This window comes from Cryptomeria japonica, chromosome 5 (assembly GCF_030272615.1).
Source record: "Cryptomeria japonica chromosome 5, Sugi_1.0, whole genome shotgun sequence".
Lineage (NCBI taxonomy): Eukaryota > Viridiplantae > Streptophyta > Pinopsida > Cupressales > Cupressaceae > Cryptomeria > Cryptomeria japonica.
In genome coordinates, this window is record NC_081409.1 from 109,661,668 (window position 1) to 109,733,756 (window position 72,089).

General features: G+C 35.2%; 1 protein-coding gene across 1 annotated transcript; it reads left to right on the top strand.

Moving 5' to 3' along the window:
• Positions 1–26,937: 26,937 nt before the first annotated feature.
• On the top strand, positions 26,938–31,124 carry LOC131067181 (homeobox-leucine zipper protein ATHB-6). The gene is made up of 3 exons (XM_058002134.2): positions 26,938–28,537; positions 28,896–29,227; positions 29,984–31,124. The coding sequence occupies exons 1-3, from the start codon at positions 28,489–28,491 to the stop codon at positions 30,560–30,562; spliced, it is 960 nt and encodes a 319-aa protein (XP_057858117.1). The 5' UTR covers positions 26,938–28,488; the 3' UTR covers positions 30,563–31,124.
• Positions 31,125–72,089: the final 40,965 nt, after the last annotated feature.

Genomic DNA, 72,089 nt, shown 5'->3' on the forward strand with positions numbered 1-72,089 from the left:
TCAAAGAATCCGGTTTTACATTCTAGAACCAAGAATTTTGAGCTTAAGTATCATTTCTTGAGTGAAAAGGTTCAGAATAAAGAGATTGCACTAGAACATGTTTCTAGTAAGGAGCAGTTAGCAAACATATTCACCAAGCCTCTCCCAAAGACTACATTTGTGCACTTAAGAGGTGAATTGGGGGTACTACCCCTTCAAGAGGTGAACTAAAAGTATTTGTTCCACATCAATCAGGTATTCAATAGTCAATTTTTTGTTGATTGATGTGTTGAAGGATGCTACTCCTCAGGGGGAGCAGCATAATGGAACAGAGATGCTTGTGCCTCCACTTTGGCATTGTTGTCAAAGGGGGAGAAGGAGTGAAGCGGAAAAGATATCTGCAGCAAATGGGGGAGAAGATGTGAAGTGGAGAGATATCTTTGTATATTGCCATCAATGCCAAAGGGGGGGATTGCTGGCATTATGTGAACCGGCATGAAGACATAATGATATTGTATGTTGTCATTGATGTCAATATGTGACATGATATGAACCGGCACATATGTACATGAGAAGAGAGAACCGACATATGTATGAACCAGTATATATATGCCAAAGTGTAGTGGCATATTTGTTCAAGATAAACCGGCATGTAGTTATGGGAACTGGCACATGGAAGCATTGTGTGACTACCAGTTGGTACGTAGTTTCTACTTCAGGATTTCCAGTTGGAGTACCTCAATCCTATGTGACTCAATCGGTGATCTTTGTCTGATGAGTTAACAGTATAATGGAGAACATGTCGTGTTGCCACATAAGCTCTATGCGAGTGAAGGATCTTGCATGAAGAAGATTATTCCTATCTACCTCGAGAATTTGCGAAGTTTGTCAAACGGTGACAATGCGTAATGGGTTATCAACCGCCATGAAATCAGTGGACAATGGATGATGGAGAATGTCTTGAGATTGATTCAAGATTGTTGCATTTAATACAACATGATTCAATGGTCAGGATTGAACCGCTTGAATTGCTTAACCTAACAGATTTAGGGTTTAGGGTTTTTGCTACCGACCTGTCTATTTCCTATAAGGTTGATGTTGTGTTTCTTTCTAAGGTTGTTGGCAAAAGTTGTGAGTGTGTATCCAAGGGAAGTGATATGTGATTCTTGCCAAACCAAATGAGAGAAGAGATACCTGCAAAGTGAATGTGCAGAAGGTGAAAAGGAGTCAAAAAGGATCTGCATTAGCATTGAGTGCTGTTACCAGATCATTGTAATTCCTGTTGATTTTTAACCACTTCAATAGTTGTGAAATCCCTTAACAGGGTAGCCTTAACTGGGCTTGATACAAATCCCTTAACAGGGTAGCTTTAACCGGCTTGTTTCAAATCCCTTAACAGGGTAACTTGAAGTTAATGAGTTATAGGAAGCTATAGAGCTCTGGAGATCCTTTAGCTATTGAGTTCTTGAAATCCTCTAACAAGGTAACCCTAACCGGGTTTAACCCTTAACCAGGTATTATAGCCATCCCTTAACTGGGTGATCCCTAACAAGATCAGTTCCTACCAGAACCTATTGTAATGTCTTTAATCAGACAAGGCTCCTAACAGAGCAGACTTCAAAAGAGTTCAAAAGAAACATGTGGGTATTCATCCCCACCGTGGTTTTTCCAAGTTGGGTTTCCACGTGAAAAATATGTGTGTCATGTGTAATGCTTTTATCTTGTGATGCTTTATTTTAACTTGTTGAGCATATGATGGTTCTATGTTTTATGCCTGTCTATAAAACATATTGAACTAACTATTATGAAGTTCTGATGTTAGTGTAAAGCGGAAAATCGATCGAACCCTAGTTGCTCTCCCCTCTTCCAACTCCAAGGAGAGAGAAGGGAGGTTGCTAGGGTTGATGGTTTTCACTTAGGGAGACTTTACATTCAAAAGAGGGGTTGAAACCCACAAGATCCAATCCCACACAATGCAAGATTGGATGCTAAATGCGTTTCAAGGGTTAAGACAGCAAGGCTACCCTCTTTTGTAAAGAATGTTGATAGAAGAATTAAGCTAGGAATGCATAGAAAGTGAGAAAGATTCGCTTATAAACTGAGATAGGGATACAGAATGAAGCTGTGGACCTGGAATTAGCAGTAAAATGTCGATACGGTGCTGTCCTACAAATTTGAGCGAAAGTTGACGGGACGATGGCGCCCGGCGTGCACACGGTCCTCCGAAAAATTTGCGAAACGAAGGGGGATCTGTTCATCTCTGCACAAGGATTCCAGATCTTCAATTTCAGCCGCGTACCTACAACCTACACACAGAAAAGCGAAGACGATTGGGGGGTTAGGGATTAGGGGTTTGCCTTTAGGTCAAACCCCGGTTTTGGAATTAACCAAGAAATGAGAAATGCTATAAATGTAAATGTCTGTAATGTAAAACAAGTACTAATACCTTGTTGTAAGGATGTTTGTATCCTTATGTGCGAAGGTATAGATGTTGTTGTATGTTGTATGTTGTAGTAGTATGTAGTAAGTGATCTCCTCTTCAATGGTTGAATCCTTGTCTTGAATGCAACACTTAGCCTTGAATGGAGACTTAGAATGATCAATTGCTTGAAGGAATGCTTGAATGCTTGAATGCTTGAATATCGTTTTCACGCCTTTTCCATCTATTTTCCATCTTCCCAAATGGGAGAGGAAAATGTAGTTTATATACTTGCCAATTAGGGTTAAAAGACTGATTTTCCCGACCTTAGGCCGACCAGGAAATGTTATTTTCCAATTTGCAAACAAAAAGACCCGAAGTCCCATAGGAGACCGAGCCCAAAATAGGGCCAAGGACCAGGGCGCTGGGTGCCATGGTCCTGGGGGACCAAGGCGCTAGGCGCCCTGGTCCTGAAGGACCAGGGTGCTGGGCGCTCTAGTCCCACCTCCCAGGACAGCAGGGTGCAAAGGAGGTTCAGGCCAGGGTGCTTGAAAATGCAGTTTTTGGTGTCGTGGACAAGTTTTGGGGTCTCCATTCAGGTTCCGTGTTGTGTCACCATCGTGAAGACCGAAATGCAGTCGAAATTGCAAGTGTCGCAATTTTAGGATGCTACATTTAGCCCCCACTTTAGCGGGAGTATAGGCGTACGCTCATACTTTTGGTAAAGTACAAGGAAACAACATTGAAAGACTTTCACCACATCAAGGAGGCAAGACACACCAAGCCCCCAGTGGACTAAGGATCTTACAACTTTGATTGACAAAGTAAAAGGGAATATCATGAGGGAGAACCATGACTGTCAGTAGTAAGGTTCCCTCACTATGAGTCATGCAAGAGAAATACCAAAAATTTTCAAGGCAAAGCTAAGTTCTCGAAGAAATTTTCAAGTATCTTGAAGGGATAGACAGGGTGTATGCCCCCCTACGTTAAAGCGATCACACATGCCTCAACAGGGGTGATTGCTTTAAGGTAGTGATACATATAAGAAATGAGAAGGAAAGGAGCACGTTATCACAAAGATTTAGCCCCCAAGTGTGACATAAACCCAAGGATAATAGACACAAAACACAAAGCACAAGGTGACTTCGCTTTCCTCGGGGTCAGTATGCTGTATGATAATTCATGTATATATATCATATGTATGTATGCATAATTGTTCTTCATTCCCCAATCAAGGAAGGTCACCTAGAAGAAGGGAACACATGTGTCTTTTGAGTCAACATGAGAGAGACCAAAAGAGATCTCAATGCTTTGCATCGTCCTCAAGTAGACAACACTAAGGACAACAAATAGAAGAATGAGAATAACACATAGAAGAAGTAACAAAAGAGAGGAGGAGAGAATCTGCTATGCTAATGAAACTAGTCTAGCACGTCATCTACCCCCCGATCTTGCTGATCAATGTTTCGGGAAGGCAGGGAACACGCTAGAGGAGGAACATTCAACACAGCAGATGGAGCTATCACAAGATCCAAACAAGGGCTATGTTCATGTTCCAAGCCACGTTGTTCTTGTATAGGAGCTAGGATAAGTGCTTTAGAAAATTCATTAGATAGATGGTTATCAATATCAACAAGTTCATATTCACTATCGGAAGCAAGAGGAGTAACATTTTCATCATGAATAACATTTTCATCTATAGCATCATCAAGATTTATAAAAATAGGGTCTTTAATTCGCACAAGATCAAGACCATCATGCATCTTATGTTTAGGAGATTTTGGAGAAAATGGAATAATGCTTGTTGAAGGTGTTTTTGGAGATTGTAAAGTTTGAGAAGCAGCTGCTTGAGCTCTAAGATGATGCTTTCGTCGGCGTTCACGTGCAGAATGATTTTGTCTAGTCTTAGTAGGAAGTGGAGAAGATTGAGGAGGAGGAATGTTCTCATCCTTATCACTTGGGTGTTTAGGTTGTGGTCTCTTAGGCTGGATAATAGGAGAAGAAGAAGGTCTCTTCTCTCTATAAAAAGCAGGAGGAGGAACTACTCCATACAAAGGAGGAATATTTGGTTTAGGAAGGAGACCAAGTCCATCACGACGAGGAGGTATAGGTCTACTCTTAGAAGGTTTATTAGGCATAGATATAGTCACATCCATAGGAATGGGTTGGGAATCTTCTTGAGGAAAGACATTAGTTTTATCTTTCAAAGGAAGAACTTCCTTCTCAAGAACGATAGGAATATCAAGTTTGGGTGTTCTAGGTTCACTTAGAGATAAGATCATATCTTTTTTCCATTTTTGATAAGATTTGAAAAGATGATCACTTCGCGGAGGAAGAGATTGGAATTGTTTAGGCCAAAAATAATCAATAGGAACGCTAGAAGTTCTTTCAGCTGGTTTAAAGAGACTATGATTGACAGTAACAACTTCACCATTATGGGGAAATTTCAAACACTTGTGAATAGGAGAAGCAATAGCTTTCATGGAAGATAGCCAAGGATAGCCAAGCTTCACACGAAATTGTTCGGATGAAGGAATAATAGCAAAGTTCACATCAAGGGATTTGTTATGGACCTCAATAGGCAATGTAATAGAACCAATTGCAGGAGAAGAAAATGCATCAAATAATTTCAAAATCACATCTGTTTTGTCATAGATCACTTGATTCATTTGCAAAGTAAAAAGAAATTCTTCAGTAATAACATTAACCATGCATGAAGGATCAATAAGCACTCCACGGCAAGGTGTATTCTTGACTTTTGCAACTATGTATAAAGGACCATCAGGTGCCCTAATGGTTTCACTAGAATCAAATGTGATGGAAGGTTCTTTAGGGTTTTCTTGCTGCTCTACAAAGTTAATCACATTCGGAGTTATAGACACAAGACCATCAGATGAGAGAGAGGAATCATTAGCCTCAATTGCATTAGAGGTATGAGAAGGTAATGGATCAGTAAAAATTTGAAGATTTTGGATAGGAGGAGCTACAGATGTATTGCCTTTATCATTCACTCCGGAAACAGAGATAGTATTATTATCAATCAAATCTTGAATTTTACCCTTTAAAGAAAAACATTTTTCAGTATCATGCCCAGGTTGATGATGAAATTGACAAAAAGATTTGTTATCAAAGTAAGGTGAAGTAATCTTTGCAGGATCAATTTGCCTTATAGGACGAAGAGTAAGCACATTTTGTTCCAATAACTTATTCATAATACTATGCAATGATTCATTCAAAGGAGTATACTTTCTTTCTTTCTTGAAAAATTTAGAAATAGGAGGCACACCTGATGTTGCATTCACATTGTTGTTGATGATGTTTTCATTGAATTTGATGGAATCTCTGTTCGGTTTAAACTTTCCAAATGGTTGTTGACTGCTATCACCCTTATCACTCGGAGCCATAGGATGTGATTGTTCCATTTGACTCACAGTCAGTTGATAATTGTGAAGAGTTGCACACAACTGTTGGAAAGAAGTAAACTTAGAAAATAGAAGTTTGTCTCGAATATCTTTTTGTAAATTAGAAATGAAGATTCTTTGGATATCATTGTCAGGCACTGGAAAAGAAAGTTGAGCATACAAATGCTTATATCTACCAATGAAATCAGTCACTTTTTCTTTAACACCTTGTTTACAATGCATTAAATCAATCAAAGTAACTTTAGGACTTATATTGTTTTGAAATTGTTGAATGAAAGCATTTGCAAGTTGTTCGAAAGAAGTAATAGAATAAGAAGGCAATGAGCAATACCATTGTAGGGCTTTGTCTCTTAATGTTCTAGTAAATAGTTTTGCAAGCAACCTTTGGTCATAAGCAAAATTAGTACATATTGTTTGAAAAGTCTTAACATGTGTTAGAGGATCACCTTTACCATTATAAAGCTCCAAATGCTGGATTTCAACATGTTTAGGAGGGATAGCTCAAACAATGTCAAGAGAAAGTGGGCTCGCAACATCAAATGTGGGCACACTAAACTTAGATTGATTCATAGAGGCAATTTGTTGCTGTAAAGAAGAGACAGTTTGTGCAAGATTGTTAATGGTCGCTTCAGTCGAAGAATTCATATTAGATGTGTTAGATTGAGATGGAGGTGTTATGTTATTGAAAGAAGGTAAAGAGTAAGGTGGTGGGACTCTATGATAATTAGTCATAGGAGATGACTGGACAGGAGGAACACTACAAGGAGGAATGGAATGATTGAATGAATTGCCCCCTTGCGTCATGTTCATTTGTGGAGATATAATAGGGAGACTCATTGAAGGGATGAATGAAGAAGTCGGATTGAATGAAGGAAGAGGGTTAATTGAAGAAGAAGGATTGCCCCCATGACTGGTGATCACAAGAGGAATGTCTTGTATAGAAGTAGTCATTATGTTTGATGTAAAGGTAGGTATGCTAGCAATAGGAGTCGTCAAAGGAATAGAATGATTGACTTGAGTGGGAGGTTGTGTATAACCTAAAGTTTCGGCACAACTCTTTATAGGCATCACATTTGAATCCACAATGTGTGCAATACCACGCAAAATATCAATTCCATTCTTATCACTTTGAAGCATACGTTTTAGACCCTCAATTAAAGGAAGAGCTTGACTATCGGGGTATTCTTGAGACATCCATTGTCGAAAATCGTCAAATTGGTTATCCAATTTCGAAAGTTGTTCTTCAGAAACCTCATGGAGAGCTTCTTCATCATTAGGAGGATTAGAGGAATTACCCATGTCCTCGTTAAAAAGGCTATTCAAATTAGGTTCCATCTCCTCAGTAGTTAAACCTCGGAAAGACTTAATTCTAAGGCTTCGTCTAATGGGAATAGTGTAAGTAGGGCTTATTGTTGTAAAACTCATGCACTAGAGAGGGAAAGGAGATTTTGAATTTTAAAGGTAGCAAATTTCAGTAAAATCAGCCAATCTTTTGGATTTAAGCTGTTAAATGCAATCAGGACAATCTCCCGAAATTTCAAAAAAAATATCAGCGACCGTGGTGCTCGGAGTGCACACGGTCCTGGCAACTTTTTTCGAACTTTGTAGGGATGAAAGTTATGATGATTTTAGAGCTAGTCTGAAAAAATTGAGTGATTTTACGATCTGTAGATAGGCCAAATTAAAGTTGCAATCTCGAAATTGAACCCTACCAAGATTGTCGAAAAATGCAAAATTTGAATTTTGAAAAAGAGAGGGAAACTGAAATTTTGAATTTTATGATTTTAGAGAGAATACCAAAAGCAATGCAAGTTTTGAAATTTAAAAGTTGACTCAATTTCATGCAAAATTCAATTTTGAAAGCGGAAATTAAAGTTGTTGTAATTAAGCACTTAATTTCAAAAGTCACAAATTGCAAGAATTTAAATAAAGCACTGAAATTGCAAACACACTTTTCAGATTTAGGACAATAAGAACACAATTTTGACACAAAATTTCAATTTCAATGATTTTCAAATGTTTAGAAGCCTTAAACCAAGCAATCACAAGACCAACTTTGACTGTAATTTTGAAAGTGTTATAATTGATAAAATCAGCCAAAATTCTGGATTTTAGCAGGAAAATACAGTAAGATCTAGCTCCCGAAATTTCAGAAAAAATGTCGGGGACGATGGCGCTCGGAGTGCACACGGTCCTCGCAACTTTTTTCCAAATTTTCAGGGATGAAAGATATTGTGATTTTATTGAGGAATCCAAAGTTACAGCTGATTTGGAGATGCTTTGATCAGTAAAATTGTCGGACAAAGGTTGAATCAAGAGGGTTTCAAAAATTAGGGTTTTAACACTTAACCACTTAATTTTCAAAATTAAAGCACAAATATGAATTGATAATTTGTAATAGAAGGGTAGATCTGAAACAAGCATTAACATTTAGACATTTCACAAGCTTAATTACTAAAAAGAAAATTTAGGGTTTTTATGCAATTAACCTCTAAAATTTGCAAAAGATCAAACATGGAAATGTAATCAAGGAATCCAATTTTCAGATCTAACCATGAATAATCAGAAAGGATATTTATGTCGGATTCACCAAAATGAAAAGCAGAAAATCGATTGAACCCTAGTTGCTCTCCCCTCTTCCAACTCCAAGGAGAGAGAAGGGAGGTTGCTAGGGTTGATGGTTTTCACTTAGGGAGACTTTACATTCAAAAGAGGGGTTGAAACCCATAAGATCCAATCCCACACAATGCAAGATTGGATGCTAAATGCGTTTCAAGGGTTAAGACAACAAGGCTACCCTCTTTTGTAAAGAATGTTGATAGAAGAATTAAGCTAGGAATGCATAGAAAGTGAGAAAGATTCGCTTATAAACTGCGATAGGGATATAGGATGAAGCTGGGGACCTGGAATTAGCAGTAAAATGTCGATACGGAACTGTCCTGCAAATTTGAGCGAAAGTTGACGGGACGATGGTGCCCGGCGTGCACACGGTCCTCCGAAAAATCCGCGAAACGAAGGGGGATCTGTTCGTCTCTGCACAAGGATTCCAGATCTTCAATTTCAGCCGCGTACCTGCAACCTACACACAGAAAAGCGAAGACGATTGGGGGGTTAGGGATTAGGGGTTTGCCTTTAGGTCAAACCCCGGTTTTGGAATTAACCAAGAAATGAGAAATGTTGTAAATGTAAATGTCTGTAATGTAAAACAAGTACTAATACCTTGTTGTAAGGATGTTTGTATCCTTATGTGCGAAGGTATAGATGTTGTTGTATGTTGTATGTTGTAGTAGTATGTAGTAAGTGATCTCCTCTTCAATGGTTGAATCCTTGTCTTGAATGCAACACTTAGCCTTGAATGGAGACTTAGAATGATCAATTGCTTGAAGGAATGCTTGAATGCTTGAATATCGTTTTCACGCCTTTTCCATCTATTTTCCATCTTCCCAAATGGGAGAGGAAAATGTAGTTTATATACTTGCCAATTAGGGTTAAAAGACTGATTTTCCCGACCTTAGGCCGACTAGGAAATGTTATTTTCCAATTTGCAAACAAAAAGACCCGAAGTCCCATAGGAGACCGGGCCCAAAATAGGGCCAGGGACCAGGGCGCTGGGCACCATGGTCCTGGGGGACCAGGGCGCTGGGCGCCCTGGTCCTGAAGGACCAGGGTGCTGGGCGCTCTGGTCCCACCTCCCGGGACAGCAGGGTGCAAAGGAGGTTCAAGCCAGGGTGCTTGAAAATGCAGATTTTGGTGTCGTGGACAAGTTTCGGGGTCTCCATTCAAGTTTCGTGTTGCGTCGCCATCGTGAAGACCGAAATGCAGTCGAAATTGCAAGTGTCACAATTTTAGGACGCTACAGTTAGTTTACCTATTCATGCATGAGAGTCTAATGGTACTATAGATTTGAGCTAAGAGGAAAGGTTAGTGGGTGACCGGTTTATGACTGTTTGAGTTGTTCAAGCTGTTACCGGTTGCTCTTTGTTTTAACCAATATCCCTGTTTGCCAGTCATTTAAAGTATTTGTTGTCAAATGAGTTTTGTACTGTATTTGTGTTTGTACTAATTCACCCCCCCCTCTCAGTACCGGTTTGGTACTAGTGGTTCATCATTGAGTTATCAGTACAAGCTTCTTTACCTTTTTTGGATGGTGCAGCAGATGCTCTGAAGGTTGATTCAGTCTTCTGAATACTTCCATCATAATTATTTATCTCATAAGTTGTTAGCTTTGCAATGATGGAGTCCAGGGATACCTTTGTCTTGTCTATAGACCTCAACTCCTGAATAGCTGCAACCCTTATTGCATAGACTGGTAATAAGGATCTCAAAACTTTGCTAACAACAATGGAATCTTCCATTTTACCACTTGCACTCTTGATATCTCCAATAATAGTTTTGATTCTTATTCCATATTGTTGAATGGTCTCTCCTCCAACCATCTACATGTCTTCAAACTTTCCCCTAAGGCTCTCTTCCTTAGCTTGTTTCACATGCTCATCACCGCCATAGATATTCTCAAGGGAATCTCGTACTTCTTTGGGATTCTCTTTGTCTTGAACATCACTAAACTCAATGTCAGATAAACTACCAATTAGGGCTTCCATGACTTGCCCATTCTCCTGAATCTCTCTCTTTTGGTCATCGGTGAGAGTACCGGTAGGGATAACATAAGCATTCTCAACATAGCTCCAATGTTGACCACCCATTCTTCTGATGTATATCTTCATTTTGCCCTTCCATATTTTAAAGTTATATCTGTTGAACTTTGGACCTTCCCTCTTCATCATTACAATAGGATCTTTCCCTCAAGCGGTTGAGCTTACAACACAGAGGACCTGGAGGACACTCTGATACCAATTGATAACTCAATGATGAATAGTGACTACCAAACCGGTACTGAGAGGGGGGTGAATCAGTACAGACACAAAAAAAATTCCTAAACCGGTTTGACTGCAAATAGTGCACTTGATAGACAAACACTAATACCGGTCTAAACTAGATTACTACCGGTTAAACATAATGAGACTGTGAAAGACATAAACTGGCAACACTTAGCTTTCCATACAATCTACTCTCTCATTTCCACTTCATCCTTATGCATAAACAGATAATCTATCATCAGAGATACAATAATTTACTAGAACAACATGATTCACCACTAAACAAGAAATAAAAAAACATCACATGAAAGAGGCATCACACATGACACACATATTTTTCACATGGAAACCCAACTGGGAAAAAACACGATGGGGATGAATACTCACAAGTTGTTTTTGAACTCTTTAGAAGTCCGCTCTATTAGGAGCCTAGTTTGGTTAAAGACTGTTACAACAAGTTCTGTTAGGAACCGATCCTATTATGGATCACCTGATTAAGGGATGGCTAGAACACCTGGTTAAGGGTTAAACCCTGTTAAAGGTTACCTTGTTAGAGGATTTTATGAACTCAATGGCTTTGAATCACCCTGTTAAAGGATTTACAGCAAGCTAGTTAAAGCTACTGTGTTAAGGGATTTTCCAACTATTGAATTGATTAGAGATCAATAGGTATTACAATGATCTGGTAATAGCACTCAATGCCAATGCAGATCTATTTTAGTTCCTTCCTTCTGCACACACACTTTGCAAGTATCAATTCTCTTATTTGTTCTAGCAAGAATAATGTATCTCTGCACTTAGATACACAGACAACATTTGCTAACAATCTCAACATGAAACACAACATCGACCTTATAAGAAATAGATAGGTCAATACCATAAACCCTAAACCCTAAACATTTAGGTTGAGCAATTCAATTGATTCAATCCTAACCATTGAACACTTTGCATTTGAATACAACTGTCTTGAATAGATCTCAAGACATTCTCCATCATTCGTTCTTCACCGCTTTTTGGAGGCGATAACCCATCACACGTTCTTTACCCTTTGTAGGGACTTCGCACATTCCTGAGGTAGATATCGGTAAACCAAACCAGATCCAAGATCCAACAAATCTTCATCGGTTAACCTTCAAACTGACTTCTCCAAAATATGGAATAGGCTTTCAAACCACTACCAAGGGTAATGCAAGATTTGTCATTAATTTGCCTCCCCCAAGGCAAATTCCTTAGATACCAAATGAGTTTCCTGCTGGTGCAGGATCATTTTGCTCTGTCAATTGAGTAACTGGGGTATGTGCTTCAACCGGATGAACATCTGGGGCATTTGATTCTATCAGTTGACCCTCGGACTTCATAATCCACTTCTTCTCATGCTCCTTCTGAATATCATCAACCTTTTGTTTTCCCTTCTCATCAAATTTGTCATTCCTTGATGCTAGGTTCTTGCTTCTACAAAATTTAGCAATATGTCCTACTTCATTGCATCCATAACAAGTGACATTGTTCTTTAGAATTGCCTTGTTGTAACCTTGACCATTTCTTGACCTACATTGATTAGCCATATGCCCAAACTTTCCACATGCATGAAATTTCACATTCATTCTACAATTTGTTGTCCTATGACAATACTTTTTGCAATTGAAACATTGATCGGTACCTAAATTATAATTTTGATTGACTCTATTTCTGCATTGACTTGTCATATGACCATTATTGCAAACAAAGTATCTACCATTAAATTTATGTGCATTGGGTTGTCTTACTAATGACCTATGATTCCAGTTGATTGGTGAATTCTCTTGATTATTCTTATGACCGGATTTGTCATCCTAATTTGCAGTACCAAAGCTTTCACCATGCTCAAATCCAAGACCTTTAGTGTCTCCAATGTCCCTCTGATTCTTAAATAATTCATCAAGCTTAGCAGAACTAACCTTGAACTTATCTTTGTATTCATTTGCAACATCACCTCGTAGAACTATTACCATTCTTTCCAACTCTTGCTCATTGTTATGGGATTGCACGAATTCAGTTCTCAATATATCATTCTCATGTGCCAACCAAATGCATTCTTCAGATTTGTCTTTCAGAGTTTTGGCAAGATTTTATTCATTCTTCTTTCAGTCTTTAATCTCCTTAGACATCCTCGTGGTTAGGGCTTGCATTTCATTCTTCCTGACACCATTTTCCTGACTCAGCTTCTGGCATAGATCCTTTAAAGCCTTCTTCTCTTCATCATCCTAATTTTGTAATTGATCACAAAGTTCCTTCCTTTTAGCTTGTGCATATGACAACCTCTCTTGCAGAGTAAAAATGAATTCCTTTGCAGATCTCAGCTCATCTTGCAACTTCATGATCCTCAACCTTTCAACATCATAGTCTTCAAGAGCTACTTGAAGTTCTTTCCTCAAACTTATCTCCATAGATTCTGGATACAAGATCTTCCTCAAGTTGTTAGACTTACTCGGAGGCACCAGGCTCTGATACCAATTGTTGGGATCCAAGAACTAAGAGGGGGGTGAATCAGTGTTCTGTTGGAATGAATAATTTTAACCTTATTAACACAACTCACCAACTGGTAAACATAAAAGAAGATAACAATAAGTAATAATGCAACCACATAGATGAACACCATAACACCATATATTTATACATGGAAAACCTCAATGAGGAAAAACCACGGTGGGATTGGAGACCCACAATATCTATCCACTGATCATATGAATAAATATTACAATAAGGGGCATACACATGTAGGAAGGCCAATAGCCTAGAGTGCACTGCTCATCACAAAAGGAGCCTCATTGACTACAATCCGGATATAATAATGAACTGCAAGAATAACATCTCATATGCTTGAGTATAGTTCTGTTTAAGCTCAATGTCGGTGGTCTTAAACCTCTTACACAAACCCAATTCGATCACCTATGATCGACCAAAACCTTTTGCATATGATTATAACTTTATTTGCACACAGATAATCCCATAACCACGACCGATACCACGATCTACAAACAGATCTTACATCATATTTATACCAACCCAGGACCTAAACGATTAGGTCATCCACCTAAAAGATAATACAATAAATCCATTACATAAACCTGCAAACCAATGATAATCCAAGTTGGCCTAAGATCAAAACAATATTAATCAAACAATAAATCCAACCAGTAACGCATCGGGAGCATCCACCAACATGTTACATAAATTGGTCCATAACCTAATAGAATAAGACTGGACCTAATATAGGTCGCCATAAACCAAATGAAATACCACCAATCAACTGGAACATGAACACGATAACCATCAGCATCCCGAGAACCTTCTAGAAGTCTCACCAACACCGCTTAGCGAATCCATCAAAAGATCTTCAACGAAGCTTTGCTGGTAGAACCCTTACCGGTAATAAAAAGGCTTACTAGAACATATGATAGCTTCTGGATCACCAAATCCCAAACCAACTGAATGTGACATGCATCTGAACAACATGAATGACTGAACCAAACCAATTCCACCAATCGGAACATATCAGAGATAAATCTCCTGATCATCATCAAAGTCCAACCACTCTACCGGAACCTAGTAGACAACCAAAGATGCTAGTGTTGACACCAATGACAAACATCAATGCAACACATAATCAATTCCTCCAAATTGCCAACAGTTAGGCTCGACACCTTTAGTATTTAAACCTTTAGAATTCATTTATGGTCTCTAACTTCTTCTCACTGGGATATTGGATTTAGGACAATGGATGATGAAACTCACAAACAAAGAAGGAAAAGCTAATGAAATAGGTTTATGCTCTTAGTGCCTTTTATACAATTATAAATGATAATGAAATAAATAAACAATTGATATGTAATGAAAGAAGTGATTTAACCAAAGTAATAGCTTAATAGAATGACCAATTAGCCACTTAATTAAGAAAAATAAGCTATGGAAATGATTTATTTCAACAATTAATGTCTCTAAATCTAAAAATGATATGCAAGTAAAGTTAGATCTTCACATCAAAATTAGAAATTGTGCAAAAAAAAGTTAGGTTCACCAAAATATAGAGAAGCAAATGGGTTCACTAGTCTAATAATGCAAACTAGGAATAAAACTCATTCGCATCAACATACATTGGGGAGATAATCAATAGACCCAACTTCAAACCCTTGGGAGCGTTAGGCACATGGATTGAATTATTTCCTTTGTTGTGCTTTGATGTGAAATGATAAGATAGAATTGTGGAAATAAAGAACTAGGTCTAAAGATGCAAAATTGATAGTAATCAGCATAAACAACAAGCTACAAAACAAATATGCAAACTTTGAGAACAGATCTAGAAATAGGAATAAGAAAGGAACCTGCATTTGAAATTTGAACCTAAAATGTTAATAGGAAACCTAGTCCTGAAGGTGTCTAATGCAAGTGTTGGAAATAGTTTCTGGATCAAGAAGTCACTCAGATTATCTCCCTGAATTTTTTTTGAAAGAGCACCACTATCCAAGGTTTTCTATTTCTTCAAAGTCTAGATCTCTTTATTTCTGTCTTCACTTTTTGAAACTATAATTCTTCTATATCAAATTTGAAATCTACACACACAAGAGAGAAAAATTGTGTTGGGTTGTATAAGGGTTTGCCTAGGTCAAACCTCGAGTTGTAATTAACCCTATAATGATAATAGATAGAAAAAGAGATCTTACCCTTACAAGGTAGAGGTTAGATCTAAACTAAAATGCTAAATTAAAATGGTATACCTTTTCTTATGAGTCTCCTTGCCTTGAAGTCTTCATGAAAAGTTGATGTTTCTAGGTGGAAGATCATGCATTTCTTCACATAAACTCAATCATGAATTTCATCTTTAATGCTTGAAAATATAAATAGTTGACCTCTCCTTCACTCCCTTGAATATGCTTAATCGCTTACTCAGTTGGAATTGAATGGGAAACTTGTGGAGAGATGTTCCAAATGAGGGGATAAGACTTTCTTTTATACCTAACCTCACGGAATGACTTTAAAATTTTGAAGAAGGCCGACATCAGGAAAAAATTTATGCTCAACATTTTCTAACTATTAGAGGATTCAAATTTGGCCCCTTTTGGCTAGACTATGGCGCTAGGCTGCCTAGTCCAAGAGGACAATCCTCCTGGACTAAAAAAAAGTCAAAAAGTAGTGACAAGGTGCCAAGACCTCAAAATTAGGTACTATTTGAGCAGAATTGGGCATAATCAAGGACAAGGAGGGAGAAACACTAAAGTCAAATCCAAATGAGTATGAAATTGTATGAGGATACAATTTACGACACTACAGTTTTATAGTAATTTAATACATGTACTTTTGATTCTCCAAAAATCCTTTGGAGTTAGCACCTATTTTATTATTGATTGAACATAGTGTTAGGATAACCGATGAACAACTAAGAGGGGGGGTGAATCAGTAGTTAACAAATTATAACTTTTAATCCACAATACAACTTTAAACAAATCAAGTACCAGTAAAGCACATACAAATGTCAGTATGGAAAGATACCAATAAACAATACAACTTAACAATTAACCAGATAATCAATGCAAAGCAACAATACCACATAACACCATGATTTGTATGTGGAAAACCCAGAAAGGGAAAAACCATGGTGGGAAGCCTATCCACAGTCAGATGATACTTCTGCAGAAAGTATGTGTTACAATGAGGGGCCTGCACTTGCAGGAAGGCACACTGCCTAGAGCGTACTTCTCATTACAAAAGAGTCTCACTGACTACAAAGAGGCTACAACCATCTCAAGATAAATGGACAACAATCCAATAGAGTGTACTGCTAGAAATATCATCTACCATGCCTGATTACAGTCCCGGTTAAGCTCAGTGTTGGAGGACTAAATCCTCTTGTGAATCCAATTCGATCACCAATGATCGACCAACTCCTCTACCTAAATGATATTACAATATATGAACATTACATTCCTTGACCATGACCTTTTCAATAACCATGCTACTTTACAAAGAGTTTCTACCTCTTATTTATACAAACCTTAAGGCCAAAACTGATTAGGTCAGCCACCTAAAAGATATTAGAATAAGATCATTACACAATTCCATATTACAATGATATGCCATGTCGGCTTAAGACCAAAAAAATAATAACAAATCCATAAATAATCTTGAGTCATCCCAGTAATGTGTAGAGTACACGTTAGCATGATACCAATCCATAACCTAGATAGGTACCAGACCTATTATGGGTCCACTACGCCAAAGCAATGTCTTCAAGTAGTTTGAAGCATGATCAAAGAACATCTTCAGCATCCTGAAATCCATGAAGAAGGTGCACCAACTGTTGGCATTATAATAGACAAAGGGAGATTGTTGGCATTCCAATTACAATGAGAGATTGTTGGCATTTCAATAAGGATATTGAGAAGGTTGTTGATGATTATGGATATAACTGATTAAGGATGTTTACTGTCTTAATATTATTATTTTGTCATTGATGTCAAGAAATTAATTTTCTAATTCAGTATGATGTCGCCATATCTTAAGAAGTATGATTTGGTGAGTATAAAGATGTCGGTAAAAGACACAGAAAGAATGTGATGAATAAGGGGAGGAATAAGTTATTCAATGGGCAACTATTACTGAGTTAGACAATGATGAGATCATGATGTTTAGATTGTTTTGATATCCTACATATGCTATTGTTTGTAAGGTTAATACTATACTATGTTACCGAGCAAAGAACCTAGTCGGTAAACCCTAAGGCTATCGCTATCGGTTAATGAAGGCAGAATGTCTACCAAGTGAAGTTTAGTATTTACCGAGTTGCAACCAAGTAATAACAGAATGCATTGAATGAATAAAAGCGTTATTTAATGAAGGAAGCTGATGAGCTGGAACTGATTAAATGATTGGTATGTTGTGCATGAAGTTTGTTAAGGATCTATGGCAATGAAAGATTGGCAAGAAGATCTACAGCTCAGATTGAACCGCAATACCCTAGCACAAGTTCCAAGAAATGTATGCAAGTTCCAAGGCAAGGTAAAACATTTTCAAATCGAAGGATACATTGAACCTGGTCAAGTTTGAAGATCTGATGACTATGATTGATCATGGGAAATGTGATCAAGGAGATTAAGCGGTTGGCAAATCATTTATAAATAAGGAACTGTTGATAAACAATGTATGTGGGCAAGTGTAAGCACAAGGATGCTACATAGTGATTACCGAGCACAGAAGCTTGAAGACCTATTTTGATAACAAAGGATAGAGCCTAGCAGATGGACAAGATAAGTCCTATGACTAGATTGTATTGAGCAAATAAGAATCTGCTTTAGCATTTTAGATGTGAAGTTGCAGATAGATTTTTATTACTGTTATTTTGTAAAGTGACAAAAAATCTCTTAACCAAGTGGACTTAACAGTCTTATTTGTAAAACCCTCTAGCAAGGTGACATTCTGATTGAGTGTTTGAAATCCTTTGACAAGGTCACTTCTAACAAGGTGAAGATCCTAATAGATCTGAAGGAAATCCCTTAACCGGGTCATATCTAGCAATGTGTTTGTAATCTTTAACAGGATTTGCTTTTAACCGAGCATACTCTAGAAGAGTATATTTCTTAGTGGGTCCGAAATCCCACAATGGTTTTTCCCTATTTGGGTTTCCACATTAAATCTGGTGTTATGTGTTTTGTGATCTTATCTGTTTATGAGTTTGCATGCTTTACAGTTTTTCTGATAAGGTTACCGAGGTTGAATCTATTGATTTTATGGAAGATTAAGTTTGTATGATTCACCCCCCCCCCCTCTCTCATCTTGTTAGCTTGGCATCTGTACTAAACATTTAGTATCAGAACTATCAATTGGTATCAAAGCTTTGGAATCCGGAAGAAAAGTTTAAAGGTACTTGAGGCAAAGATCCAAAGATGTATAAGAGGGTTGCACCAAAGCTAAACAAGTCAAGTTTCTCTACATGGCAGAAAAGGATGAAGTTGCACCTATCAGGAGCTGGAGAATATGTTGTGTATTATCTAGAGATTGATTTCATTACACTGACCACCTATCCATTGGCAATGGAAGAGATAAAGGCAAAGCAAGAACATATCCAAGCAATGATTGAAAATAACATCTGCATTGACCGACTCAGAGTTTAATGATCTAGAAGGTTGCAATGATGCAAAGGAAATGTGGGATAAGCTCATATCTGTGTATGGTGGAGATGAACATGTTCAAAGAGCAAAAGTGGATAGTCTAAGAGGACAACTTGAATCTATAAGGATGAATGAAGGTGAGAACATAACCCAATACAGTACAAGATTAAAGGAGATTGTCAATCAAATCAAAGGAGCGGGTGGAACTATTGAAGAAAAGGATATAACAAGTAAGTTGTTAAGAACTCTTCTACCAGCTTATGCAATCCGAGTCTTTGCAATCAATGAATTGAGGTCTGTACCCAATATGCCAGTTTCTTTAGATGCTACTATCGGTAAGCTACATGCATTTGAGTTAAGTATCTTTGATAACAGTAGGTCATCGGTAAATAGAGTTGAATCTGCATTTAGTTCTTTTCATATTGATTAATCAAATGATTACAATGATAGAATGAGTAAGTACACTAAAGGGGATCACAGTGGAGCAAGTGAGAGATTTCACAAGAACATGGAAAAAGTGCACAAACTTTATGAGGAAATCAAGAAGCAAGAAGATTTTGAAGCACTATTAGCCAGAAGGTTACCAAGAGGTAAAGGTAAGTATAAAGGAAAACTACCTTTGAAATGTTTCAATTGTGATAAGATAGGACATATGGCCTCAAACTGTCCTGACAGAGAATCAAGTGAAAAGAGAGATTACCGAGATGACAGACAGAAAGATAATCATTACAGAGGACACCGAGACTTCAGAAGAAGAGATAGAAAGTCATGCCTAATAGCCGATGAGGAATCAAATGATGATAAATCAGACGAAACTGATACAGAGAAAGTAGTTTATGTGGCTATCAAAGATGGATCAGATGAAGAAAGGTATGAAAAAAAAGCTTTAATATCTCATATAAATACTAATGATTCTTGGATCATAGATAGTGGATGCTCACATCACATGACAGGTGATAAACACAAGTTTGTTATATTAGAAGATTATGATGGAGGCTATGTAAGATTTGGTAATGATGCACCATGTCCAGTAAGAGGTAAAGGATCTATAACACTTCTTTGACAATGCAAAATGCAATGATGTTTATTGGGTTGAAGGTTTGAAATACAATTTATTGAGTGTAGCACAGCTAAACAACATAGGTTACCAAATAGAATTTCAGAAAGGAATTGTCAAAGTTCATGACAAGCATGGAAAGTTAGCTGCTACCGGGACACAAACAAAAGGTAACACATTTCACCTTGACTCAACTCGGAACAAGTGTCTATATGCAAAGATAGATGATACCTGGTTATGGCATAAAAGGTTTTGTCATGTAAATTTTGATAATTTGATCAAAATAAGTAAGAAGCACTGAGTAAGAGGTCTACCGAGTCTTGAAAAACCTGAGAATGCTATGTGCCGAGGATGCCAGATGGGTAAGATGACAAGATCAAGCTTTACAAGTAAGTCCTACACTTCTAAGGGAATTTTAGATCTTGTGCATACTGATCTTTGTGATCCTATGAAAGTTCAGAGTTACTATGGTGATAAATATTTCATATTATTTATGGATGATTACTCAAGGATGATGTCAGTTATGTTTTTAAAAGAAAAATCAGAAGCTTTTTAATGTTTAAATGGTACAAGGCAAGAGTTGAAAATGAAACATGAAGACAACTGAAATGTCTTAGATCTGATAGAGGAGGAGAATTCACTTCTAATGAATTTAACTTATTCTGCAATGATCATGGTATTAAAAGACAAGTCTTTGCACCGAGAACTCCACGGCAAAATGGGATAGCTGAGAGAAGAAACAGATCTATTGTGGATTGTGCCAGAACCCTGATGATTGAAAAGAAAGTGTCACAAACATTTTGGAGAGAAGCAATGAGCACAACAGTTTACACCTTGAACCGAGTACAACTAAAGAAAGGAACTTTGAAGACACCATATGAAATCTGGTATGACAAGAAACCTAATGTAAGTTACTTCAAAATCTTTGGAAGTAGATGCTATGTACACAAAGATGATAGAAATGGAAAGTTTGATTAGAAAAGTGAAGAAGGAACATTTCTAGGCTATTCTTCTAGAAGCAAAGCATTAAAATGTTTGATCAAATCATCTAACAAAATAGTAGAAAGTGCAAATGTGAAAATTGATGAATTTGCAGAAAGAAATGATGAAGGAAATTCCAAGGAACCAAAAGATTATGATGAATTTGTCTATATTCAACCGACAAGTCTTACCGAGAAGACTGTTGAAGGAAATGAAGAGAATATCTAGTTACCGAGTGATGAAGAAGATCATACAGAGCCTACCGAGCCTATATTAGCCAAGTATGTCAGAAGGAATCATGCATCAAGTCAAATTATAGGAGATAAGAATGATCTAGTGATGACAGGGAACAACCTGAGACAGAACACATGTCTGATATCTGAATTTGAATCGAGAATAGTGAAAGAGGCATTTAACAGTGAAGATTGGATACATGCTAGGTCCCAAGACCGAATGACAAAAATGTAATTGGTGCAAAGTGGATTTTTAGAAACAAACTGAATGAAAAATGTGAGGTCATTAGAAATAAAGCAAGACTAGTTTGCAAAGGTTATGCTCAAGAAGAAGGAATTGATTATGGTGAGACTTTTGCACCTATGGCAAGACTTGAAGGAGTAAGAACATTTTGGCATATGTTGCTTACAAGAATTTCAAGGTATATCAAATGGATGTCAAATCTACATTTCTGAATGGTATATTAGAAGAAGAAGTTTTTATTGAACAACCTGAAGGATTTGTTTAAGACAAGAATAAAGATTAGGTATGTAAATTGAACAAAGCTTTATATGGTCTGAAACAAGCACCTAGAGCATGGTATGAAAGATTGCACTCTTATTTAATCAAGATTGGTTTTATAAGGACAAGTGAAAATAGCAATATGTACATGATGAATGATGAAAATGGAATACTGATCTCAGCCATATTTGTTGATGATATTATCTTTTGTGGAAACGACTCTTTATGTAAGAACTTTGGAAATGAAATGAGCAAATAATTTGAGATGTCATTAATCGGTGAGATAAAGTATTTTATAGGTTTACAGATACTACAAATGGAAGATGAGATTTTCATTACTCAATCCAAGTACATAAAGGAAATCTTGAAGAAATTTGGAATGGAGGATTCAAAACCAGTAAGTACTCCTATGACTACCAACTGTAAATTATCAAAGAATGATGAATCTGCATCTGTTGATGAGACACTTTACCGATCTATGATTGGAAAGTTGCAATATGTTGTTCACAGTAGGCCAGATATAGCACATACAGTAGGTATAGTTGCAAGATTTTCTGTAGATCCCAAGGAAACACACATGACAGCAATCAAGAGAATTTTTAGATAGCTGAAAGGCACTAAAGATTATGGCTTAGTATATTAGAAAGGAAATGTTTTTGATTTAAAAGTTTATACTGATGTTGATTGGGCAAGCAACATTGATGACAGAAAAAGCACAAGTGGAGGAGCTTTCTTTTTAGGAGAAAGACTAGTAAGTTGGCTTAGCAAGAAACAAGGATGTGTTTCACAGTCAACAACAGAAGTTGAATATGTTGTTGTAGCATTGAATTGTACCAATATAGCATGAATCAAACAACTATTGGAAGGTATAAATGAGAAATTTACCGAGCCAGTAACTATATTCTGTGACAATAATAGTACCATTAACACTTCAAAGAATCTTGTTATGCACTCTAAGACAAAGCACATCTCTATCAAGTATCATTATCTTACAGAAGAAGCTCAAGAGAAGAAAGTGGTGTTGGAGTATGTTAGCACAAAGGAACAAATAGCAGGTATCTTCACCAAGCCACTGCTAAGGGACACTTTTGAGTATCTCAGAAGTCAATTAGGGGTCCTACCCCTATCTTCTATTCACTGACCAAGTTCAGTGAAAGCATCAATTTGATGACTCTACAAAATATCTTTTAGGAGTTGATGTTGATTTACACACTTTAGGAGGTTTTCTAAAGGTGTGCAGGAAATAATAATAGGGAACGGGAATTGAAGACAAAATGCTCTAACCGAGACTAATTTGACACATAACAGCAAGGAATTCACTTCTCAGCGGAAGAAATCATGTTTTAGTTCTTTACTTTTTGGCATTGTTGTCAAAGGGGGAGAAGACTGAAGAAAAGGGGAGAAGACTAATGTATGGGGGAGAAATCTGATAATAGGAGGAGAGCATTTCAGAATTTCACAGCAATCTGAATCCGAATCATTTAGGTCAAATCAATTGGTTTTTCCATCAATGCCAAAGGGGGAGATTGTTGGCATTATAACAGACAAAGGGAGATTGTTGGCATTCCAATTACAATGAGAGATTGTTGGCATTTCAATAAGGATATTGAGAAGGTTGTTGATGATTATGGATATAACTGATTAAGGATGTTTACTGTCTTAATATTATTATTTTGTCATTGATGTCAAGAAATTGATTTTCTAATTCAGTATGATGTTGCCATATCTTAAGAAGTATGATTTGGTGAGTATAAAGATGTCGGTAAAAGACACAGAAAGAATGTGATGAATAAGGGGAGGAATAAGTTATTCAATGGGCAACTATTACCGAGTTAGACAATGATGAGATCATGATGTTTAGATTGTTTTGATATCCTACATATGCTATTGTTTGTAAGGTTAATACTATACTATGTTACCGAGCAAAGAACCTAGTCGGTAAACCCTAAGGCTATTGCTATTGGTTAATGAAGGCATAATGTCTACCAAGTGAAGTTTAGTATTTACCGAGTTGCAACCGAGTAATAACAAAATGCATTGAATGAATAAAAGCGTTATTTAATGAAGGAAGCTGATAAGCTGGAACTGATTAAATGATTGGTATGTCATGCATGAAGTTTATTAAGGATCTATGGCAATGAAAGATCGGCAAGAAGATCTACAGCTCAGATTGAACCGCAATACCCTAGCACAAGTTCCAAGAAATGTATGCAAGTTCCAAGGCAAGGTAAAACGTTTTCAGATCGAAGGATACATTGAACTTGGTCAAGTTTGAAGATTTGATGGTTATGATTGATCATGGGAAATGTGATCAAGGAGATTAAGCGGTTGACAAATTGTTTATAAATAAGGAACTGTTGATAAACAATGCATGCGGGCAAGTGTAAGCACAAGGATGCTACATAGTGATTACTGAGCACAAAAGCTTGAAGACCTGTTTTGATAACAGAGTATAGAGCCCAGCAGATGAACAAGATAAGTCCTATGACTAGATTGTATTGAGCAAATAAGAATCTACTTTAGCATTTTAGATGTGAAGTTGCAAATAGATTTTTATTACTGTTATTTTGTAAATTGATAGAAAATCTCTTAACCGAGTGGACTTAACAATCTTATTTGTAAAACCCTCTAGCAAGGTGACATTCTGATTGAGTGTTTGAAATCCTTTGACAAGGTCACTTCTAACAAGGTGAAGATCCCAATAGATCTGAAGGAAATCCCTTAACTGGGTCACATCTAGCAATGTGTTTGTAATCTTTAATGGGATTTGCTTTTAATCGAGCATACTCTAGAAGAGTATATTTCTTAGTGGGTCCGAAATCCCACAATGGTTTTTCCCTATTTGGGTTTCCACGTTAAATCTGGTGTTATATGTTTTGTGATCTTATCTGTTTATGAGTTTGCATGCTTTACAGTTTTTCTGATAAGGTTACCGAGGTTGAATCTGTTGATTTTATGGAAGATTAAGTTTGTATGATTCACCCCCCCCCCACTCTCTCATCTTGTTAGCTTGGCATCTGTACTAAACATTTAGTATCAAAACTATCACCAACACCAACTATGCATCCTGTCATGATTCCTAATGAAAGCTCTACCAGTAAAGCCTTAAATCAGTGCTGATAAGGGTTTACCAGAGTGTATGATAGCATTCGATTACCAAGCCAATACCAACTGACCAAAACATGCTCATGGAGCATATAACACATGAAATCAAATATACTTCACTAATCCAAACATGCCGGAAATGTCCAACAGATAGTCTCTTCTGTTAGTAACACTACATCTTCTACTGGTAACCAAAACTTGTCTACCAGTAACCAACCATAACAGCTAGTGTTGACATAAATGACAAAACATCAATGCAACACATAATCAATTCATCCATAATGCCAACACATAGTTGGTCATGATATCGTGGGTTTGAGATTAATTTCTTGGAATTTTTTGCGTAAAAAGTTAGAATCTATAAACTTAAATCATTTGTTCTATTTTTTGTCAACTTTAATCTCTTTTGCAAGTTTCTTTTGAGAATCTTTGAGATCAATGGTAAAATAGAAATAAAAAATAATCTTTTGGAAAAGAAAACTTGTTTTAAAGTTTGTGAATCAATAAGGAAGCCCTTAAACAAACAAACCATAATCGACCACTAAGTGATCCAACATGGTTGTGATCCAACTCCATAGACCTTGGGGATAATATATTTTAAATCAAACATATATTTATGAGAGATAAAGTGATTTAATTTTTCTTGTTTTGAAACATGTTAATTTGGCCATCAACACAACCCTTTAACTTTGCTAAACTTGGGGCACTTTCAATAGTGAAGATCTATGTCTCACAAATCCATTGTGTTGAGACATCAATCAAGGAGCAAGATGTTTCATGGCTCTCCTACTTGCTGGGTTGCATGAATAAACTAGTGACATGTAGCATGCTATTCGATCATTAGTCAAGGCACGGGAAATCAACTAAGATAGTGTTTATAGCACCAAGGAATGATTGTCAACGGACAATTGATTATCAATGGACATCACATTGAAAATGAATCACTACGTTGAACAATAATAAGTAACAAATTGAACATAGGAAAAAGGAATGGGTTTTGATGAGAATAAATATAGACACCAAACTAATTAATTAGAATTGTTAAGTTGCAAAAGGTAACACTTTCAACAATCAATATTTTTGCACCTTTAAATCTTTGGCATCAAGGCTTTAATTAGGGAATAAGTTATGGGCAGTTCACATCTTGTTGGGTCATTATAAGTAAAATAGTGATTTGTAGTAGGTTCAAACCACATTATGGATATAAGACCACCAAATGGTTGTCACCAAAGAAACCAAGAAAAACACTTTATAAATAGAAGAATGCACCATAAAATTTACTAAGCACCTTTGTAGACTCGATAAAACCTAACTACACTACAACTCTTATCGATATGAATCTTGTGTAAATAATTTAAAATAAAAATAAAAATCTTAACTTCTTGAATTCAGTTTCATTATCATACTATCTTTTATGATCGTTTGCAGTAAATTTCAACTCAATTTATGGAAAAAATATATGCATGTCATCTCTCCCTAGAAAATAAAAGAATTTCAGAAAGCTCGACTAATTATTATACGAGCCCCACATATAAGACATTATAAAGGTTTCTTGGAAGGTTTAAACTAGAGTTAAAAACTCTAGGAAGTGGCTATCCAACCAACTAAAACATAACCCGTACAAAAGAGAGTTCTGAAAAAAAGTTGTATTCTCTTTATATGAATTACATTTTAGTTAGCTAGATAGCTTTTCCCCAAACCCAAAGGCCATTGAAAATGTGTGCCTTCAAAAAATTAACCCTAAAATGCTAACAACTTAAAAAGTCACCCCATTTGAATGAGAACATGGTTAGTAAGTAGATTGACAAAGCTTTTCGGTTTTAGTGCATGGAGAGGAAATAGAGTATTACCTATTGGTTGAGCTTTTCATTTGATTTAAAAGCCCAGTCTTGATTTTCTTATGGGATGCCTACCTACTGGTCGATCTCTCATAGTCTAACTCCACAGTATTTAGAACTTCCAAATTAGGATTTGGGTTATGAACTTGGTTTTTACCATATACAAATACCTAGTTACGCAATTAAAAAAAGTGATGAAAGCCCATCAAGCTCCCATTGTCATCTGAAATGGTGCTGCAAGAGTTAATGCTCTTGTTACATAAGCTACTGTTGCTGACAACAGCAGTGATGCTTCTGCTGGTACAGTAGTTGTTGTTGATGATGATGTTGCATTGATGGATATCTTTATCAAATTGTTTTCTAACATCTAAATTCTGTAAATCATGCTTTGGGGTTCAAAATTTTTGCTTACAATGCTAAATTAGTACAATGGTCTTGTCAATGTAACTGTTGTCATAGGCATTGTTATCCATCAACAGGGCTTAGCCTTGTACTGTAACTATGGCTGTTGGCCTGGGGTTGAGTCAGGATGGAAAACAACAGGAGTAGCAGAGGAGGCATCTGAGACTCTCTTATAAAATGGTGGTGGGGCATCTGTAGTAAGTGCACTGATTTTCAATGCAGAGCATCATGAGTGTTTGATATGCTCTACCCTAATGGTCATGTAGAATCCATGAGTTGTGTATACTTGTTTAGGTATATGCAATATGGGGAACAATAATAAGGCTGTGGCTGCTGCTTTAGACAGATAGGTTCTGCGATCTATGCCTTTTGCCTGTATAACTGTATTATCACTTATTAAAAATGATGCTGCAATCATGAGCATGTCTTTCTTCTTCATATTTCTATCGGGTGTGTTTTGTACTTAGTGCTCTTGTAAGGTATGGAGATGACACTGGATTTGAGAGAAACTGAAGAGTCAGAAGCTGATGGTCTGAGGCTTCTTTAGTTGTAGGTGGTTCTGCCTCTACTGGGTGAACCTGATTTTAATTAATTACACACCTGGTGTCTGCTCATGAAAATTGCATGAACAAGATTGTTTTGATAGTCACAGTCTGCAGGAGCTATACTTGTTGTAGATAAAGATAAGTGAGGGACATATACACTAAGAACTCAGAACTTATTAGTTCTTCATGATGGTGGGTACCTATTCTAATGGTTGGGAAGACAAAATCCTGGTTTTTAGCCTTTATACAATAGGAATTGCCATGTGCCCAAGACAATTTATATCTAGGTTTGAAATCTTGTGATTGCATGACAGTGGGGATAAGTATATGATACTGGGTATTAGGCTTTTGTCATTGATTTGTTGGAATGTCCACATAAATGAGTGAATAGCTTTGACTGTCCAACCGTGGGGATGCTTATATTTAATTGGGCATATAGCTAGGGCTATGAACTTGAGTTGGAACTGCCGTATGACGAGCATATAAAATTAAGCACATGGTTTTGGTGGCGGGTTCTGAATATACAAGATCAAATAGAGTTTATGGACAGTGCATGGAAAGTCATATTGAAGTTGGATGGCAATATGATGAGCATTTGTCAGTGATAAAAAAGATTTGGTTGTGGGAATAAACAGAGTATATGACAGTCTTTTAAAGCTACTGCAATGGATTTGATTTTGGAAGACAAGTGATAAGCATGACAGTTTTTTGAGGCTGGGTGTGTTACTTTGAGTTGTTAGCCTTTGTTGTGGAGATAAATATTTGAGAATGAATACAGAGCACTTGTTGTGGAATTAGTTATGTGACAGAAAACAGTCATAGATATGGATTTGAGCTTGAATAGCAAAATGATGAGCATAGCAAACAATATTAAGTTATGGATTTGAGCTGGGTAGCTTCCTGACAGTGGATATTACATATGTTCTAATTCTGAATTGAGATCATTGTACTCATACCGCTATTCGTAAGTTCCTAACCAATCTGGAGATGAATATGAATGACCATAATTGCCCTTTGTCACCTTTGGCAAATTCAGGTATATCCAACATTTTGTGAATTTTTAACAACTGCAGTGTTTTCTTTTTGTGAATTTTTAACAATTGCAGTATTTTCTTTTTGTGAATTTTTAAAAACTGTTGTGGCTTTTTTAAGATAATGATAATGGTAACTGATGTGTTTCTATGGATTCACATGTTAATATTGCAGTCGGTTATTTAGTTCACAAGAGATCAATTTGTGTGTTCTGAAGGATTTTCAAAATTGTTTCTGCAAAAGCTTCGTTTGACCATCTTGGCTGAAGATTTTATGTACATCTTGAAACATCTATGCAGGAATGTTAGAAGGAAGTGTGTTTCATCTCCTATTTAATTTACTCCTCTATAATTTGTTTACAGGCAATCCTGAAGAGCAGATGGATGATGATGCAGTGGATGAATTTATGAATTACCAACCAGAGTCAAAAAAGAGAAGACTGACAGTAGATCAAGTGAGATCTTTGGAGAAGAGTTTTGAAATGGAAACCAAGCTAGAGCCAGAGAAGAAAATACAGTTGGCTCAAGAGCTTGGACTTCAACCTCGCCAGGTTGCTGTGTGGTTTCAGAACAGAAGAGCTCGTTGGAAAACCAAGCAGCTTGAAAGAGATTACAATTTTCTCAAAGTCAGTTATGATACTTTAAAATCTGATTTTGAGGGATTGCAGAAGGAAAAGGACACTCTCCTTGCAGAGGTTAGAGCCTATGAACAACCATAGATAAATCAATGCAACTTTTTTTCGGAATGGATTTTGTTTGATCATTTTCTGTACTGAAAATATGGTTTGTGATTAAATCCCTGCTGACAATATGAGCTATAAGCTAATAGTAAAGGAAAGGTCCTTCTAAGATTCATGATACTCCCCCTGTTCACTTAATTGTGCTAAGATTGCAGGGCACTTCCTCAGAGATGGGGTCTTATCAATTACTACAGACTAGAGTGTTTGATGCTCTTCTAAGTTGTCTCTAAAAATGATATATAGAGAGTTTCCTCCTCTCAACTTTTTCATTTTTGTGTGGATGTATGCTATGAGAAGTGCATACAAGAAGAAATAATCTCAAGATCCTTTCAAGCTGCTTGAGCTTCTAGCCAAAAATCATGCCAGCATGCATTTGGAATAGAGTATCCAGGAGTGTATCTAGTCTTCTTTGCTTGAGAAATTTTCTAGTGATGGTCCAATAAAAAAATAACTTTAGAGGATAAGTGCAAAGAAACTTTGGGATTCAAATCTGTATTAACTTCTGAGGAAAACTGCAGAGAAGCTTTCGTGTTTGTTTTTTGTTCTTCCATTTGGTTCAAGTGGGATTGGGTAGTTGAGAGGTCAAAATAGTTTGGATCTATTTATATGAGATTTGAATGATTGAGTAACCTTTTGTTGCCCTTATTTTAATTTTATTTCATTGCAGAGAACTTTAAAATGTTTCCAGTTTCTGATTCTGTGGAGTTGCAGTTGGAAAGCCTGAAGGAGAAGCTGATGGAAGCCGAATGCTGCAAAGGGGATGATCCCAACTCAACCAAAGAAACAAGCATAGTTGAAAACAGCAACAATGTTGAACTTGATGATACAGGAGGAGAAAGCAATATTGACATTAAGCCATTCAGTGATATTGCCCTGCTCTTCAAGGAGAAAGATAAGGGCATGGAGAAGATTGATATCAAGCCACTTAGGGTTTTATTGTTGAATGAAAAAGAGGGGTTTTTTAGCCCTGACATTGATTCCACTGCCAACATGCTGACTGAAGACAAGAAACCACCACATCAAATCTTCACTCAACTTGCACAATCTTCAGCATCCATGAAATACCCATCTGCCAATAACCCTAATATAGTAGGTGGGGAGGGCTCCCATGACCAAGGCCTAATACATTTAGCTGAGGCTCTTTATGGTATGGGTATTCCATCCAAGGCATGCCAGCAACTCTTCAGAATTGACGAGGGTTTTCTCCACGAGGAAGCTTGCAATATCTTTGTCAATGTGGAAGAACAAGGTGCTTCCAGTTCTTTGCCATGGTGGGACTACTGGCTTTGAGCTCATAAGCTGCAGTATGGACTAAAGTAAAGTTTCTAGTAGTGAAATATGTTGCACTTTGTATAGCTACATAGCACCAAGAAGAAAAGCTGAACCTAATGTCCAGATGAAGTCATGATGGATCAGTGTATATTCCTATGGTTTGCAGCAACTCTTCTAGGCAAAAGAGGCAGATCAGATTGTGCAATAAATTGGTAATTTCAATGCTTATTAATTGTATATTAATGGCTTAAGTTCTCATGCGATTGCAGTGCTGCAGCTGGAGAGGAGAACTACTAGTACAACAGAGATGTTTCAAAGAGAGAAAATTTAAGCTGAAATTGGGCCTTTCAAATAGGCATCTGTGAGACAGCTTTGATCCTGAAACTTCTTCAAACCAAACAGTTTTGAAGGATAGTTCAGTTCACTGTCCAATCTGGCCCATAGATTGATTGGTTTAGTCAGATTATCAGAGAGGTACATGGGATGAAGAAATTGTAAAGAAAAAAGGCCTCAAGGCTTGCCTTTATGTATGCTACATATGTTTCTCAATTATAAGTTGAGGGCTGTAATTCCTGTAAAATTCCATATGCTTAAAAACTTGATCACAGGAAGACTAAATGAAAACCCTTACAAACATCAATAAGACCTACATAAATCACTAAACTTCTCCACACATATGGCAAGCTATCAATCAATTGGTACAGAAATGACCCCTTGCCTTTATGTATGCTACATATGTTTCTCAATTATAAGTTGAAGGCTGTAATTCCTGTAAAATTCCATATGCTTAAAAACTTGAACACAGGATACTAAATGAAAACCCTTACAAACATCAATAAGACCTACATAAATCTCTAAACTTCTCCACACATATGGTAAGCTATCAATCAATTGGTACAGAAATGACCCATTGAAAGATCTCATGCATTTCATTAAATTAAATGTGCATGGAACATCTTAATATATGTAATTATTTTTCATAAAATTAAATTGGGAATTGATATTTATTTAATTTTAATAATTTATTTTCTATTAATTATGGTTTACAAGAATTTATATCTTGTAAAATATGAATTTATATCTTGTAAAATATAACTATTTATTTAAAATTCATAATATTTGTCATAATAAGAGTATCAAACAGTGGAATTTTTTGAAGTATCATCTATTCTAATACTATTGTTCAAGCATATTTATTCAATATCTTTTATTACAATTAAATTTGTTTAATTATTATTATAATTAAAAAAAACTCTGGATTTTATGAAAAAGTTGATGTGATACTTCTCAACTCTTTGATTTTTGAAACATTTAATTATTATGTTGATATACATAACTCTACAATGGCAAAGTGATCTTTATCTCGTTTTTTTTAAGAAAAAGAGTAAATGCCTCCTAGATAAAGATTACTCTTATACTTTAATTTGATTTTTAAAATTTGATATCTATCATCATATTTTAGATAGATTTTTTTTTTTTAAAGTATTACATCTATTTTTAATAACTACAAGTTCTATAACAAATAGATACTCCCATCTTCATTTTCTCTTCCTATTTTCTAGAATTTTAGAGCTACTTGTGAGAATTTCTTTCTTGGATTTGGCTTTTCCTCTTTTGGACCTCAAAAGTGAACATGTCTTCAATCTTATGTATTGTCTATGATGAGCAAACAAGTATTTTATTCAAGATATCTTTGTGAATGGTTAAAGTGATCATTAGTTTGTATATGCCATGGTTGTCCTGTTGACTTTTTGTCAAATCCATATCGCAAAGTTTTCAAAGTGGGGGAAAAGTAGCACAAATAAGCGAACAAAAATTAATATTCTTAAAAAGTAAATAATTTTATTTGGTACAATAGATTGAAGACAATTGATGAGGATAAAGGTATGTTTCTTTTTTAGTAGAGGGATCTTCATCTATAATATCATTTTACCTAACTTGATACAAGAGCACGAGCCTTAGGCTCAAACCTCATTCTTTATGATATTAATACAAGAGCATGAGTCTTTTGCTCAAACCTCATCCTTTATGATGTCGGAGCCTTGCACTCAACAAGACCCTCATTAAGAACCATTCAACTTCACCAACAAATAAAGGGTCCATTAATAAAGATATGTTTCTTGATTATGCCATCCACCAAAGTTCAAAACCTTAGAAATATGATATAGGAGATGAGGTTGAGATTGTAAAAAATCAAATTTAATGAGTTGAGTTGGATAAAAAAAAATGAATTTTTATTGTAAAAATTCAAATTTGATTGATGAAAGTTTCAAGTTTTTATTGTAAAAATTCAAGTTAAAATTTTTGAAGTATCATTTAAGATGAATTTTAAGTGGCAATTTTGGACTTTTATTACTTTCAATATATTGTAGCTAAATTATAATCTAATGCTAAGATTTAATTAATCCCAATAATTTGATCATTGGTCATTTGAATTTAATAATATATTAAAATATTCCTTCATGTATATTTTGAAATAGAGGAGATCCAATCCTTACCAATTCAAACCAACTTAAAAATCCAAATTTATTAATATAAAAGATTTAAACAATATTTAAATACAATTATGTAAATTATAAATTTTTAAATCTTAATTTTAAAATGATTATAGACAAAAATAATTAAATAAATTGTCAACAATATTATTAAAAAAAAAATTAAATAAATAAATTGCACTATCAAACTACAACTCCCCACTAAAACCATTATTAAAACTAAAACTAAAATTTTATCATTTTTTTAATTTGCTTATACAATTAACCTTAAGGAAAAATTCTAAGTGGTAAAAATTACTCTTAAAAATAAACTATAAAATGAAACCATACATAATTCAACCTTAAAAAAACAATATTGTTAGATATTCTATTATGCCATGGTGGTGAAATTTTCAATTTTAATATTAAAAAAATAGATTCTACCAAGCATATTACTCTTAAAAATAAGTTTTCACCCACCTATATTTTAGATATAAACTATATAATTTATAAAACGGACAAGATTTCAAGATCAATGAATAACATATGAAATTTTATTATTATGAGCAACATATGAAATTTTGTTTATTTTAATAAGTCAAATTAGTCATGCGCCCCACCATACTTGAAGACCTAGATTTGCAAAGGATAGACTTATGGATATTCACATAAAAGACAAACTACTAAGGTTAAAAGACTCTCCCTTTCTTAGATTTGTTTTAAATGATTTTGTTGCATTAATCAATAGTATTCCTATATTAATTAGTGTTATTCTTGTATTAATTTGCAAAGGATAGACTTATAAACGAGAACACAAAATTCTAGATAGAAGTTGATGTTAGGCTCTTCCTTGCTAGATGAATATTCTACCCATTCATTATCAAGTCTCATTAATTAATTTAAATAATAACTGTATTGATTACTTTAGATAATATGATTGGAATATTAAATGTTATGAAGAAAGTAAGTGTGAAAGATGAGATGTTTAATTTTAGATATTTCAAGATTAGGAATGGAATATGTTAGCGCACATTTTGCTTTAAGATCCAAATAGTAAATCTATACAGTAAGGGGTCGACTTCAAAAGTTTGGACTTTTATGTGGATACTAATCTAATTTTCGATCATGAAAATGATTTAGGATGATACATAGGTTTGATTCCTACTACGCCTAGCTTGACTCAATTTTCTCTATATTAGAACTAGTAGTATTTAGAAATACTTCGAAAGGGTTACCATTATGTTCTTAGGTGATATGTTCTCCTAGGTCAACCCCTAAAATATCATGTGCAAAAGATTGAAAATAGTAAGCTTTAGCCATGCAAATACCTTAGGATGAATATGTGGATTTGGATTTGATTTTAAGTTGAGAGGCTTTCTACAATTATATTATGCATGTCATTCATTATGTACATAGATTCATCTCCTTAATTATTGTTTCTAATTAAAATTCAACCATTAACGTTTGGATAGTGTGCACACAACCATTTAATACCAACATCGCCCCACATATTTAGCAAAAATAGAAAGGTGAATAAGCATTAATAATAAACATGAATAAGGTTAATTGCATAATACATGGTTTGTTAAGGTGCAAATAAAGCCACTCTTTGTACTAAACATGCTTACAAAAAAGGATATGATTCATTGTCAATCATTTATCACATCTATTATTTACCATTCATTGAAGGAATTTGAAAAGATTGAGATACTTATTTCTCTTACACTAAGAATCAATGTGATACCATATGAGGCCAATGTATATAAGCTTCATCTCACATTTTCATGTGCTTTTCATCAAATTTGGAATGTAATTTTATTGGGAGACAATCAAAATTTATAAACCCTTTCCCTTCTTTGAGGCATAAGTAGCGATGGCAATGTTGAAACAAAGTTGCAACTTGGTTCTGGGATTTTGCACCTCTACTTATAGTTATGATGGTGCATGTATCTCCTCTAACCACTCTGTATCTCAAATCATTAAAGGGCCGCAAGTTTTCCACCCCTAGGCACAAAGTGTAAACCCATGCCCATAAAATATAATTGTAAAGACAACTCTACATCCATGGAAATGACTTCAAATATTGAAAAGGTTAGATGAAGGTGGATAATAGACAAATAACAATAGGTATATGAATGACCATGTTCGATGTGTAATTTAGATAAATATATTGAAATGAATATGCATATGAATAAGTTAAAAATATGAATGGGAAAACTTGTGCTAATTAGTAGATACCAATAGATAGATTTAACTTTATACAAAAATACATCCTTTATGAATATATAATTTTATTACACCAATCTCCCAAATCAAATATAAAATTAAATAATAAATAATATAAATACATAAATTGCGTTATTACTATTGGTGTAATTATTTATTCATGTTGGATATAATTACACTTTAGTTAATCTTACTTAGGTACATGCATAACATTGTAGTTTGCATATGAGACACTTAGGGAGATGTGCATACATTGGGAGTGTGTATGTAGGAGAATTTCCACCTTTTATGGTGTGATCTTGTTGTTACATTCCACCTTCGGTGGGTGATCCACCTCATGTGGAATATTTTACTATTTCTCCTACCTACCCCTACCTACCCTTGCATCTCATTGAGCCACATGTCATCATTGTGTGCTCTCTTGTCTCTTAGCCTTGCCTTTATAAGCAGGCTCATCTACATTGTATGTAATTCTAATGATCCAGTTGATCTCTTTTGCATCTTGATAGGAATACAGTTTATTCTTGTCATATTTTATCTCTCTTGTCATTGTGCTATCTATTGGTCTCTTTGATCTTGGTTGCTTCAAGCATAATCTCACATGCCTTTTATGGTGTGATCTTGTTGTTAATTTATCATATCCACTTATTGTGGAATAATAATTCCACCTTCAATGAACGATCCACCTGATGTGGAATATTTTACCTTTTCTCCTACCCACCCTTTCATCTCATTGAGCTACATGTCATCATTGTGTGCTCTCTTGTCTCTTAGCCTTGCCTTTATAAGCACGCTCTTGTAATGATCCAGCTGATCTCTTTTGCATCTTGATAGGAATAAAGTTTATTCTTTTCATATTTTATCTCTCTTGTCATTGTTCTATCTATTGGTCTCGTTGATCTTGGTTGCTTCAAGCATAATCTCACCCCCCAAATTCACTCAATCAAAGTACCCCCCCCCCAATTGATGATTTTGGCACTTTATATGTAGTGCGTGTACAATAGGCCACTTGCAAACAATGGCAAAATGGACTTTTGATTTTGTTTTACAATTGTCCCAATAGGCTAAGAACTACAATGCATAAGACCAAAAGGATAGATCTATGCAATACAAGTGCCAAGTTGGCCAAAAAAGACCATATATTGAAAGTAAAATTTCTACTCAAAATCGCTACAAATTGATAGCTGATTATGAAAGTAAACAAAAAATCATGCACTTTAAAAAAAATGACACCTGAAGAGGAGTTTGTATGAGCCCGAATAGAGTCCTGAAATTTGCAGAAACGGGGATTGGATGGGTACAATCACCAAAAACGGATTTTTTTGAAAAATCTGTCCACCCAAATCAGAAAATAACACTACCATGTGAAAGTACATGAAAAATTAGCCCCAAAAAAAATTGCACTAAAAAAGGAGCCAAAACAAGCAAGATAAGCATGGGCATTCTTAAGACTTCTAAGTCTCAAGCATATGTGGCAGCTCTTGAGAGAACAAAGGAAATCAAGGAAAGGACAACTCAAAAAAGAAGAAAGGGAAATCAAATCCCAAGGACAAAGCACCACCTTCTCTACAATAAGGGGATTCATCCTCTTTCAAGAAGGACAATTCGCCAAAGAAGGAGAGACCAACCTGTGCCTATTGTAAAAAGGTTGGTCATGAGAAGCATCGTTGTCATTCTAAGAAGATTGATGAGCTCCTCCATATCCTCAAAAAGGAAAATATCGATTTGCCTAATGCCTACAAGAAGGAGGATTTGTCACCTTCCACTTCCTCACAATCAAAGGGGAAAGGACAAGCATTTATGGCAGAAACAAGTGGGAAGCTCTTTTGGGACAAGAAAAGGACAAGCTCTTTGTGCTACTACAAGTCATGATTCAAGGAGATGACTTCTAGATTCAAGAGCTTCTCATCATATGGCATCTTCGCAGTCTATGTACTCTTCATTTGAGCCTTGCACCATGTTGCAGATTTTGATGGGCAATCATACATACATGGATATGATTAGGAAAGGATCTATTGCCATTATGGATAACTCCTTCAATGATGTGTTGTGTGTACCCCATTTGACAAACAATCTTCTTTCCATCTATCAAATCACGCACGGGGAAACAAAGAAAACTGTAGAGTTCACACCTGAGTCAGTTATCATTAGAGACTTGGAGAGTAGAGCTATCATTGCGACTGGGGTTGTGGATCATGCATCTCGGTTATATTCCTTTTCAGATTTTGTTCCTATTGATGAGGATGATTTTACATATGATGATCAAACTTCTTGTGATGATTCAGATTTTGAGGAGAACTTTGGGTACTTAAACTTGGGTATTCTCACATGTGACCCCATTCTTGAGCCTTTCATTTCATCTCCTCCTATTGATATCGCATCACCTCTTGCACCCGATGATGCAGATAGTGTGAAAATTTTTCCTTCTTGTGATTCAATGCAACAATATATATATATTATCTTCCAACTTCAATTTCTTGGGATGACTACTTGACAGACATTGTAGGTTTGTTTGTGGATTCCTAAATTGCAAATTTGGGAGACATCATTAATGATATTTATCTTCTCTTTGATGAATATGATCCTTCTTTGATTGTTGCGAGGGAAAAACCTAACCCTCTTGTTCATTCTCTACATGATCATTCTTTCGAGGTTGACGTGATTGTGGATTCTTATGTACAACAGCTGGAGGAGGTCTCTTTATCCTTCGAGGAGACATGTGAGTCTTTGGATCATGTTATACATTCTTCTCCACTAGATCTTGGAGTGCCTTTTTCAGTAGTGTGGATCAGTACACCACCTTTGGAGGGGGTAACTATCAGCATCGACATGGGGACACTTGAGCAGTTTTCACAGATTCCATTCATCATGAGTTTTTTTCCTACATCTTCCCTTCATGATTGGGGAGACTTCATGGATACACCTTTGGTTTTGTTTCTTCCTAAGGGGAGGAACGTTGTTCGACATTCATGGAGCAGTTTCTTCATTCAATTTTGAGCTTATACCATTGGTGTAGATTCTACATGTTGTTGTGTAGCTAGGTCGGATCCCTTCTAGGGCTAACCTAGTGCACAAAATGCCAAGTGGCCTGTTGGACTTGGCATTTGGATATCTCCAATTATATGAGTCTAATTTGGGGCAGGCCCTATTTGGGTGAACCACTTGTGTGTAACTTGTGATTAAGTTAAATGTAGCTTGCAACTAAGGGAGACTCATATGTAACTTGTAACATATAGGTCTGACCCTATACTTGGCGCCAAAAGTATATGGCCAACTTGAGGTCTATTAGGAGGTATTGATTCATATATATGCAAGGTCATGATTACATCAATAGATATGTATTCAATAACATGAAGGACATGTAGCATGCTCTAGGGTGATGATAAGAGCTTATCGTCTATGGTTGAGAAGACAACGGATCTTATGTCTGCTTGTGGTTAACAAGCACTACCATAAAATCAACATGGTATCAGAGCGGGTTCCTTCTATAGAGCCTAACCACTTGAAGGTAGATCATGTGCTTTTGAGGGATTTCAATCAAAGTAATTTGCAGACTGAGAAATGTAAGTACGGGAAAAGATCGATTACCGAGCCTCTCAACTTAGACGTGAGCATTGCATATGCTCTACGACAAGTAATGATCGTTGAGGTGTCGATGATCGACATAGATCTGTTGTTAGTACTCAATGATAGATTCAGTCTAATGCCTTGGCATTGAAAGTTGCCAAGCCTGGTATCGAAATACTGACAGTAAGTGGAGTCGCTATGGACATCTCTGTTCGTTTTAACATTCTATATTCGAATTCTTCATTCGGGGAGGAGAAAATATTGTGGAGGATTCTCTCCAACAATCATAACATTTTACTAGCAAATGATGGAGACCGCTCGCTTCATGACACTCGTGGCTAGAGACATCGACAAGGTGGCAACAAGCATTTTGAGGATTCAACGAAGCGACGCGAGTTGGTACGTGTGCTATCGACTGCTAAGTGTAATGGAAGGTTGAGATCGAGCAACAACATAGTGGCGAGTTGTGTGATGATCACATTAAGTCATACACAAATGTGAAATGTGTGTGTATGGGGATGAAAGCGAATGGAGGCACTTGACGATCAAGAATGATGTGAAGGCCTCTGTGCAATAACACCTTGCAACAACTCTCACATCATCCTAGAAGCTTTGAGAGTCACATGAAGCATTCATTTCACTGAAGCCTGCATAGGCATAATTGGATGGGGTTGTGAATCGGATGATATTGCAACTGAAGGTTCAATTATTTGAGTTCTTACTTATATCACTCTTGAAGATCATTTTACGTTTGTCCTAGGATGGGCACTGCAACTTAGCATTCTGCACACCCTACTACAGGTGGATTTTTGTCGCAGTTATGTGGTTGGTCCATCACTTTGTTGTGAATGGTATTAAAGGCAGTTCTTCAGATGATGCTTAAGCTATGTACAAGGATATTGTGGACAAATGATGAGTGATGGCGAGGACCAAAGGCCACACAGCCATCAAATCATCACTAGGTGCTTCGGTGCGATCGATCCAAGTGAATGGAAATTCCATTGCTGAGCAAAATTATAAAAGATAACTACTCTTTATGTTTGAATAATGCTCATGAATTTTTCGTTAAGTCATGCTACATCATTGAATAGTGAATCATGTATTGACATTTCCCCTGACTATCATTATCTCTCTTTGAAATGCTTCTAGGACGAATCAGAGATTGCATTCAAGGAAGGAAGATTACTTGCATTTCTTCACAGAGGAAGAATCGACATTCCGAGGGAGTCTGACATATCGTCAAAAGTAACCTTGGACAAGGAGGTCACAATATTGATTTCAGCTTTAGAGGAAGCTTGATGCTTCAGCTTCAGAGGAAGCATGATATTTCAATTTCAGAGGGAGCTTGACATTTCAGCTTCAGAGGGAGCTGGACATTTCAACTTCAGAGGGAGCCACATCATCATGAAGATGTGGTTAATGCATTTTTCTCTGTGATGGAGAAATTTGAGGTGAAAACCCTTGTTAATGAGTTCTTCTCTACGAGGGAGAAGTTCGAGGTGCAATCCCTTGTTAATGAGTTCTTCTCTGTGAGGGAGAAGTTCAAGGTGCAATCCCTTGTTAATGAGTTCTTCTCTGTGAGGGAGAAGTTCAAGGTGCAATCCCTTGTTAATTCATTATTCTTTAGGAGAAGTTTGAGGTGAAAGCCCTTGTTCCACCCTCTGCGAGTAGGCATGGTGGAGATGCATTCTTCTCTGGGAGAAGTCTAAGGTTAAAGCCCTCGCTCCACCCTCTGCAAGTAGGTATGGTGGATCCATCCTCTATGAGTAGGCATGGTTGTAATGCACTCTTCTCTAGGAGAAGTTTGAGGTGAAAGCCCTCTTCCACCCTCTGCGAGTAAGCATGGTGGGCCCACCCTCTGTGAGTAGGTATGGTGGGTATCATGGAAGAAATTTCATGATGCGCTTGTTCACCCTCTAGGAGTAGCTATGGTGATTGTATTATTCATGGGAGTAGCCATGGTGGTAGTCACTATGTGACTTGGTTATTCAAAAGGAATTCTCCCTAGCTAAGAGGGAGTGTTGTTGTGTAGCTAGGTCAAATCCCTTCTAGGGCCGACCTAGTGCACAAAATGCCAAGTGGCCTATCGGCCTTGGAATTTGGATATCTCAGTTGTATGAGTCTAATTTGGGGCAAGCCCTATTTGGGTGAACCACTTGTGTGTAACTTGTGATTAATTTAAATGTAACTTGTAACTAAGGGAGACTCATATGTAACTTGTAATATATAGGTCTGACCCTATCCTTGGTGCCAAAAGTATATGGCCGACTTGAGGTCTATTAGGAGGTATTGATTAATATGTATGCAAGGTCATGATTGCATCAATAGATATGTATTCAATAACATGAAGGACATGTAGCATGCTTGGGGGTGACGATAAGAGCTTATCGTCTATGGTTGGAAGGCAACAGATCTGATGTTTGTCTGTGGTTAACAAGCACTACCATAAAATCAACACTACATTGAGGGAGGGCTACTGAGTCTCTCTTCCTTGTCTTCTTCTTCTTCTCTCATATAGGGGGGGGGGGAATTTTTCCTCACATGGGGTTTGGTCCTTCACATGCTTCTTTGAGAGTTCTTTGTATTACTTAGTTACATTGTAGACTTAAGTGCATTCCCCTAAGTTGCACTTAAGGGGGTGTTTGTGTAATTATTTATTCATGTTGGATATAATTACACTTTACTTAAGTTTACTTAGGTACATGCATAACATTGTAGTTTTCATATGAGACACTTAGGGAGATGTACATACATTGGGAGTGTGTATGTAGGAGAATTTCCAACTTTTATGGTGTGATCTTGTTGTTACATTCCACCTTTGGTGGGTGATCCACCTCATGTGGAATATTTTACTATTTCTCTTACCTACCCCTACCTACCCTTGCATCTCATTGAGCCACATGTCATCATTGTGTTCTCTCTTGTCTCTTAGCCTTGCCTTTATAAGAAAGCTCATCTACATTGTATGTAATTATAATGATCCACTTGATCTCTTTTGCATCTTGATAGGAATATAGTTTATTCTTGTCATATTCTATCTCTCTTGTCATTGTGCTATCTATTGGTCTCTTTGATCTTGGTTACTTCAAGCATAATTTCATAATTACAAATTATATTTAATCATAAATTATGCTCTAATATAAATCATACAACTATAAAAAAGAAATATAATTAATTGCAATCACTTTAATTACTCCATAATGTATATTTTAGGTATATACTCCAATCCTACATCCTTAGGTAGGAGACAATCTCCATAATAATACCTATTTTGTTATAATTGACTTGATTTGATTTATTATAAGAAAATTGCAATATAATTTATTTGAATGATACATATTCCTAAATATGAGTATGTTATTATTCTCTTATTGTTTCTTACAAAATATGCCTATAATCATTTTTTTTAAAACAAAGATGATAAATAGATATTGAAGGGAAATAGGAAAGTATGTTTATGTTTGAATCACTTAACAAAAGTAAAAAATATAATACTCCATCAAAAAAAAATCTTCAATGAAATACAAACTAATAACTCAGAGCATAAAACATCTTTAACCAAAAAATAAAATATCTCAAAGCTTAAATGTGTTTTAAATAGAAACCATTTGTGTTAAAAGATATGAGGATAAATCAAATGTATATATAAGGAGCACAGGATATGTAAATTATTGTAATATTGTAAATTTATATTATTTTTTATGTTTTATATTTATATTGATTAGAATATCTTCCATGTGATAATCAACCTATAACTTATATATTTATGTATGAATTTGATTTTTGACATCATTATATTTTAAATTTATCACCATTCATCTCTAAAAATGGACCATAATTCTTCGATCCTTTGTAAATGACTTTAGATTAGATCTACATGTATGAACTTGACTTGTGGTAATTTATATAGTCATAGATATAATTATTATTTTTAATTAAATATAACTAACTTCCTTCTACTACTTATTGTGAGCCAACCTAGCACATGTTTCCAATGATTATTATTCTATGTTTATGTGCTTAACGATATCCATTCGCTCATCTAAACCATGCTAGTTTCATTACTCTCTTATTTTAAAGTTAATGTTTGCATTGATCATCATTCTATGTTTATGTTAATGTTTGTATTGATTTTACAAAATAATTGTGATAGAGTATTATGAGAGTGTCATTACAACAATATTAGATAATTACATGTTCATAAATCATCCTAGCTTCATTGCTCTCTTTTGTCCTTGTTTCAAAGTCATTGAAATTATATAAGTAGGGATATGAATGACGAGAACTTGAACCTCATGAATCAACTCCCAATATGTTTTTGTGACTTAAAATTTAGATCTATGTATCAAGTTTAGTTCTACATATGGAGAACAAATTTATAGAGCTGCATGGGTGAATTAGAGTGAAATGCAATTAATTGTAAGGTTCTATGACACTTATTTAAGCAATCCCTAAAAAATAAGTATTGTGGTGAATCAATTCTTAGCATATTTAACATTACTTTTTCACCTTCATAATCTAGCTAAGTACCACATTTAAATTCATTTGAATTAATACATGTTGTTTTCAATCTCAACTCAATATTTAGGTTGATTATTTAATTAAATGTTTGATTTGTTAAATTAGCCTAAAATATTTTATGTTTAAGGGAGTGTGCTTTCCCTTACATCTTTATTTCATATTTGAATAGACTATGGATCCACTCTCGTCTTTAATCCCTACTCCCCACTCTTGTTTGTGCATCATTGATTCATCTTTTATCATTGATAGCATATTATCCTTAGCTTTCTTTCTTTTCTTTTTTAATAAATGGCTCATGTTTATCCTTGATTCTATTATGTCTTTTAATCCTCTAAATTAGTTCATATTTATATAATAGACTTAGTTTTGGACTTGTAGAGATTAGGTCTACACAAAAAATATAATTAGATGCTATTGAGGTGCTCATATAAGAAAACCCTAAAAACAAAACATTATAGTAGATCAATTTTTGATATCTCCAATTTCACTACCCACCTTCAAAATCCAATCAAATATTTTATTTAAATTTATTTAATTTAACATTTATTATTTTCAATCTCAGCTAATTTATTTATGTTGATTATTTATTTAAATTTACTAATTTATTTTATTAGCCTAGATTTTTTACATAAGCTTGTATATTTTGTAGAGAAGGAGACCATTAGAGAAGACAAAATGACCTTTCTTCTACCATAGTGTGTTCCTTGGTGTAACTATTAGGTTATTTCTAATATTGATTATTCAATGTGCTAGAATTTTATATTTGGCATTGATACTTCAAACAAATAATTCTTAACAAAAAAATTGTTTGATGTTGATGTTGAGGTCAAGGGTAAAATATATGTTACCACATAAATAAATTTTATTTTATTAAGAGAAATAATGATTCTTATTTAGTTATATCAAGAAAAGAAATTAATTTTTTGTTAGAATATTTTCTATCAAATTTTCAATGTGATGAGTGGTTTAATAAATTTATATTTATAAATTTTGTTTGATTTATTCATTTTCTCAAATTTTTTTTTTTTTTTTTTTTAATCATGAGATAACTTATTGACTCAATCCAACGATACAACCACACCTTGTCTTAGTCTTATTTTTTGTCAAGTTATGGGGTATAGAGGGGGTGAGCTTAGGTGAGAATATCTTGATGGATGACTGAGTGGTCTTAAACAACCCAACTGATGAGAGTTGAACCTTGGATCTGCATGGGAAGAACCTAAACCCTTGGTACAACCTTGTACCGACCAACTATGGGTCAAAACCCATGTTCTCAATTTTATTATAACATCAATACATTATAAAATTATATATCACTTAGAATTTTATCAATATTAATGATAAGAAAACCAATGCAAGATGGAAGGATAAGCTCAAAGATGTTATACATCACATTGTTAGTGATAGTTGATAGTGCATAATAAATGTGTGCCTAATATTATTGTAAGGACATGTTGGATAATAAATTTGTGCTTAAAATAGATTGAATTGTTTTATAATTTTATTTACATGCATTGAATTTTTTAATTTAATTTAATTTAATTTTTAATGATAAATGATATCATATCTTGATTTGCGATGCATTGATGAATGCATGTGCATGAATGATAATTAGAAGTGATTACTAATAATGCATGACTTGAGATTAAAATGATGATGAGTTACACATTGCATTTATATGTTTTATTATGATTATGGTATATAGACTAACTTATTGACGAGAAATTGAGTGCAAATGAGTGTAGGGTGCAAGATTGAAGATGAGAACATGGTTGGGGTAGAGATAATCTAACTACCTGACAATATTCGGCATAATGAAAATCCTACACACACATGTAGTTGCATTTGTCCTGCATTTTGAATGGTTACGTTATGCATTTTTCCTTGTCATGCTTATGTTGTGTGTTATGTCTTATTAGTGGTATAAATGATGACTATGTTTTATGATTGGTTAAATTCCAAAAAACAGCTCATAGACATGCAATTTTGTTTACGATATCTACTTAGATAGGAAAAATAAAATCATCTCTTTTGTATATTAACATTATTGTCCTTATATGCTATGTATTTAATTTAAATTAGAAAGATTAAATGACTATATTTTGTTTTGCAATGTTAATATTATTTTTCAATTGTGTGTGTATGTGTGTGTTTTCAATAGTGTATAAATATACATCCAAAATGTATTATAGTAAGAAAAAAAGACCTTTGACATTATTAGTAATATGACTTTCTAAAACATGTTATAGAAATAAACATTTGATATTATAAAGACAAACTAGAGTTTTACTTCTACCCCTCTCTAGTTTTACTTCTACCCCTCTACCTATAATTAAATAGTGACAAAACTACGACAACTTCTTTTCGATCTTGGCAATAATACAAATAATGTATTTACTAGATATAAATTAAAAGATGTTTATAATTTTTGTCTATCCAATTTAAAGACGTAAACGACACACACAACGCATGATAAAATATTAAAGTGAATGAAAGTATAGAGAAGCCCTTGAGCACAACTTATATCACTAATAAACTTTTTCAATGGTATATAAATACACATCTAAAATGTCTAATGTTAAGCAAAATAAACCTTTGACATTATTAGTAATATAAATTTTTCTATATGTTTTTTATTAAGAGTAGAGCAAGTTTTGAAGGGACCCAAAATCCCACATACAAAGCGTTGTCATAAGGATACACACAACCAACTGGCAACCTACTACCAACAAAAACACAAAAAACACACGCAAAAACTAAACCAAACCATAACATAGACAAAACAAGGAACAAACATCTAGAGATATACTAAAGCAATGGAAAGAAACAAATAAATTATTTTAACATCCACAAGGCTAAATATATCCTATGGGATAGACCCCTTCACAAACCAACTTCTGTCTTTCAGCTCTTTTCTTGTATAGCGCGATGATGAGTGCTCCTAACTTCTTCACAAACCCCTTGCTGAATAAATTATCTCAAGACCTGACTGTCGAGATGTTTTCATAGCTATCCTTGCTGGCTTGGAAAGAGTCACATTCAAGAATGAAGTGTTTTTCAGTTTCATCTTTGCCTGAAATGCAAAAAATACACTCTTTCCTCCCAAACTTCTCTTGATCTTTTCCAACGCCCAATTTCACAACGGAATTGATAAGAATATTACTTTTAATAATATATTACTGAAACAAACATTTGATATCATGCAAAACAAACTATAGTTTTACCTCTACCTTTTATCTAGAATTAAATAGCAAGAAAACTACACCTACCTCTTTTTGATCTCCAAATTAACAAACTTACCCACCCACTTTTTTACTTTTAAACATAACATCTCTATCCCACCAACCATATTTCCTATAGGAAAAAGCAAGAATTTGATTACTCACATACAAGTTCACAATTATTTTAGCCAGTTAGAAAGTGACTTAACTTAAAGCATGAGACCTATTTTTGAAAAAAGAAATAGCTATATATCTAGGTACTCTTCCATTGAAGCCAATAGCCAAGGGGCAAATGCGGGGGTGAATCTCCACATATGTGGAAGATAGCAACACTAGAGGACTATAGGGGATGAGCACCAGATGGGACCCACAAGAGGCTCTCCATTGGCCCCCTGGAATCTAGGGTGGGTCCCACAACGAGTGGACAAGGAGGGCCACAGACTTAAAAGTCCCCTGGCTGGGCCCCACCTGACCATCGTGACACGTGCCGCTGGCCCCTCCTCCCCGATACGTTGAATGTGTTGCTTTCCTTAATTCTTTATTTTACCCACCCTCAGCCGTGGACGACGTCAGCTAATTTGGCGCCTTGCGCGACACGTGGACCCCACTACTTGATGGCAATGATAAGAACGCACGATCAGAGGCTTACGCGTATTCCGCTTTAATATTGTATTTGGAATTTTTTTATTTTTTTATTCAATTTCTGAATTATTTGTCTTATATGGCTAAAGCTTAGCTTCTAGAGGCTACAAGTATTTGGCATTTACTTACCCTTCAAAATTTAGTAAAAATATATGAAATAATGTTTTTCATGTGAGAGAAAGTTTCTAGATGTCTTTTTAAAGGTGGAAGGTAGGGTGAAAATTGCATATATTTTAGTGTATGAGTGATATTGTTTTTTTATTATTATAAAAGTTGATTATTTATTAAATTTAATATAGTTTTATTTGTATATATTTTAGAGATTTCTTGTGATTTGATTTATTTATTTAGGTCAATGTTTATAGACATAAAAATGATCTCAAAACTTTTATATTGGTCTAAGTCAACCTACCCCCTTAACAATTAATTGGTATTTGTCATTTTAAACATAAATAATTTGAAATTACATGTCAGGGGGTTGCATAAAAGGACAAACTCTAATTCATTGCATTATTAATTTATATCAACATCAACACTTAGTGACAAGTTAAAGCATCTTGCATGGTTTTCTTGTTGTCTTTAATCCATATTTCAATATAGTTGAATCAAAATCTATGGGTTTGGCCCAAGGAGAAGATTCTTGGTTAATAGACTCCTAAAGGTGTTTGCCAACATCACCTTGATTTGTAGACACAAATTCTAGAAGGCAAGGCAAACAAATTCTAGGAATTGAGGAGGACACAATTTATCTCGATGCGCAAGGTTTAAATTTGTAGTCATGGTTCATGTCTACAAGAATGAAGATAATCTTTGTAGGCACAAATATTAATCTGCATAATTATAATTAGGCCATGGGTCTTGAAATCAAGAAAGCCCCTAGGTCATAGTAGAAAATTGATGATTTGTATGCATAAATTAAGCTACAGAGCTTCCATCCTCTACTTCACTAAGCCATCATGTGATGCATGGTGTATTTGGTGAGGAGTACTCTCTAGATACCCATATCACATAGAATATGACCTCCAAGTTTCTCAAGGCACATGCATAGTATGAGGTACTAGAGTTTATCATCCACTACCAGGATACTCCCGCATACACCTCAAGACCACACAACTATTGATAACTCATTAAAAAATCCAACAATAACAAAATAATTCTTGATGGAAAGTTAGACCAACATCTAAAATGAAATCCGTTATACTTTTCTATTTGACTATGCTATGGAAGTAATTCCCATTTTGTAGCATTATTTTCAAAAATCAAACACTTAGTAGGACAAAATGAACCTAACTAATTTATGATCTTTTTTTAATCATGGACACTAATGCCAAACATGGCTACTAGTAGACTATTCTAGATGACACTAGCATCCAATATAGGTGCTAGTGCCCTTTCTTAGGATACCAATGTTCATCCAATTGAGGCGTTGTCGTATTCTCTTGGAATACTAGTGTCCAAATAAAATATTTTCAAGATTTGATTTTTGATAACCATTCTTTAGGGGTTTTCTTATTATTTGATTAACACAAATTTAAGATTATACTTCTCAAAAGCTAAGATATAGATAAACAAGTTTACACATATGAATGTACATCATTCTTAATGAACATACAAAAATTAATCTCATTGAAACCTTCTAACAAGCATAATGTATATCATCACTACACATCAATCATGACATTAAGTGAATAACACATTAACTGGTAGAAAGTATGATTCCCAACAAATGCTAGAGTGGTAGTATAAAACTCTATCCCACCTGTGGAGTATTTTCAAAAACTAGTTTTGAAAAGTGAAGAAGATGGAATGACTTTGAATGAAGGTTTTACTTCATTCAAAGGTTCTCACCATACCACATGTAATTATCAAGGGGCCTCAATGACTGGTTGATTCTACTTCAATTGTGCCTATAACCATTCAGTAGCTATGGACATATCATCAAAGTGTTGTAGAGGTTACAAAGATGATCATGAATCTCTTGCTGACCAGTCTCTTTGTTTATGGTATCCTTGACTTGTGTTTAAGTATCCTAGTGATTGATCTTGCATTTTTGGCTAGGAAGGATTTATGTAGCAATTATTTCTTAGTCCCTTTCAAGTAGATCAATAGATTGATCTTGCACTTCATTAGTATCCTCATGTTTTGGTGTATTTTCAATAATAATTAGATTTCCTAGTGCATTTGGAGGATAATAAATATTCATTTAGGCATCCTCCTAGGATAATAGATATTCATTTAGGCATCCTCCTAGGATAATAGATATTCATTTAGGCATCCTCCTAGGCATGCAATTCTTTATAAACTCTATCAATTCCTTCTAACGATGGAAAAATACAATTTTTTATTAGATAGAGGATTCTCCAAAATAAGATTACCCACAGAAATGGAAATATTGACTTTTTAAAGTTAGTTACAACCTTCTTATGAAAATTATAGGTGAGGTAAGACATGCAAGAATATGGAAGTGTGATAGAAATGGAAATAGGGAGAGATATGGATGATATGTTAGGAGTGGTGGAAATGGTAGTAGAGGATGGAATAGCCATGTTTTATTGAGAGGATGGAGGGGAAGAATGTCGATCTAGAGATAGGAGGTGAAATAATTGAAGAATCACCTCCAGAGTTTACCTTAAAAAAACTAGTAATGGAGGCAATAATACAAGCTACATAGATCATCTCTTGTGTAGAATAAAGGTTAGAAGTCGAAAAAGAAGGTATGGAATAATTGATTGGAGAAGTGGGTGCAGGAGGGACAATATTAGGAGGCGATGAAGGAGTAATAGGCTAATATTTTGTTGCTTCCTTTTTATTTCTTTTAATCTTATTTTGAACTAGTTTTTCAAAACCTTTAGCCTCATCACCTTTTCTCTTATACACCCTAGGATAGGTAGGAAGTTGGTCTCCTCAACTTGACCTTCTACTAACCTCATAATCATTAAGACAACTGGCCTAGAATTCCTTAAGCTATTTATCGTGGCTATATGGCTCTCCCATATTTCTCCTCACTTTATTATATAGATCAAAGAGTTTTCTTGCACTATGAAGTTTCCATTCGTACATCTGCTACTCCACATTAGAGGATTCAACTAATTGTGATGGACATTTAACCAAACCCTTTTCCATAGTGAGAGGATAAGGTACGTGGATTCCGTGTATATATTTTAATAGTTTATCACTATGGTATATGTAGACACCTAATTCTGGTTAGGCCATTAATTTTCATCATGTCCTAGGACAACAATAAATTAATCATTTCCCCCTTATTCTAATATTTCCTCTCAATAATTAAATAATTCAATTTATTTGTTTAACTAATTCTTAAATATGAATAGTAAATTAATAAATTTAATTTATTAATTTATCATATTTATATTCTCACATGTGGATAATCAATTAATTTTATTTATTAATTATCCCATATTTATCTTTCCAACTTGTCAATTTGGAAAAATATGAGGATAATCAATTTATTTATTAAATTCCCCATATCATCTTCCTCGATTTGATTCCACGTTTCTTATGCTTTTTCTCTGTCTCCTAATGGAAACTCTGTTGTGTTTGATCCTAGCTGTTGATTCTTTCTGTCTCCAAATTAATCTCATCTATTGATTCAAAATCCTCTTTTCTATAAATTGAGCTCTCATTGCTCATTTTCAAAAGCCATGCTTCGAGTAACCTTATGCTATTATTTTTACTTTTGCTATCATCTTGCTTCCAATCACACTTGCTTTGTAGGTGAGATCCACAACAATTTGAAGGTGAAAGAAGAACAATGGAGAATTATGGAGTATGCATCTGTGTTTGTGATGGTTTGCATTTATTTTGATTGTCTTATCTTCATAGATCTATTTAATGTATTAGAATCTTTTCATTAGCATTTTAGGTTTGTGGTTGCCTAATTGTGTACTTTTTATGCGTATTCTGAATTTCCTAGTTACGTAGAAGTGTTGCATCTTTCTAGGGGGAGATTGAAAGTATATATTTGGTATCCTAGATTAATGTGGTGACTGCTCTTAGGGGAAGTAGTGAAGGCTGTGGTTTCTTTATTGCAGAAAAATATTCCAAAAGAGAGATATCCTTGACAAGGGGAGTGTTGCAAATATCCTGCATATACCTAAAAGGGGAAGAACTATTTGGAGATTTGTGGATTGATGTTTGGTTCCCTTTTTCCTTGATGTCAAAGAGGGAGAGAGAAACAATTGGAGAGTTAGTTGTTGATTGGTGGTACAAGTGTTGCCGTCAATGACAAAGGGGAAGATTGGTAGCAATGGGTGTTCAATATTGTCATTGATGTCAAACCTGGTATGTGTGGATTGTTGTTTGACATGTAAAGATTCATAAATGGGTGTTTAGATGTTGTTGTGATGTATGCCAATGATATTGAGTGAGTATGTGGTGTTTCTGGAAGGTGGCAGCAGTGGAAGCAAAAGCATGCAAGAAAGAGTATTTAAAGTCTTTATGGGAGAATGCTCTACATTCCTCTATTTTTTAAGTTGCTGGCTTGTAGTTTTGGATTTAATGTCTATATTTTGCGGATGTTGAACTATTTTTTTTGAGTTCTTAGTAGTTCAAGTATTGAAGTTAGTTGTTGCAATTTGCTGACAGTGAAGCCATCTATTGGGATTGGTCCGAAGAATGCTTCATATTGCTTCATTGTGTTGATTTAGGTATTGTGGCTTGGAGGACATGTTCATATTGTTCCCGCAGTGTTCTAATTAAGAATTCAAGTGTTGGTTTCCTTTGCAAGTGAAGTTATGTTGTTTTGTTGTTCAATGTTATCATTTGTGTTGATTTTTTATCAACTTAGTTGGTCCATCGTATTTGGAACATACTTTTTTGGTCTAAAATGACATTGGAGGTTGTGTTAAGGTGTTGTTATGGGTCTTACTATGGTGTGTGAAGATCTACATTAAGTAATCTGCATTGGAAAACAATTTGGGCTGATTGATTGATGTGCTTTACTATTTATCTACGCATTTTGTTTAATATTGACCTTAGAGGATTGTTGTTGTGTGCAGTTCATTGGAATCAACTTATGAAGAAATCATGTGATGTATTTAGGTACTCTTTATCTCCTAGAGTGGATTGTATTTAGAATAATTGCTCATGGTGGTCAACTTGGTGTAAATTATGTTTAACCTATTTGTGGTTGATGTAGTTGAGAGTTTTTGTGAATAAAGTGATATACATAGATGTGTAGATGTGTGAATTGAAGTGTGAATTGATTGAGAGAGTTATGGATGCATATGTGGGGAGTAGAAGTGTGAATATGAGTTTGTGATGAGCTTTGATGATCATATCTTTCCATGTGACAGAGTTTTGAGGCAGCAAATGCATGAGTTGTGTTTGCCATCATGATAGTCACTTGAATTAGAGGTTCAAGGATATTTTCATGATCAATAGATCTTGTTCATTTTAATTCATCATTCATTTGTACCTATCAAAAGATGGTGAGTCCTTTTGGAAGCTCGTGTAGATGTGTATCTTGCCCTCAGATTGTGTTCCCAACTTGCAAGTCCTTTGTATCTTTCCCTCAGGTCGTGCACCCTATCTTGCAAGTCTAAATCAAGAGTAGTGAATTTCCTTGGCCTTGTATCTAAAACATTGTATTTAGTTATTCATATATTGAGTTTGATTTGCACTATGGTTTTTCCCATATTGGTTTTTCCATGTAAAAATCTAGTGTTCATGTGTTTGGTGTTTTTTAATTCATTGTTCATTGGTGTTTAGTGTTAGCAGCAATCAAGAAGGAAGTCTGAGATAGGGGGGGGGGGGGGTGAATTAGTCTTCATTGGATACATATAATTAAACTCCAAAACATAAACTAATAAACTGCAGCAACAAATAGATAAGCAAATTAACAGCACAACATACAACACCAAGATTTTGATGTGGAAAACTTGATCAAGGGAAAAACCATGGTGGGAACCTACCCATAGTAAGATGATACTTTGTAGTAGTATGTGAAAAAATTACAATGTGAATGTGCATGCATTTAGGCACATTTCCTAGAGCTCACTTCTCAAAATATATATGCTCGGAAGGCTACAACCCTCAGGGAAGTCTCACTGACCTACAATATGATTCAAACTACAATCCAAAAGGAATGAACTGCAATGATAGCATCTACAAATGTCTGATGACAGTTTTGGTTAAGCACAATTGTCTACTCTACAACACCAATCTCACCACAAAACTTCACTGAATGATAAATCTCTTTTTTGCACATTCAACTCCCTCTAGTAATGCAGACACACAATTACCAACACCCCAAATTACATAGGCATCTCACCTATATATACAAAGCATCAACCTTGATAACAAGGTCAGCTAAACCCTCAACCATCAACTCACAATTATAAAAATTACATTGCACGATACAAAGATCGACCAACGGACCAATATTATGATTCAAATTACATAGCATGGACCTAATTAAAACTCCCAAATGATTACATCCATCGGAAATCCCGCATAGATCAACTGCAACATGCTACAGCACCAAAAATATTGCATAACACGAAAAATCATCACCGGTTTATAGAAATCACCAAAAAATCGCACAACAATCAATGCGAATTGCCAAAAAAATAGGGCACAACTAGGAAATAGTAGCAAGCATGTTAGAATCATCCAGAATAGTTGCACCAACACCTCTTTTCAAATCTTCATCGGTCAACATCTCAAAGCTCAAGAACACAACCAATCAACAATTGTCACGAGGAAAGATAACTTGCAAAGAACCAAATCAAAAACCATATGAAAATGAAGATACACAAGATCATCGCAAACAATAATCCAAAGTCTCAGCACAAGATCTGATCACACCGAAATATACTAGAGGAAATACCAGATTCTGCAAAATAATGATCAACAAAACCAAACTACTAAAAACTGGATCAAAAAATCTTCCCAAACTCTTCGGAATAACTCACAGGAATATGTTGACATCAATGAAAACAACATATCCTACCAGCAACAATGAACAACCAAATCCAACAATCTCCCCAATAATCCAACATTTAGTTGGTTAAAGATAATTGATAAGTGCTTGTGATAAAAAAAAATTAAGGATTTGTTGAAGATTGTCCCCCCCCCCCATCTCAGTCTTGTGGTGTGGTCAACAAGATGTAAAATTGTTATAAGATATTTTCTTGTCTTAAAATTTTGAACTTATATCTACAATGAGTTAGAGTTGATAGTCATCATATATGAGTTTACGAGGATAGAATTGGTGAATCCCTTATTACCAACTTCATGATTTGAAATACTAATTGAAGATAATGAATAGTTGTCTAATACTAGTATCACATTATTTTAATGATTCTAATGTGTCTTTTATGATCAATGAATTAGGCTTTATTATTTTATACAACACCTTAACATGTAATTCAATATTTTCAAAATTTAATTAACTCATAATGATTAATTATAAATAAGAACATATATCTAATTCGAAAGTTTAGACTTAAAGCTAAAAATTGAATCCATATAAATAATATAAGATAAAAATGACAACATAAAAAAAAAAAAATTAAAATTTTAAAATAGAAAAATAAAATAAAATAACATTGGATGATTTTATTTTTTAATCATTACATAAAAACAAAGTAAATGAAAGCAAACAAAAGCATTACAAAATCTTGAATCGAGAAGACAAGGTAACAAATCAAAAAGTGAAACCACTAGTATATGGATCATAAAAAGATAATACATTAATTTGATTATTTTTCCTATCTAAAGATATGACTACTAGGATGAAATTTGATTCATTTAGGGTCCACATGAACATGAGTGGTATAGATCATGATAATTTTAGATGAAAATAATTTATTTTTTCAATGGAAAGGAAAAGCAACCATTAACATGTTTGCACTAATTTTAAATTTTTTTCTCAACCTGCTTTATCTTACATGAGGCCAAAAATTTGAAATAGGAATTTTATATTAAGAAAGAGATTATCACAATAAAATTTTGGTATATTATATAATTTATGATCACAACCAAGAAAATACAATTAGCTCAAACACCTCAAGATAGGGATGCTAAAAAGAAATGAATAAAGCATAAATGACATAAAAACCAAATAATATGCAAGCTCTATCAAAAAATCTTTGATTTGATTATCCCATGTTCAGATGTGTGCTCATGATGTAGCTTGTGCTCAATTGCTCCATGATGTGATTATGCTAATTGGATTCAAGATGTAAGGATGGGATGAAATTGGGAATTATGACAATATGGATGCACTAATAATGGATGAAATTCTGCATTATGGCATTACAAATGTATGAAAGTAGAGAGACTCTGGCATTATGAGGATGCAAATGTGAAAAACTGGAGGTTTCACTAGAAAATGAGGGGAGAGTAAATAGGAGTTGGAAGGAGAGGAAGGGATGGGAGAATGCAAAACTTCTTTTCAAAGAGGACAAGTGGCTCAACAAGGATTGACACATATCTTTAAGAGGGACACATGTCACAAGGAGCTTGACAAGTGTCCTCAAGAGGGACACATGTCAAAACGGGCTTGACATGTGTCCTTCAAGGACACATGTCCATTTGGGAGGAAGCCACCCAAAATAAGATCAATTTCCTAATATTAAGGAAATTAGGGGATTATGTGTGTGCACACACATGTGAGGAGAGGTTTGGATAAGACTGGTTAGGAGGGTGGGATTGGTTAGGATAATGTTGGTTTGGGAGGATAGGGTTGGTTAAAACCCAAGGTTTAGATTGGATGTTAGGTTAGAAGGGGGTTAGTTAGGTAGTTAGAAGTTAGGAGACATGTGATTAAAAGGGAATATGTGAATTTTATTAATTCAAATAAAAGGGATGAAAAGGGGAATTAATTAATTAATTCATGGATTGGAAAGGGGGGAATTAATTAATTCAAGGCATTGGAAAGGGGAGAATTAATTAATTTAATTAATTAATTAAAGGCATTGGAAAGGGGGGAATTAATTAATTCAAGGGATGGGCTTAATTAATTCAGATATTTAATTAATTAAATGGCTAAAAGAAATAAATTTGACTAAATTGATTAGCCAAATTTAAGTGTCTAAAATTTTAAAAATTAAAAATTATCTATCTAATATTTGTAATTTAATTGATTAAATATAATTAATAAAGATGATAATATTTCTTTTAATATTATTATTTATTTTGAAATAAGCAATATAAATGAAAATATGAGAATCATGTCTTACACAACTATAATAGAATAGATATGCTTTGGTCATTAATTATAATTTAAAAAGATATAAACTTAAGTTCATGGTTTTAATACTCATAAATTATATAAACAATTTGAATTTAACATAAAAAAATTCTAATAAATATTAAAAATTTATTAAAATTATTTTTCTAAAAGATCTAAATACGTACAAAACTATTTACATATAATATACTCGTTTACAAAATTGAAATTAAAATATTTATTTATTTTAAAAAATAAAAAATAAAAACCTCAAATTTTAAAGTGAGCGTTGCATTGAGATATTGAATATTATTAATTTTATAAGAAAATATTATGAGTCCCCTTATGTATCATACATGAATAGAGTATTCATATTCAAATATTCTAGTTTGTTTTGAAGGCCACTCAAATATTTTATGATTTTTATATTTTCTATATTAAATTAATTGATTTTTTTTTTTTTTAAATGGGATAGAGAAATCTTAAAACCAACCAATGAAAACAAAGGATTTATTAGAAAATAATATAAATAAAAAATGGGTTTTCTTTGTAAAATATATCATGTTACATATTTTTTTAATGGGGGAAGAAATGAAAATATAACTTATAATAATAGAAAAGATTTAAATTTTGAAGAGAGTTTAGTAAATGTAAAGGTTACTGAGTTAAAATGGGTGGGTTCCCTTTAGCCCCCTACCTTCTAGTCCTCCTTTGTAGCTAAAGAGTGGAAACCCTTTTTCCCTATGGGCAAGGGTAAATTTGCTAGAAAACGAAAATGAATTATGATTGATAATTCTATTTCAGAGGACACAGATGAAGATGATCCTATTCTGAAAACTAAGGGAAGTAGAAAGTCCTGAAGGCTTGCCTCCAAGGGTGCTAGTGAGGAAAAGGACAATAATCAAATTGTTGTTGATATTGAAGATGACTCTGAAATGGGTGAGGGTGGCGGTAATTTTAATGAACCTGAGGGAGAAGAGATTGGAATTTTTGGCAACATGGATGACTCTAGACTCCCACCGGGTCTTCAAGATTTGAATACAACAAATGAGCTTCCCACTGAGAATTTTGAAGATGTGGTCCGAAGAAAATTATATAGAATGTGAACCCAATCATTATGATGGCTTTTGAATTGGATGAAGGCGTCGAAGGTAATGAAGGGGTTGTTGTGGAAGGAATGGACAAGGGTAAAAAAAGAAACAAGAAAAAGGGGAAGAAGAATAAATACACAAGATTCTCTCCTATAAAATAAGACCAATTGGAAATGCATATATATGAGAAAGCGAAGTCAACTAATCACTCTAGGCATGATGATATTCAAGCCCTCAAATGTGAGGTTTGTGAGCTACGAGACCATCTAAACAATGTTGGAGTGGACAAGGAAGTACAAAATTTGAAAAAGGAACTCAGGGAGATGAAGTGCAAATGCGACACCAAAGATAAGTAGTTGGTCAGTATCAACAAATTCTGCATGAGAATCATGCATAGCTCGGTGACAGCCATTTGCCTCCTACAAGACAAGATTGTTGGAGATGATGCAGATAAAGAAGCTTGCAAATAACTCTATAGGTTCCTAACTAAGGACTATGACAATGTCATTCAGATGGTTGGGCTCTGTAATCCAACCCCTTAGGTCTAGGTCCATTTTTTCTTTTCTTAAGATGATGGTTAATGTTTCTTTGGACTTATAGGGCATACCCCTTTTCAAGGTTTGTTTTATGCTATTATGGTGTTGTTAAAGTGTTGTTGATAGTCTTTGGACTATTTTTTTGATTAAATAGTCTAGGGTCAACGTCCTTGTTTACGTTTCTTATATAATAAAAAACAAATTAATAAAGAGTTTAGTTTTTTATATAATTATTTTTTAACTTTATTAGTTTCATTTTTCTCTTTACATATATTTTTGTTCTTATGAATTCAATAATTTTGATTTGCTTTTTTTTTTTGGTTATAATGAGTGTGATGTTTTTTAGTATATTTTGAGGGGAGGGGATGTTTGGCTATATATATATATATATTATTGAATAATTTATTTTCATATAATTATAATTTTTCTAGAATTTATATTTAGAGTTACAATTTTGAAATGGATACATATAGTTAAAGAATTTTTAAGAAAAAAATATTATATGATTATAAATGAATAGAGATACTATGATATATGCAAATGTGAAGATGACAAGATTGTATTAAGGGCTCACAAAGAGAAGCTACTAGAAAAATATTGAAAATACAAGGTAGATAATGAATATAAATAGACTCAGGAGAGGTTGGAGGTGGCAAGTTCAATTAGTAGTGCATGACCACAAAGTTGTCTAAAACTAGTGAATATAACTTTCTTGTATCATAAAGGCACCTCAAAAACTCACTCTCCTAGTTAAACTCACTTTATTGACTCAAAAAATATTAATGAAGGTGTAGTAAAAACTTAAGAAAACAGAATAAAAACCTACACTAAAACCCCCTTCAAGCATAGGTTACATAGGTGAACAAATGGATCCTAACAAAAGAATCTTGATAAGGAACTCATGCATAAAATATTTATTCCTAAAGAGAGGAAGCATCCCCCAAAAGTGAACATCTATCACACCCTAAGCAAATCTCCCAAATAAAGGAACATTTTTCAATGAACGATTTGGTGAAGACTTCTATGATCTTCTCAAATGTTGGATAGTATTAAAGATTAAAAAATGTGATCATAGAACAACTCCTAATATGTAGTGCATGGTAAAACTAGAGGATCTAGTTAATACTGAGAAGGGGGTGAATTGGTATAAACAAAAATTGAAACTTTCAACACCAAAACAAGCTTATCCCAGATCTAAAAAATATTCAATACTTAAACCAAATCTTCATAACAGATTTCCTTATCAGATCTAGATAATCATTTCCTCTTATGCAAACTTATTAATTAGATCATCCATCAACTCAATATTAGATCAACAAACACAGTTACCAACTTATTAACTGATCAAAATGCTTCATCAATCATATAATCATCATTACCGGTAACCACTTTAAGATCTCTGATAAACACACATAAACTATCTTTCCCGATTATCAGAAATAAAACACGAACATCACAAGAAAAGCATACCACAAATGAACACCATGTTTTTCACATGGAAACCCAAATAGGGAAGAACCACAGTGGGAATTGGTACCCACAAATATTTTGCACTCTTTTGTAATGTGCCCTATTAGGAGCCAAGCCTGGTTAGAAGCTTACAATGATGCCCTATTAGGAGCAGAACCTATTAGGAGTCACCCAGTTAAGGGATTTAGCTCAACCCTATTAAAAGCTTTGATCTGTTAGGATCAACCTCGCAAGAGGATTTAGAACTCAGATATTGAGTCACCTTGTTAGGGGATTTTACAATGTGAGGCCTATTAGGACCTACCTGGTTAAGGGATTTTAACTACTATAATTGTTAGAGAACAACAATGAATGATATGTGTATAACACTCTACTGCTTGATTGATCAGATCTAATTAAGTTCTAAGTCTACATCTCTTTGGAAAATCTTCTCACACACATTGGTTTGGCTTCTCATACTTCTCAAAATCACCGACACTCCAAAACATCAACCTTGCTGACATAAATAACTTTTACAAATAGGTCAGCATCAAAACCCTAAGACTTACTACATAGATCATCACAAATATTTACAACTCATTACAAATCATCATAGAGATCATTACAATCAATTACAACTCAATATCAACCATTGAATGATCATAAATCATCAGAACAAGTCAATCTGGTACAAAGTCAAACCCTTAGCACATTCTGCTAAGCACTTTGCACATTCCCAAGAAATTCATTCTCCAAATGCACCAAAACATCTTTCAAACTCATCACATGGTTTGTGCCACATTATCATCAACAAGAAAACTTGATGTAGATCACCACCAAACCAAAAATCATTACTGGTTAAGAGAATTCTTTATCGATCCTTAAACCCTTCTTAAACCTTGGAAAAATTCATAAAAATTTCAAAACATGCCTCCCAATAATCAACATAGGATGTAGTTCTGGTTACATACTCAAATCCATCATAAAAGCTTATGTATCAAACCACAAGTCACCAAACATCGCCAATCACCCGATTCCATCAAAACTTATCTGCTTTACTTGTTAAGGTCCTGATTCGCAGTTGTCATGTGTGTGAAGTAGGGTACCTATAGCTGCAACACAAACACTTAATAGATAATTACAAGCATGGTTAGAAAATTGAAATTAAATAAAAGATATGATGAATACTAAGAGGGGGGGTGAATTAGTATACCAAAAAACATTGCACTTAAACACTTAAACAGTCTAAAGATAAACTGATAAAACAATTTAACAGACAGACCGATTATCACACATGCAAACCAAAATGCAAATAAAGCATTCACCCACAAAAGCAATACAACCATAACATAAGATATTTGACGTGGAAACCCAAATGGGAAAAACCACGGTGAGATGGAACTCACAAGTCACTATCTGCAGAATAGAAACCAGATTGGTTAAGGTCTTACAATGTTCTTCACCATAACAGATCCTGTTAGGAATCTCAATCTCTGTTAGGAGATAAGTCTGATCAAGGACTACCTTGCTAGAGGATTTTAGATTCACAGAGGTGAACCACCTTGTTAGAGGATTTTACAAAAGACTTTTGGGCCTACCTGGTTAAGGGCTACAGACTTGTCAAAGATGTGAGTAATCAACAAGTGTTTGATCTATCTAATAGCACAGACTGCTCAATTAGATCCTTGATAGCTCATTCTTTATGCACTCCTGCATTACTTCAGTCTTCTACACATTCATATTCTTTTCAACTCCTCAACCACCTTAAACCCTAGCCACAACATAAACCCTTTCAGCAACAACCTAAAACCCTAGACATGATGTCCATTTAAAGGAATCTGATTTCATGTCGGTCCAATAGGATTACATTTCAATTTCCTAGGTTTAATGAATATAGACATACTCAGCAACACAACATAAGAAGCACCGCCAGTGTGTCGGCACTGTCAAACAATCGGTGGATTGGTAACTCATCACAAAATGCCGGTTGGTAACTCATCACAGAGTATTACCGGTTCATACAAAAAGCCGGTTGCCGGTTTGACAAAAATGAAGACTAGTAGAAATGTGTTATGCCACTTTAATCCCTCATACTGCTTGAGGTCAACATGCCACTTTAGACCGGTAAACACATTCTGCAAAACATCAATAGTCTAATGACTATAATACAACATACTTGCAACATACCGGTTGAAACAAATATTGGTTGTGCTCTAACTCATACATATAAAGAGGATCTTAATGCAAGTGTGTGTCCATCAATGACAATCACAACATAAACATAAAAAATGCCAACAATCTCCCCCTTTGGCATTGATGGCAACACTTACGAAAATAAAATTTTGACATCTAAGTGTTTTACAACAAAATCATGCCATTAGCAAAATTGCTCCCCCTAAGCATATACACTATCCCTTAAGCAATACAATGTATAGCAATTTTGCATACAGAGCATAGACATTGAGATATCAGAGCATATAGCATATACCAAAGCATATAGCAAAATTTTAAATACCAGATACTTCTCCCCTATACTTCTCCAAAATAGAATACTTCTCCCCCTTTGCCAACAATGACAAAGTGCCACTAAACAACCCTATTTCCATTTGATATATAAAAATAATAAAAGTTTATGACAATAAGGAATAGTACTTGTCAAAAATAGATTTATAGTCCTACAAGAATTGCTTCATTGATAGAGACCAGGACTCAAGCAGGGAGGTGGCCACTTCTTTCTCTATTTGCATCTGGGAGACCTGTTCTTCCATGGCATCAACTGTGCTCATCTCCTGTGTAACTGTTAAGGCATCCAGGTTCAGATAAGACTTCTAAAGAATTTGCAGATGTGGAAGTAAAACCAGTTGTAGCTCCTGCAAATCTCTAGACCATGTGTTGATTTCTTGCTCCATTTTGGCGGACTGGATATGAAACCGGTGAATGGTTTGCCCATAAGTTGTGAAGGAATCATAGGGTGGCTTGAATGTGCTTAAGTAAGACTGTAAGTCTATTTGAAACTTTTGCTTTTGAGCTAGCACATCATCATAGAACAGATGGGATTGGCAGATTTTGCTAAGTAACAGATTTCCCTCATCCAAAGCATCTCTTATATCCTTTTGGTCTTTCTGCAATTCAGACCGGAGCTCATTCAACTTCTTTACCAGAGCAATTTTAAGAGCTTTTTGATGCTCTTTCTTGACATTTTGCCTTAGCTACTTCTTCCAGGCTCTGCACCTGATCATCCACTATTGTGCATAGAAGCTTGAGTTTTGCTAGTGATGATTCAGTGTTGGGAAGATTTGTACCGGGTATCAAACCGGTAAGTGTGTCCACAACCGTTTGAATTATATCCTGCTCCTTCTTCCTTCGAATGATTTCAAGGCACTCTTGAGCAACCTTGATGCTCTACATTACCTCTGATTCACTTGTAGACTGGAGATCTATAGGACTAGAGAGGTCAGCAGGTTTGGCTTGACTCCCGGTTGCCTTCGGAGTTTCCATCTGGGTGCTCTTCACCGCTTCTCCTGCCTCTTCCACTTTCTTCTTCTCCTCTTCTCTCCTCTTCTCTGCTTCCTTGTGCTCCTCAACCTTTTTCTTTTCTGCTTCCTTCTTCTTCTCTTGTTCCTTATCTTCTTTTTCCTTCTTCTTTTCATCTTCTAGCTTCTTTTTCTCCTCTTCATCCTTCTGCTGCTTCTCCTCTTCATCTTTCTTCTTCTTCTCCTCTTCATCTTTCTTCTTCTTTTCCTCTTCAACTTTCTTCTTCTTTTCCTCTTCAACTTTCTTCTTCTTTTCCTCTTCATCCTTTTTCTTTTTCTCTTCTTCCTTCTTCTTTTGCTTCTCTTCTTCATCCTTTTTCCTCTTCTCTTCTTCTTCTTCCTTTTTTCGCTTCTCTTCTTCATCCTTCTTCCTCTTCTCTTCTTCTTCCTTTTTCCTTTGCTCGACCTCTTTCTTTGCCACTTCCTGACTATCCTCAAATTTCTTTTCCTGTTCAGCCTGTTGCTCTTGACCTGTTGCCCCAGATGGTATCTCCTAGGTAACATCTTCTCCGTCCAGGGCATCGACATCAATAGTGTCGACTGGTTCATCAACCATATTTCCTTCATCATCAAATGCTTCATCTAGTTTGGATATAACTAGTTCTTTCTTGGCTTGTTGGTTGGCTTCAGCCAATCGATGCATCTTCAGAGCATCTAGGGCATGAGTGTGTGTATCCTTGAGCACTTCCTTACCTTTTCCTTCTAGTAACATGAGTCTTCTTCTTCTCATGAAGAAAAGACCTTTGTACTTGTTCATTACATCGAACAATTCTGAATTTGATACATCAGGAAAGTGTTCAGCAAATTTTTTTTCTCTTATTTCCTGTTCCTGTTCTATGGCAATGCGCCATTTATCGTCTAAGGACTTATACAAAGAATCCGGTGTTTCAGATCTAATTTCTGAAGGGGATCGATCATTAATACATAAATATTGAATTATTTCTTTTTCCACCGCCTCCTTTTCATTATCATTAAAGTCATCAAAATAATCAATTAAATCATTCAATACTTTTGTCCTAATGTTTTTGATAGTTCTTTGACAATGTGTCAAAGGTTTGTAGGAGGAGATATCTATATTTACTAGTGCTGAAGATGTCGGTTCATTCTTTGTCTTCTTTCTTGTCTGTCTCGCCTTCTTGGGCTGCTCCTTAGACACAATTTCTTCTGAGTCTGGAGAGTTGCTTCTTGTCTTCCTCTTTCTCTGGAACACTTTAGTCAGTGCAACTTTTGGTTTCTTCTTAGCTGGTGACCGCTTGGTCACTTTTGGAGTTGCAGTAGTAACCAGTACTCATGCTGCAGGCACTGCCTTTGCCTTCTTCACTGCCGGTTCTTTCTCTTTCACTGATGGTGGTTCCTCAGCCGGTGCTATCCTCTCTAGTTAGGTTTCGGTTCTCTTTGCCTTAGGATCAAGCGATGAGGCAATAAGGGTAGAGGCATACCCTTCTAGTATGTCGTACATCACCTCATAGCCCATTGGCTCCACTTCTTCCATTCTAGGCTTAATAGCCTCCATTATACATTTGTCTACTTGGATGGTGAAGTAGATATCATCTTCATATTTCTTGACGATGTCTCTTGATATCTTCACTCTTTGGCTCATCTTCCTTCTGAACTCATCAAAATACTTGTTTAGAATATCAGGGTAACTGGTTCCAAGTGCTTTAATGCTTTCCTTGATTTGCTTGGTTACTGATTGGTCACCAGACCACTGAACGTCTCCTACTCCTGGGAAGTATCCTTGAAAGTAAAAGAACAACCCAACCAATAGTTGTCCAAACTTGAACCTCAGTGCATTATCTTGTTTGATTGATTTCAGGTTCAATAGGAGTTGCCTCTGCATACCGGTGCATAGGTCAAATGATGCATCCTCCTTTATCATCTGGTAAGCGGCATTTATTGCTGCAGCAGATACAGAGTTAATCCCGCTGGCTAAGAATGTCCGGTATCCAATCACCATACACGCATACTTCACCAGATCATCCTTGATTGAATTGACTATCATGCCACATGAGTCACTCACTAAACCAGTGAGCTTGGACATTTCAGTTTTGCTAACAGTCCTTAGGGCTGGTACTTCCCCTGTATTGTAGAAACTGGTGACTGCATGAATTGCCTGTGGCGTGATATCATGCATCCTCTCCAGGTACATTTTGTCACCATGGACTCTGCTCAAAATTATCCTTATATGATCCTCTATAAAGTCTTCCAAGAAGTATACAACATTATGGAGTTTCTTCTTCTCCAAGATACTATACTCCAGTTTGATTTTCTTATCCTTTCCACAAAGCATACCTAGTTGGGAGTGGATGGCTAGAGACCCTAGGTCTTCAATCTTGCAATCTATGTAGTCAGAAATTCCCTCTTCTACTATCACTTTAGCCGGAACTTGTGATAGGGCATTATACTTTGACTTCCATTGAATAAAACTTTCAGACTCAATAGATGCACTAGAACTGGTATGAGATGCGGAAGCCATTGTAGAAATTTTAAGAACTCAAGAAATACCTTTTAAAACACGTGAATTTAGGGCTTTCCGATTCTCCTTTACTCCTCACTTCGTTGGTAGCTGAATCACCACTTTATGTTCTCCACTTGACTGTTTGCTATTTGAATTTGAATCTCCTTCACGGGTTCTCAATTTCTCCAAGTCTCTGCTCAAATCGCCTTTTCGTCGCTCTGCTCTTTGAAATTTTTTTCTTCGCTCAAAAACTGATAGTGAGAAATGATTTCAAAAATGCTTTTAAACATAGTCCTCACCTACCGTCATTAATGCTCCTCCATTAGGGCATAAACCCTAATTTGCCTTTTTACCATTTCCGGTCTTCTACCAAGTGATAGGTATCATATATCAGTTAAGGTCTTTTGCCGGTATAAACCAGGGGTTCAAAAACATTTTGCCGTTTGCTCCCCCTAAGCCTTTTGAAGCTTAGTTTGCTAGTTCTGATATTTCCACACTAGGTGTAGAAATAGGTTCCTCTTCCAACATTACTGGTTTCCTCTTCCAAGTTTTGTTCATGTCCACTTGAACTATTTCAACATCAATTCCTCCTTCCAGAGTGATCAGTATATCATTAGATATACTCTTTCTGCTTCTGCAGAATCTTGCAATGTGACCCGATTTGTTGCAGTGATAGTAAACCAATCCAGGTGCTCTCCAAGGTCCATTGTTCATGTTTCCATTCTTCCTTCTGCATGTTGCAATAGTGTGACCATGACCATGATAGATCATACAATTTTCTCTCCATCCAGTTGCCGCTTGATAGCCATCGCTTCTTGGCTGATGATTGAAGACATTAAACCAGTTGTGATTCCAGTTCACAAAAGGTTCAAGACCAACTCCTTGGTTCCTCTGAGGATATCTTCCAATGTCATTCATGACAGACCTGCATTCAAATGCTCTATGCCCATACTTGTTGCATGCATAACAATGACCATTGAACTTATTGGATCTAGGTACATTGTTAATAAAGTAAGGAAAATTATTGTAGGCTTTGCTCCTACATACATTGGCAATGTGTCCTTCTTTAAGACAGTTAAAGCAAGCAGGTTTGAATTTTTGCTTACCTTTTCCTTTGAATGTCAGTTTCTTCTTTGATGCTTCGGCATTTGTTCCTGAGGAATCTCCTTCCTCATGTTTAGAGAAACCAAGTCCATTGGTATTTTTTACCGGTCTAGCCGACTCAAGCTTTTGCTGTAGCTTGACAGTACTTTTGTTGAACTTAGCAAGTATTTCCTTTAACTCAGAGAGTTCTTTGGAAATAGCAACATTTGTTTCCAACAAATTTTCATTCTCAGAGATGGCAGTGTTTAGTTCTCCTTGCATGTCTTCCTTTTCCACCTTGCTTGCATGGAGTTGAGCATTTAGGGCACTCATCTCTTGTTTCAACTTGGAGATCTCACAATCTCTTTCTTTCACTAGGTCTTCAGTTTTTCTCCAGTTCTCAAGCTCTTGACACATCCGGATAGTCAGTCCTTCCAACTCCTTTCTTAGGTTGGAGTTTGATTCATTCAACTTATTTACTTCTGGAATTAGGGCTTCCATGTCTGCTTCATCTAAAAAACTATTTTCAGATAGCTCCATCAACTTTTCTGCATGTTCTCTCCTTTTTGCTTGAGATGCCTTGTATTTGACCATAAGATCATAATAGGCTTGCTCAGACTGAGTGAGCCATAGAGTAAGTTCCCTCAAGGTGTATTCCCCCATATCTCTTTCCAAGTGGTTAAACTTATAGAAAGGTAGGCTCTGATACCAATTGATGAATACTAAGAGGGGGGGTGAATTAGTATACCAAAAAACATTGCACTTAAACACTTAAACAATCTAAAGATAAACTGGTAAAACAGTTTAACAGACAAACCGATTATCACACATGCAAACCAAAATGCAAATAAAGAATTCACCCACAAAAGCAATACAACCATAACACAAGATATTTGATGTGGAAACCCAAATGGGAAAAACCATGGTGAGATGGAACTCACAAGTCACTATCTGTAGAATAGAAACCAGACCGACTAAGGTCAGACCAGTTAAGGTCTTACAATGTTCTTCACCATAACAGATCCTATTAGGAATCTCAATCTCTATTAGGAGATAAGTCCGATCAAGGACTACCTTGCTAGAGGATTTTAGATTCATAGAGGTGAACCACCTTGTTAGAGGATTTTACAAAAGGCTTTTCGGCCTACCCGGTTAAGGGCTACAGACTTGTCAAAGATGTGAGTAATCAACAAGTGTTTGATCTATTAATAGCACAGACTACTCAGTTAGATCCTTGATAGCTCATTCTTAATACACTCCTGCATTACTTCAGTCTTCTACACAGTCATATTCTTTTCAACTCCTCAACCACCTTAAACCGTAGCCACAACATAAACCCTTTCAGCAACAACCTAAAACCCTAGACATGATGTCCTTTTAAAGGAATCTGATTTCATGTCGGTCCAATAGGATTACATTTCAATTTCCTAGGTTCAATGAATCTAGACATACTCAGTAACATGACACAAGAAGCACCGCCAGTGTGTTGGCACCATCAAACAATCGGTGGATTGGTAACTCATCACAAAATGCCGGTTGGTAACTCATCACAGAGTATTACCGGTTCATACAAAAGGCCGGTTGTCGGTTTGACAAAAATGAAGATTGGGAGAAATGTGTTATGCCACTTTAATCCCTTGTACCACTTGAGGTCAACATGCCACTTTAGACCGGTAAACACATTATGCAAAACATCAATAGTCTAATGACTATAATACAACATACTTGCAACATACCGGTTGAAACAAATACCTGTTGTGCTCTAACTCATACATATAAAGAGGATCTTAATGCAAGTGTGTATCCATCAATGACAATCACAACATAAACATAAAAAATGCCAACAAGATAAACCATTACAAAGTGACCTATCACCTCCTAAGAGATGCGAGTGTGGATTTTCTCTCAGATCTAGATAAGCAATCCCAGTGACTTGACTACAATGAGATGAAGGATTTAAAATGATATGATATGCAATCTAATTATTGATCTAAAAGGCTAATTAAGCTAATTATATTCATGATTAAGCTAAGATGATGATGTAATTAAGCTATCATATAGATTGATTAAGCTACACGATTCAATAATTATGCTAGAAAATGATCAAATTAAGCTAGATCTAAGATGTAGTTTCCTATAATAACAATGCTTAAATGATATGCTAAAATGGATAGTCTATAGAAATAATTCCTAAAATTATATGAGATGGGATCCTTTGTGCTCCAAAATGAGGGATATTTATAGAATTTCCAAGGCCAGGGGTGAGGTGGCAGGAATCAACAGTCAAGATTGAGTCTGAAGATATCAAGTGTCAAATTGGAGGAGGTTGGAGGGAGGGACACTTGTCATCTCTGTGGTGAGAAGTGTTAAGGATCCTTGCTCATAAGAGGGAAAGTGTCCAAGGGAGGAGACATGTGGCATAAGTGCCATATGTATCAAGGGGAGGATATCCAACCCATACGAGGTTAGGATAAGGAGGTTAGGATGTGCAAGATAGGATAGGGTTAGTTAAACCCAAGGTTAGGTGGAATGGATTAGGTTAAGGGATGGTTAGGTTAGGTGGTTAGAAGTTATGAGGCATGTGGGTAATTTTAACCTAAAAATTCAAATAATAAGAAAAGGATAATTAACTTTCAACAACCCATAAATTGATTTATTTTAATTAATTAGGGGATTGGAAGAAATGAATTAAATGGGGGAGGAGTAATTAATTCAGATTAATTAATCAAAGGGGACTATTGAGATGAACCCATTAAATAAATCCTTAGATTTATTAATAAGTAGATGAATGGGATAATTTAGTCAAATTGCTAATGAATTCAATTAAATTGGGAAGGGGAATTAATTGAATAATCTCTCATTTAATTAATTATCTTCATACCATTTTTAGGTGTATACATTTTTCCCCTCTTTGAAGTGAGGTGTGATGACGTGTCGATTCAAAGAATAATCTCATTTTGATGATGATATTGGTTCAATAGGATGCCCTAGACATTGATTGATAAATTGTGATACGATGATGCCCCCTTGGGAGATCAATTGAGATAATTGACCTTTGGAGTGATTGAATCTTTGCAAAATTGATTTTTTGATAAGAAATGATTTGATATCTGTAACGTTGATTGATGAAAGTGCGAGTTCTTTGATCATGATGATGCAATTATCGATGTGATGATTGATAGAGCTTGATTGAATTTGCTAATATTGATTAGATTGATAATATCAAGATCTGGTCTGGTTTCAGGAATGACACCTCCTATATAAGACAAAGATGATCAAAGCGTCTGGTTTCAGGGATGATATATGCTGTATAAGACTTGACTAGAACGTCTGGTTCCAGGAAAGATACATCCTATATAAGAAATGATAGAATAAATTAGATGAGATCGATTGATAGAATTGATATGATTGATTGGATAAAGAACTAACAATTTGTTGATATCACGTTGCAGGAAGATTCAGATGTGCTAATGTTGGCATACTTGAGGTAGTAGCATAAGATTTGCGCTGGGTCGACAATATTTGGAGAGAAATGAGTTGTCGTTCTAATTGTGTATACACCTATGATGATACATTGATAATTCCTATAATAGATTTTGGCCTTGGATAAGATGATATTTTGCAATCTCATGCAAGAATGAAATGCAAGCTAAATTCAAATGCAAAATGCAAATAAAATGCAAAGCTACGATCAGACAAGTCATTGGGTTATTGCGTTTTGTCATCATTGAGCTTTTTAAAATGTGGGAAGTGAGTGCAAACATTGATGGTATAATTAAACCATGATGAACTGAGCACTACTTACCTAGATTTTGATATTGCAAGTTAGCACAAGAATTGAGGTATAATTAAACCAAGATGGCCTGAGTGTTGCTTGCGTAAAATAGGCAATATTAACCATTTCTATATGGAAATCGAAAATGTCTTCAATGATACTCTGATGATGAGACAAATTTGCACATATGAATGATTAATTTATAGACAATAGATAAGAAAAATATCATGTTCTTTCCTTGTTCCTCTAGTCAAAGACATCTTAGAGTCACTCAGAAACCATGATAGTGAAAATCAAGATATAAAAGTTGAACCAAAGTGTTAAAAGCAGCATCCAAAAGATATCATCCATGGAAAAGTGTGTGATGTACTTAGACTGACATGTGAGAGGTTGATGAATGACAATTTGATCTCATGTTCAACGTTGGATGTGTCTCAGTTTTCGCTTGACAAGAGCTGCCTAACTATTGTTCTAGTTGTTTAATTAAGCTCAAAATAATCAAAATTCTTGCCCCCAGCTAGGTGTAGGATTTTGCCTGAAGCCTAGAAACAAACTCATTATGATATACCCAACGATCCAAACCATGGTGAGAAACCAGCTGCGATGCATGCTATGTATAAAGGCTTATTATGGATATGAACAACACTGATAGAAAATGAATGCAAGCAGAAGGATGCATGAACTAATAGATGGAAGAGATAGCTTATAGATAACACCTGTTGCCGGGTTTTCACCATATGTTTTTACTGCACTTTTTCACATATTTGATTTTTTTTTGTTTTTCACTATTTTTGTATTTTCCACTTTTTTGGATTTTTCTGCTTTTGCACTTCTTTTTTGGATTTTTCTGCTTTTTCATTGTTTTTGATTTTTTCCGCTTTTCACTATTTTTGGATTTTTTGGATTTTTTTTTTTTTGGTTTTTCAAACATAAAACTTCTTCAAATGCATGCTATTGATGGGTTCTTCGAGTTGATCTTTGTCCTGTGTTGATAGTTGATATGCTTCTGATCCAAATACTGTTGTGACCACAAAAAAACCTAACCAATTTGGTTCAAACTTCCCTTTCTTTTCTCGATCTGCTTGGTTGAGTGGATGTTCTTTTAGTACTAGTTCTCCAACTTGAAATGCTCATGGTTTGACCTTGTGATTATAACTACAACATATTATTTGCTGATACACCTTTAAATGATCAAAGGCATTTTGTCTTCGTTCATGGATCAATTCTAACTCTTGCAATCTAGATATTCATTGTTCTTCATCTGGGATAAGGCCTTTTAATGATACTCGTAGAGAAGGTATCTCTACTTCTATTGGCAGTATTGCTTCAAATCTATAGAAAAGAGTGAAAGGTGTGGCTCCTATTGGTGTGTGGATATTGGCATGATAGGCCTATAGAGCAGTGTTCAATTGAATATGGCAATCTCTGCCAGCATCATTCACTATCTTTTTGAGGATTTTTAGAATAGTTTTGTTTGATGCTTTTGCTTACCCATCCTCTTGTGGATAGTAGGGTGTGGAGAATCTATGTTGGATCTTGAATTTCTCACAAAGCTCTTGTACATCCTGGTTCTTGAAGAATCGCCCATTATCAGTGATAATGGTCATGGGTATGCCATAGTGACATATGATGTAGTTCAAGATAAATGTAACAATTTGTTTTCTTGTGATATTGATGAGAGGTGCTGCCTCAATCCATTTAAAAAAATATTCTATAGCTACAAGCAACATATGATGTAGTTCAAGATAAAGGTAGTAATTTGTTTTCTTGTGA

Coding starts and splice junctions, on each gene's coding strand:
- LOC131067181 (XM_058002134.2), top strand. CDS start 28,489: ATGAATATGAATGACCATAATTGCCCTTTGTCACCTTTGGCAAATTCA. Junction 28,538..28,895: donor GTCACCTTTGGCAAATTCAG/GTATATCCAACA, acceptor ATTTGTTTACAG/GCAATCCTGAAGAGCAGATG. Junction 29,228..29,983: donor AGGACACTCTCCTTGCAGAG/GTTAGAGCCTAT, acceptor GTGGAGTTGCAG/TTGGAAAGCCTGAAGGAGAA.